General features: G+C 45.0%; 1 protein-coding gene across 4 annotated transcripts; it reads left to right on the forward strand.

Annotated features, from left to right (window-relative positions):
• Positions 1-790: 790 nt before the first annotated feature.
• On the forward strand, positions 791-59,067 carry Ildr2 (immunoglobulin like domain containing receptor 2). Of its 4 annotated transcripts, XM_075988502.1 has the most exons (10): positions 791-985; positions 16,379-16,711; positions 17,543-17,662; positions 36,002-36,058; positions 38,914-39,060; positions 40,024-40,200; positions 48,722-48,835; positions 53,016-53,229; positions 54,111-54,786; positions 56,120-59,067. In XM_075988502.1, the coding sequence occupies exons 1-10, from the start codon at positions 940-942 to the stop codon at positions 56,153-56,155; spliced, it is 1,920 nt and encodes a 639-aa protein (XP_075844617.1). In that variant the 5' UTR covers positions 791-939; the 3' UTR covers positions 56,156-59,067. The 4 variants fall into 4 exon arrangements, with proteins under 4 accessions (XP_075844617.1, XP_075844620.1, XP_075844618.1 ...); XM_075988505.1 differs by lacking the exon at positions 40,024-40,200; XM_075988503.1 differs by lacking the exon at positions 36,002-36,058.
• Positions 59,068-71,703: the final 12,636 nt, after the last annotated feature.

Raw genomic sequence — 71,703 nt, forward strand, 5'->3', positions numbered from 1 at the left:
CATTGACCCAATTTTTACAATGAATATGCACTATGCCTCTAATAGTCCGGCCTTCTGATCCAAGAACGCATTTTTCAACATATCGTGACTCCTTTCCAATAGACATGAGATATCTCCATTGTAGGCATAACCTATATAAATGTGCTTTGCAATTGGCGAATGTATAGGTATAGGTCATTTTGGTCACTTTTTTTAAACTTATTTTTCTATTTAAAAAGACCTTAAATCATACATGTTTTTAGAAAAATGTTGCATAATGGTTTTGTCCTCTGTGAATGCCAATTTGACTGAGACCTTTTCCTTTGAACCAGATCCACCAGAGCATAGCAAAAACAACCACATTGCTCTGCCTTCAGGAGTTGCTAGTCTAAGCCTCATGAGAAGTTATGTCAAGTTCTTTCAGCCTCTCTGTCCCTGTCACCTAGTTCAGGTGCAAACTGTCACTGGTATCCGGGGGCATAGATTCCCAGCCTGCGTAGTGGCCTGGGCAGAGCACGGAAGCAGCCCCTGCCACATGGTCCGCCCTCCGGGGTGGACTTCGCTGCTGGGCTCTGACCTCCCGCCCCCACAACCCCAGAGGCGGCACGTGACCGAGAAACTTTGGCGGGCGGCGGCGCGGGCGGCGGCGCGGCGGCCGAGCTCCCCCGCGCGGCGAGCTCTGCTGCGGGGAGGCGCTCGGCCCGCGCCGCGCTGCCAGTGCGTGCGGGAACGGCCCCCGCAGCCCAAGCGGACTCTGGAGCAGGCGGCAGCGCGCGTCTGGCAGGCGGCGGCGTCCAGCGCCCGGGCCCGGGCTGCGCGGCCAGCCCCGAGGGCTGCGGCGCCAGGGACGCGCGCCGCCCGCGCTCCGCCGCCGCCCGCTGCCGCGAGGTCGTCCGGATCCTCGCGTGGTAGCCGCTGCCCACTTTCCCCACTCCGGATCTGGATGGGAAGTTGGGGAAGATGGACAGGGTCGTGTTGGGGTGGACCGCTGTCTTCTGGTTAACAGGTAATAGTCGTTTGCCACGGCGACGGATAACTTTAAATGGATTCCCACAGTGGTGGTGTTCCACTCCACCATCATTTTCCTCCTTTTTGACCGTGTTAAAAGCTGCTGCTGCAGCTGGTGTGTGTGTGTGTGTGTGTGTGTGTGTGTGTGTGGTTGGTGGGGGAGGCAGGGGAGAAGCCGATTGCAAAGGAGCTGGATGGAGGAGATGCAGGTGTTAGACTCACTAGCGCTATGAGGTTGTTCTTAGGATGTACATTTCCCCTCCAGACAATGGTTCTTCCTCCTTCTTTCCCTGAGTTTGATAAGCTGGGAGTCCTGGGCAGTGTCTGGGGAAAGCTCTGAAGGGGTTGATTCATGAAGAGGACTCATTTTTCTAGAGGGTGGGGGGGTGCCGGGGGGTGTCTCCCCGGCTACTTCCCTAAATAGAGACGGAGGGAGACCCAGGGGCTTTTGTGGCTCTCTGGCTACAGGGGAAGGGGTTTGGGAAGATGGAAACAGGCTGTCATGATTGGTCCTGGTACTTAAGACCTGATTAGTCTCCCTGGACCCATTTGGAGAAGATACTAGATCAGCTCCCCTTCCCCCAATAAGGTTAATTTCTATGGTTCAGAGGCACAGAACTTTGCCGGTGCCTTCGGTGCACCCCTTTCCCCCTTCGTGAACTTTCTTCCCATCTTCTGGTCCTAGCAAAGGCCCTTGTTTGTAACACTTTGTCCAATGTGTCCATTCTGGGTTCAGGAACAAGGTGGTCCTGGGGTAGCCACCTCAGAATGAATTACAGAGCAGCCCTGCTGAAGGATAGATGGGGCCAAGTGAGAAGGGTTTGGGTGGCTTGGGGCAGGTCAGAAGTCACCAAAGAGACAGAGTCAAGGAAACAGAACAAGGTGTCAAAAGGTCATTCGGATGGGATGGGGGCAATGATGGGCAGAAGAGAAAAGAGCAAATAGCACCAAGAAGAAAAAAGTTTGTGTCCTCTAGGGCATCCACTAGATTGTGAGGTTGGGGGTGGTGGTGGTGGCACAGGAATCAAGACACTAGGAAAATGGGAACCTGCTTAAAACACCCAAAGCATATCACTGAAACAGGAGAAAATACAGTTAAGGAGGAAGAAAGGCAAATGCCCCTATCTTCTTCAGCTTCAGAATGAAATTGTCAATTGCCTGAGTTCCTTCCCTATTGCAAATGATAGGCCTTGACTCTGTTCTTGCCCCCAGCTGGGATGAGGTGGTGGGGGGGCACCCTCAGCAGGGTTAGCCTCTTATCTTGGCTGCTCTGAGTTCATCCCTCCCACATTATTCAGATATGAATCATCTAATTCCAGGGTTTGGCTGATCCATGCTTCCCCCTCCTCTGGCCTCCAGTGCTTTCCACTGCCACCCTCACAGATTCCAACTCTTTGGGTTGTCTCTAGGGCTCAGTTGCCTTCTTCAAGAGGGAACTTGGGCCTGCAGCCTGTGTCATCAGGCTTTTCTGAAGTCAGCCAGGCATCTTAGGAGGGGTCCATGACTCAGGGGTGCTTTCCTGGGCCCTGCCCCCCTACTGGGTCTGCCCAAGAGAAGTACTCTGGGACTCACGGAGAGTGGGAGAAGAACATATGGTCTCTCTAGATGGCTAACAGTTTCTTATGAAATGGAATCCTATTAGTGGAGGGACCACAGGAACTCTCATTCAGCCTCCCCTGGCTTAGAGAAATAGAGGTACAGAGAAGCCATATACGTGTTTGTGGCTGGGGCTAAATGCCAGTCCTCCCGACCCAAGCCAGTTTTATTAGCACCAGCTCCACCTGCTTCACTGGGTTTCTCTTCCCGTGGGAGGCTCTGTTGCTTTATTTTTGTTTGGAGGGAGGTGCTGCATTGTTCCTGCCTTCTGCTGTCTGCACCTGGAGAGCTGTTTCTGCCTGGAAACCGGCAACAGGTTACTGAGCAGGGCATCTCTGCTGGCAGATGGCAGGGGTGATCTGCATGTGATGCCATGACTACCTGGGTGATACCATGACTACCTGCCCCTGACATCCCCTGACGTCCCCTGACGTCCCCCATTCCCTGTTGTCGGAGGTGCTGATGGTCAAGGCGCCTCTCAGCCCCTGCAAAGTGTGAGAAGCTAACAATGGCTGCCAGAGAAGGGGTGGGGGTGGGGAGAGAGGGGGGAGAGGGGGGGGAGAGCAGTCAAGGCTGAAAGGGATTTAGACTCATTCCTCACACAGGAACCATAGGAGATAAGGTAAGAAATTTTGGTCCCGCTCAATCAATGAATTCTCTCTTGAGACATGGTAAAGATGGAGAGAGAGAAAGGGGGGAAAAGCAGATTAAAAATGAGACAGAGAGCCAAGAACAAACCACATTCATTCTCTCCTGCCCTCCCTTCCCCCATGCGCTCTCTCTCTCTCTCTCTCTCTCTCTCTCTCTCTCTCTCTCTCTCTCTCTCTCTCTCTACCATTCTACCCCCCCACCCCCCGCATCGCTTTAAGGCAGGCTGAGCAATTTTTAATCAACGCTTGGGTTCTTTTCCTCAGGCTGTAACAGCTCCTTCCCTCTTTCATTGCTAAAATCCCCTACTTCTTCCTGCTATATATTTAGCCTCATGATTTCTCATTGTCATTGCGGGGCTGCTTCCTGCAGTAGATGGGTTTTGTTGTTGTTGTTTTGAACAAAACAAAATGCTTACCAGCTGCGATTTTAGCAACAGGTGCCATCTAGCAACCAGACTTGAAGAAGGACTCATTCTTTGTTCCTCAGTACGGGTGACGTCCGGTTTGTCTTCTCTGGTGGCAGAGGCTGTGAGAAAGGCCGTGATTCTACTCCAAGGGAGTCCACTCCGTGAGCTAGCTATAGGTTCTCCTGGAGACTCTCGAGCATCTATGTGATGGAGACTATATGCTCCCTTGGCGTTTCTGTTGCCACCCTTTCGTCCGCTTAACCCGCTCTGAAGGCGTGTGCGCAATTCCTGTGGTGCCTAAGTGTGATGAGAGGTGCCGAGAATAAAGCTCCCAGAGAGACGGTTCTTACCCTCAGAGAAGGGTCAGTCTGGTTGGTGACTAGGCACTCTCAGGTAATTTGTTAGGATGGTTGGTGGTGCTGTAAGAACTACCTTGGTGCTGTGGCACATGGAATAGGCATATTCAATCCAAATCAGGGGATTCCAGTCCAAACTGACTGTGAACTGAAGTTCCTGAAGAGGCGATGGTTGAATTGAGACTTCATTTTTTTCGTACCATGATCTGGCATTGTGCTGGGATTAACAAGATGAGTAAACTATGGTCTCTGCCTTCTAAGAGCTCAGTTTGGAGGCAGAGACACCGGCTGGGTGACGGTGGACAGCAGTATTAGCACTGTGTGAGAGCAATAAGAAACCTTTCCTAAAGTATTGTGAGGTACCTCAGAAAACCCTCCTAACCCAGTCTCGATGAGCCGGGGAGGCACTGAAGAGTGGCTGTTCCCCGGGCCACTTTGCTATCGGATGACCATGGAGGGATAGTGGGTATGGAGACTTAGAGTGTTATTAGTCCTAGGAAAGGAAGACTCCCTTTTAGAGATTGCTGGTACATCAACTTCCATCACCCTCTTTTACGTCCTGTACAGAGACTCTGTTCTTCCCCTTCTATTTTCTGCCATCTTCCTCAGAAATGGCATTGTTTATGCCAAACTTTTTTCGTTACTTTGTCATAGCTGTCCCCATGCTCACCATCCCCAAGCCTGGATGCTTCCCACTGGGTTAGAAGAAGATGGCATGAATCTGCTGAGTGGCTGCTTTGCAAAGATTCGAGTATTGGTATTGTTTGTATTATCGTATGCTCCGTGCTACTGTGTGCTAGGAGCTAGGAACTTTACTCCAAATACTTAATGCTTGGTCTAATGTTAGCCGTCTTAGTACTGGAATTTGATGGATGGAAGACTCCCTGACCTGGGACTTGAAGGTTGAGTTCAAAGACTAGCTCTTCCATAAATAGCTGAGCCCTGGGCAGGTTTATATCTTGATCTTATAGTCTGTTAAACTATGGGGTGATTTCTAGGGTTCCTTTTGGCTATGTGATTCTGAGCCCGAACTTTGTCTCCATTGAATTTTGATGACCTGGATATCAAAACTCAGAGTGACTGGTCTGTTCATTCTTTTATAATTCACCCCGTGAAAGAAACCGAGGTAATCTCAGCTTTCTTTAGTGATTAGAATGAAAAACACCAACTAGGAAGGGGGATCTGTTGTTGAGATTTTCAGAATAACAAATGGGTTAGCATTAAGTTTTTGGAAGACAAGATTGTGGTCACTGTGGAAACTGGTAGAGTGAGGTGAACACATTAGAGTAGGTGGGCTAAATCCTCCTACAGCCAGCATGGGCCTGGAATATCCCTTCATTTTCCAGGACTCATCTTTTCCCTCCTTTGGCATTTATCCTTCTTTTTCTTTGATCAGAAATACACAGAAAAGTAATGGCTTGTGGGGGTGTCCTTACTTTGTGCTATGATCTATTTCTCTGTGTTGGGTAGCTTTCATATATATATATATATATATATATATATATATATATATATATATATATATATATATATATAGCCTCAGTGGTCCTTATGCTCAAGAAGACCAAGGCTCAGAAGAAATAAGGAACGTATCTGTCTCTGTGGTTTTATTTATTGAAAAATGCATGAGATACAACTTTAGCATAAGTTGGCTGTTTCAAGTGCCAGAATCCAAGGGAATCATTCTATTTTGGTTAAGGTGGCTCAAACTATAACTCTTGACTTAAGTGAATATACATGATGACCATTGTGGTATCTTGGGTATTGAAGCTTAGAGTTTACAGAATTCAGGAAAATAGTAGAGAGGAAAGTGAGAAAGATTGGTTGGTGGTTTTCTCTAAATGAAGTCCTGAGGTGTGGGGGTGGGAGTGAGGAATACTCTGGAGAGGCAGAGGCTGTGTCCCCAGGACAGAAGACACGGCTGAGCATTTGGGACTAGGCGTTGGTGTTGTACACTCAGGAGCCATGCAAGATGTGGCTGTGCTATAAGCAGGCTTCAAGTTGTGGTGGTTGAGAGAGGTTTTTGGCTCTCTGAAAATGAAAGGGAGCATTTTGGATGACTGGAGCTCTTTATGAGCCAAGAAACAAGAAAGAACTAAGAAAAAGATGCTTCTCCTTCCGGGTCTGGAACTTCCAGGATGCTGCACTCTGGCTTGGGAACAGGGCCCTCATGTTACTACTCCCATGCTTGCCAAGGGACTGATACAGAGGTAGAAGCAGGTCGGAGGCAGTGCTCTCTCTCTCTCTCCCGCTCTCTAACTGACTTGAATTTGAACGCTAGATTAGTATTTTATCTTATTTCCATTGACTTTGACATGGAAAGCTAACCCACCTCACAGTGCTAGTCAGATAATTAAAATTAAACCATGTTTTAAAAAAAAGCTCTCAGAACAATGTTCGGCACATAGCAATAACTCAGTACTTCTCATGAACCCAACTAGGTATATTCATTAGCATCTTGATGCAACATCAAGAAACAAATCTCAATAGCTCACTGTAGATGATACTTATTCCATAATCATGTCACATGAAGCTGCGCTCTGCTGTGGGCAGCTGGCTGTCGCCTAGGCTTGGTGGACTTGACTCAGTACTAGTTGACTTTTAATTCCAATACCCAGTATGAAGGAACAGGCACTAACTGGATATTTTGTTCTCGCCGTTGAGAGCAAATGCTAGGACATTGGGTGGGAGAATAGAGGCAGTGTAGAGCCAAACCACACAAGTGTCTTCAAGACTTGGACTTAGGCATGCCTTACGCCTTATCTGCTCTTCATACACTGGGCAACAGGAATCCTGTGGCCCAGTGCACAGTCTGTAGAGTCTGACTGTACCCTGCCTGTAGAGCCCGGTGCAGATTGGCGAGGGAGCAGGGCAGTCTATCAGCTGGACTAAGTCATCTAAGAACAGTAATGTCATCACTACTGTGCTGCAGACTCTTTAGAAATCTGCAGAATGGAACTGTTGTTAACAAAAGCCCCAGATGACTGAAAAGGAAACTCTCAGGCAATGAAATGTGATTCTGCGGGGTACGGTGATTGCCATTCGAGCAGGAAGCAGCTTTTAGAGACAGTGATTCGAGGAAGTCCTGGAGAATAAGTAGGAGTTAGAAGGGTAGGGGTGCCATGGGGGAAAGGAACGTGCAGAGGGAACGAGCTGTGTAAAGGCTGAGAATCAAGGGAGGACGTGATATTTTCTGAAAACTACAAATATTTATTTATGGTTGAAGCATTTAGTGCTGCAGGAGCAAAGAAAAGAGAAGCCCCTTTGTCCTCCAGAAAGCTAGAGGGAATATTGAGAAAAAGAATCCGAGGCAGGGGAGTGCCATGATCAAATGTGCATGTTAGAAAGAACAGCTGTGCTCAAGGTGGGGAATAGAGTAGCTGTGGGTAAGAAACTTTGTAGGAGAAGGTGTGATGGGACCTGATCCCACATGGTGCAGTGAGGTGAGAGACAGACAGGGTGGTAGAAGTAGGTCTGGCTGGATGCAGAGGTCAAAGGGGAAGAACTGTTAAAGATGCCTCCAGATTTCTATGTTGGAATTTCTAGGAATACCATCCTGGATATGAACTAATATAAAAGGGGAAGCCCATAAAACATGGAAATCTTTCTATCTCTTTCTCCTGATTATAGCATAGCCTAGGCTGCTATAATTAAGGTACCCTAAACCATAGCACATTAGCTACTTTATGTAATGCTGGGACAAAACACCTGATAAAAAGCAACTTAGGAAGAGTTTGTTTAGCTTGTGGTTCAAGGCTACAGTCTACCCTGTGTAGGGGAGTCATCGTGGCAGGGGCAGAGACACTGATTACATTGTATCTACAGCAGAAATGCTTGCGTTCAGCCCTTTCTCCTTTTCATGTAGTCTGGGAATCCAGTCCATGGCAGGGTACAGTCTACAATTAGATTGGGTCTTCCCGCCTTACTTAACCTTATCTCAATAATCCCTCCCAGAAATGCCCAGAGTCTTGCCTCCTCAGTGATTTTAGGTTCTAGAAAGTTGGTGATCTTAACTATCACACATAGAGACTAATATAAAATTCTTTATTTCTCTTTCATTACAGTTGGAATCTGTCGGGATAAGGCTGCCATTTCCAACATGGGGCTCCTAGCTGTAGGCTTTTCTCAGCAGGAGGAACAAGGGAAGTAGAGTCAAAGGCAAGCAGCTTGTTGGCAAAGAGATGACATAGATGACACCATACTTCTCACTTGCTAAACCTGGTCACATGGCCACATAGCAAGAGAGTCTAGGAAGTGTGTAGTTCTTGGTGGTTTATCTTGCCAAATGAAAACCTAGAATGTTTTATTACTAAAAAGGAGGGTGTAGTTATATTTCATTTGATTTTAATAAATAAAGCTTTCCTGTTAATGATAGAGTAGAACAACCCCACTGGTCAGCTATACAGACCAGGTAGTAGTGACACACACCTTTAATCCCAGTAGCCACACTAATTCACCATAGAAGCAGGGCGGTAGTGGTGCACGCTTTTAGTCCCAGCACTAAGGAGGAGTATAAAACGGGAGGAGACAGCTCTCAGTTCAGTCTCATTCTGAGATTCCTGCAGACAGGATCGCCATTTCGGTCTGAGGTAGAGGTAAGAGTCAATGGCTGGCTCTTTTGCTTTTCTGATCTTCAGGTTGAACCCCAGTATCTGTCTCTGGGTTTTTATTATTAGTGCTACAAGAGGGAATTGTTGTGTCTCTCTCTTTATCAGAATGAGTGTGAATGTGCTTATGCAACACTAAAATATAAACTAAAGCTGCGTATTTGGGTCTGGAGCTCAGGGGAGAGCTAGACAGGAAATACAGACCACACGGTGACAAGGGTTGGTATGAACTTTCTTACATGTTCTCTGCCCTATTTAAATGGCTGAAGTCTGACTTATCTGGAAGAACTGGGATGGCTTCTAAGGTCCCTCTGCACTGCAGGATGAAGGCTGACCCCGTTCAGCACTGCTTTGGTCTCATTGGAACAGCACATAAGCCAGCTAGACATCACCCATAGTTCATTTCAGATCTGTGGATGATGAAACAAATCAGATAGAAAGGAGGCATGGGTCTGGTTTTTATCTACGCGGAGGTGGCAGAATGAGAAAGCGTGGCTCAGCTGGAGACATAGGAAGTTTGCTTAATGAGTGCACAGGCATCAGAGCTATTGGCAGCAAGAGATAACGAGGCCATGAGCAAAACCCACCAGGATGTCATTGCCCACAGTCCTATCTGAAATGGGTACAGGGTGTTGGTCTTTGAGAGTCTTAAGGAAAACATACTAGAATACTAGTATAAGAAAAAAAAAATACTCAGCCAGGCAGTGGTGGTGCACACATTTAATCCCTGCACTCGGGAGGCAGAGGCAGGTGGATCTCTGTGAGTTCAAGGTCATCCTGGGCTACAGAGCAGTTCCAGGACAGACTCCGAAGCTACAAAGAGAAACCCTGTCTCAAAAAACACAAAACAAAAATCTTCAAATGGTCTATCTGGGTACCCACAACTAATGTAGATGAAGGATTCAAGTACTGAGGTACTGAGGTAGCAAAGAAGAGACACTGGTTCGAGCCAGTTTAAGCAGGGAAGTTTTTTCTTTTTGTAGAGAATCTGATTAACTTGGGGTGTCAGTTGAGAAACTTAGAGAACAAAGCTCAGAAAACAGGCAGTGATTAGGCGCCGTCTACTACTCTTAGTAAAGACTTTATTTTATTTTTTAACTATAGTTGATCAAGAACAGGTTTCCACTTCTAGAAGAAAACTATCAAGCTGTGTTCCCTTTGTCTTTAAGCTTTGAACCTGCAGCTGAACGCTAGGCAAATGCTCCCATCCTAAACACTCAAGGATGCGCAGGCTGTTCTTACTTGGCTGGACTGTAGGCTAACCCCACTGGAGATATGTGTGTGCCGTCTATTCAATGCCTACATTTAGAAAGCCTGCCCGTTAGGTGTCTCTTAAAAAATGTCTTGGGAGATTGAGACAGCGTGTTTAAAATGTGAAAACAAATGATAAATTTCTTAGGACAACTTGAGGGCAGGAGAAGGAAGATTTGAAATGTCAAACAGAAGAGAGACATGCCTTAGAAGTCTAGGGGTACTCTGGGGGATGAGAATTTGTCAAGTCTGCTCTGGAGACTAGACACTAAGTGATGGCAAGCTTTATCCTAAACTGCTAAAGATGCTTGTTTTCAAGGATGCTTCTCTGTGGCCATTAGCAGCAATTTTGCTTCTCTAAAATGGGGGTGTGCTTATGGAACTGCCTCTCAGAGATGCTGGAGGAATAGCTAACAAGTGGGGGAAAGGAGCTTGAAAAAAACCGAGGGTGCTAAAATAAGAACAGCTTTGCTTTAGAATTTGCTTTTGTTATTTCCATAAGAACACAGTTTGTCATATATAGAATCCTTTTCTTCAGACGAGAATTGGGGTAGGACCCTATTTTGAAGGCACTGTCTGTACTTGGAGCAGACTTTCCCTACTCTGAAAATAAGCCAAGAGGGCAGCTACTGTTCTGAGCTGTCGCCACTCACTTCTACTTCCAGGCAGCTTCGTAGGTATTGGCCTGAATCCATGCTCTGCTCTGAATCCCACCTGCTAAGAAAGCCATGCAGACCCACAGTTCATGTGAGCATCCATTGCTTCATGCACGACACTGTTTTAGACCTCAGTGTGTTCTATGCCTCTGCTGTATGTTGGGGATGCAGACTCAACTAAATTCTGGCAATGAACCTTGGGGACCTGAGCGTAATAAAATAAACAAGGTTAGATTAAATGTACCAAGATCTGGAATTTTTTTCTTGGCGTTGGCCAAAGCCTAAAGAAGAATTTTAAATCCATTTGAAAGAATTAAGTTATTCATGGTCAATGGGCTTTGATAGCCATCTAGCGCTTCCTTCAGCCAGTGTTTAACTTTTGAAGGCTCTCTAAATTCTCTGCACCACACACCTTTCTCTCCTGCTCTCCTCACTTATCTCTTTCCTTTTCCTCACTGTCCTTTGCTTCTCTTCAGCTTTCTGAAATACCTACCTTAGTTTGGAGGGTGGAACAAATTCTTTCTGTACCTCTAAAATGATTAAGAAAAATTCAAAACTCAAAATCCCTAAGTTGATAGAAGTGCCTGAGCTTTCCCGCTGCTAGTGCCCAAGCTCGGGACATCAGCCTTCCCACTGTGTGCTAGTGCCCAAGCTCGGGACATCAGCCTTCCTACTGTGCACTAGTGCCCAAGCTCAGAATGCCTGTCTTCCCACTGTGCGCTAGTGGGAAGATAAAGGATAAAAAATGTATAGCTCAAGATTATATGGGGTCAATCATGGATAAGATCTGTCTTTAAATTGTAGTTTATGTGTGTTTGTGTCTGCCATGTGTATGTGGATGCCCCTAGATGCTAGAAAAGGGCATTGGATCTTCTGGAGCTGAAGTTATAGGTGGTTGTGAGCTGCCCAATGTAGGTGTTGGGAACCAAACTCAAGTCCTTTGGAGGAGCAGCAAGTACTCTTAACTGTTGAGTCATCTCTTGAGACCCATGAGTAAGATGTTATATCATACCAAGGCATTGGGATTTGGGGATTTTTATCCTGGAAAGAATGATGAGTGAGTATTCTTTGAAGCAAGAAACTGAAATGTTTAGAAATGAAACTGATATGGATAATAATGTGTTCAATAAAGAATGCTCTAGAAAAAACGTGGAGTGTAGATTGGGCTAGTGTAGGGAGGCTCCACAGGACGCTGCCCTCATACCCAGATGGTAATGCTACCTATATAAAATGATGGCTAAGAACTTTGGAGCCAGTCAGCCTGGGCCTCAGCCTGGCTGTCACCTGCTACCCTGGTATGTTAGACAGGATATGCATGTTTGAGCATCAGTTTTTAATATGTAAAATGGGTGTGACAATTGCCTCTATTGTATGAGCCTTTGAAAGAATTCATTCAAATGCTATAGGAGAGGGACTTAGCACAGTGTGCCATACAGTTATTACCTAGTAGGAGGGGCTAGAAGCTGGTTATAGTGAGAATAGAGGAAAGTCAGGTTTGAGAGGTATGTATAGTGACTAACTGAATGGGGTCAAAGGCAGAGAACAAATCATCAACGCTCAAGTTTTTACCTGGGTCCATTCATTACTTGTGCCTCACTGTGACCGCAGTTCCCAACAACTCACAGTTTTGTAGGGTTTCAATTCGTCATGGAAGGGAAGGCATGGTGGTTTCAGATGCATGATGGGATACAGGAAAAATACCCAGCCCTTCAGAGAAGGGGCTGCTATCTGGGTCTGAGAAAAGCAAATTGAAGGTTTTGTCAGGACAATTAGGGTACAAATTAGCACAGCAACGCGGAAGCAATGTCTGTAGGAGGCAAACAGGATGAGAACAAGAGATGCTGTCCAGTGGGCACGAGGAATCCCAGGTCTCACCCTGGACATTAGGGTTGGGGCCAGAAGAGCAGTTCTAGACCTTTATCTTCTTGGGAGGATGGGTTCCTGATGAATGGGGTCAGAGCAACCTTTGGAGTTGAATGGTACTCACCTTACCATTGGAAACCTACAAAGTAGAGACAGGGGTTGTCATTTTTAGTTTTAAATCTTAACACTTGAGGTCCTCCAAAGTCCAGTAAACTGACACTCAGAACTCCTGGTCCTGTTCTCGCAAAGAACCCAGCTCTATCCTGAGTCCAAGGCCCCATTGCACCAGCATGTGCATCTATGCCCATACAGCTTGCATGCACACACACACACACACACACCCCACTCTCCATTCCGACTCCAAGGGCCTCTACTAGTGAAGTGATGACCATAGCCAGACACTGTCACCGTGGAAGTTCTGATGTTATATTCCAGCATGCTTGTGCATTTTCTGCCCATTCTGCCCCCTTCACACTTAACATCTCCTACCTGGCTCTCTGCACTTGCCTAGCTTGGAGACCACAGCTCCCTGGAAGCCAACTGATACTCCTTGCTAGTCACAGCAACACGAGCAGCAGTTGCTTATCTTCAGTGCTTAGTACGTATCATCTGTCACCATCAGTATTTAGGATACAATGTATCTCACCTTTAAACAACTCCATAAGACTGTTACTGGTATTATGGTTTTACTCATGCGTTGAGTAACTTGCCTAAGGCTGTGTAGCTGGATTTCTAATTTAGGATTGATTCCCAAATCCAGGCCTTTAACCACCATGCTGTGAAAAGGCAAGCGTTTCCGAGAACGCGTTTCTTATTCTTCCTAGCAGGGGTTTGCATGTCTATCACGGAAGAAGCTGAGAATTGACTGACTAACCTCTATTAATAATTGATTACGAGGGTTCAATGGCTTGGCTTGCTCAGATGACTAATCTCACTAACAGAGAACAGAGCTGTTATTCTCAACAATCGTCTAATGAATAAAACCAAACTTGACTCTTTCTTTAAAAAAAAAAGAATAACTAACATTTAAAACCTCACCAGTGCTTTTATGTTGCACTCTTCCCCCGTGCTGATGGTATATACCCTAAAGAGGCTAGGAGCTGTGGTTTTCCCAAGCGGAGTCTCAGCAGGGCCCAGAGCGGGGAACTGGCATGGTCAAGTGCACTGTGTCCTGGCAGCAGTGCCTGTATCTCCTCCAAACACAGCTGCTATTAAATGAGTCCATGTCACCTCTTTTCCTTTATGTCTCCTGGGAAACTGGGATGTACATAAAGGTTCCAGGTATTACAAGGTCAGAACTTGGTGCTGTATAAGTTCAGGAGTAAAGCAATGTGTGTTCCTGTCGCAGCCCTGTTATTCAGGGAGAGTGGAATTAGCTACAGCGTTTGGGGCGGGAGATTGCAACTGAGCTTCCAGATGGAAGTGTTATTTACCCCTTGATGGGGTTGGTCTACATAATATGGGTATGCTCAAACCCAGTGGCAGGAGATGGTCCTTGAGATGGGGTGGCATCAGAACAGGAAGTAAGGACAAAGGTGAAAATGGTGAGGGGGGGATTGTCATGTGAGATCTGCCTCTAAGTGAACCTCTGTTAAGTCTGCTCCTTGAAGAAGCCCAGTGAGGCATCATGTTGTGACCCTGGGAGAAAGCAGTACAATACTTACTGGGTAGGTGAGCAGAATGCGTCTCAGATTGCTATTGCTACGCAGATTTTCAGGCCTTGCCACTTGTATGTTGTCAGATGATATTCTAAGCCCTCCTGTTGGATGCCAACACTATTTTAATATACTATGCGAACTATGACTCACTTACTACTTTCCTCTGCAAAGCCCTCAAAATTCTCATACTAATAGTCACATATTTGCTCATCCATGCTTTATTTTAACCTCCAAGCACATAGCTGGTCCAAACACTCTCTTGTGTTCACTACCAAATTCCATGGGATGAAGAAATCGTTCTTTCATACCGAGAATTAGGGCCCGTGTTTCCCTTGTGCTGTTCATGGAGGAGGGAGGATATGGGTCTGGAAACTGGAGACATGAGTACATCTTATCCTTGTCAAGCCTGCTTTGGTAAAGAGATATGTTCCTAAGAAGTGTGTTTGAGCTGTGAGAGTGAGTGCTTTGTACTGTAGACACAGAGAAGAAGGTTCTCAAAGAAAAGGTATCCTTTCTCACCTGTCTCAAGTCTGTGCTGCAGTTCTAAGGCAATACCTTCTGCCCCATGTTGGGTGCTGTTGTGCATGCTTTTAATCACAACACCTGGGAGGCAGAGGTAGGCAAAGCTCTGAGTATGAGGCCAGCCTAGTCTACAGAGCAAGTTCCAGGGTAGCCAGGGCTACACAGAGAAACTCTGTCTTAAAAAACCAAAACCAAAACCAAGGGGGAAAAAAGAAACCTGCTCCAAGGTACCAAAAGTCAACTTCGCAATTCTTGTATTCAGCTCGGAACCTCTTCCATATATCTCTATGTCTGTCTGTCTGTCTGTCTGTCTGTCTATCTATCTATCTATCTATCTATCTATCTATCTATCTATCTATCTATCTATCATCTCTCTGTATCTATCATCTATCTATGTCTATCCATCTGTTTACCATCTATCTATGTCATCTATCTATATCTATCTATCACCTATCTATATCTGTCTATCTATCATTTATATCTATATCTATCATCTATATCTATCTATCTATATCTATCTATCATCTATCTATATCTATGTCTCTATTAATCATCTATAGCTATATCTATCTATCATCTATCTATCTATCTATCTATCTATCTATCTATCTATCTATCTATCTATGTTTATACTCCTTTTCTCTGCTTCTCATCACAGTCCCTTTTTCTTTTCTTTCTTTTTCCTTTTTTTTTCTGACAGAAGTTTCTAGGCTTGAAGCTTTAGACTCTCCCATTCACTTAAGTTGTGTTCTCATTGCTTAGAATGTCTAGATTTTATTAATGACTTTACACAGCTCTTTGTCTCTCAGACTCACTTGGTCTCTCATTTACTGTAATTACCTGGCTCTCTTGGCATCTCTTCTCACCTGATTTTTGTGGTTTTCCTTCTTTTGATTGTTCTTCAGAGCTATTCAACCTAGTCTACTGCTTTGGTCCTGAGATCTCTCTGTCATGAAGAGATTTCTTTTCTCCCTTACTTCTTCCCTTTGCATGGGTCACCATCAGGAAGGGAAGTCAACTTTTCTTGAATGTTATTCATCAAGTATTTGTTCAGCACTTCTGGGCTTCATAATTTAGGATGACAAGATGATATACTACCCTTTCCTGGAAGGGCAGGAAAAGAAATACTCACAGAATTGTTACAATGACTGTGTACACAAGAGCGCTGTGTGTGGCTGACATGAAGGAGGAAGAGACAAACTGGCCAAAGAATGCATCCTAAGAGGCCTTTGAACTGCGTTTTGGATGATGGAAAGCAAATTCCAAGGGAAGTGAGGCAAAGCATTCCAGAAACAAGGGTCATCATGTGCAGAGACGTGGAGATGCGGAATAACATGGCTCGCGTTAAGTTTGGTATTTGTGAAGCTTGGTGCGCAGATAGAGTTCCATCAAAGGGGTGACGCTGAAGGCAGGAAGCTAGCTGATGGGTTTTAGAATGTCTTGCCAAATGTGGTAGTTAGTTTCAATTATGAACTTGATGAGATCTAGAATGACCTGGGGATACAGCCTCTGGGCATGCCTGTGCCTGTGGGGGTTTATCTGGATTGGGTTGAGATGGGAAGACCTTCATTCCCTGGGCTAGGAACCCAGACCGTACAAGAAGGTGAGTTAAGAGCACACGTTTATAACTCTGTTTCTTGACTGTGGATGCAGTGTGACTGGCTGTCTCAAGTTCTTGTTGTTCTGCCTTCCTTACCGAAATAGACCGTTACCCAGCACTGTGAGCCTACATGAGAATAAGGGTGTGAGCAGGGATGCTGTCACCTGGTGAGAGGTGAGGCCTGAGATATGGATCCGGCTTGGACACGTTCGTTCTGTTTTGCAGCCATGGTTGAAGGCCTTCAAGTCTCAGTGCCCGACAAGAAGAAGGTGGCCATGCTCTTCCAGCCCACTGTGCTCCGCTGCCACTTCTCCACATCCTCCCATCAGCCTGCAGTGGTGCAGTGGAAGTTCAAATCCTACTGCCAGGATCGCATGGGAGAATCCTTGGGCATGCCCTCTCCCAGAACCCAAGCTCTCAGCAAGAGGAACCTGGAATGGGACCCCTACTTGGATTGTTTAGACAGCAGAAGGACCGTCCGAGTGGTAGCTTCAAAGCAGGGCTCGACCGTTACCCTGGGAGATTTCTACAGGGGCAGAGAGATCACGATAGTTCACGGTAGGTACCAACACCTTTGTTCTGAACCCGGGGAGTGGGAGGGAGGTCCATTTTTTTTTGCCCCAGACCGAAGGGAAGTCCTCTTTCGGTTCCTCAAGGATCTGATTTTTGTGGGGGATGGGAACGTCAAGAGCCCTGACATATTGCTTTGAATGACAGGGGAGGGAGTGTAGACAGTGTATTGTGTAGGGAACACAGACAAGCTCTAGAGTAGCCTCTCAGAGCCTGACTGCCAATCTTAGAGATTGCTTTCAGGACTGTTTGATATGAGTTTCAGTGAAAGGACTCAAGGAAGACATTCTGTACCTGGACATGCCCTTTCTGCCCTTTACTGACCCCGAAAAGTAGACTTTCCTAAAAATTCCTTTTCCTGGAGAAGGGATGTATGCATACAAGCAACAGAGCCAGGTAGATGAATAGATCCCACCCTCTCTCCAGTTCCCTAAAGCTTGAGATAAGAAAAGTTTCGTGACCTATTCGATCATTAAATGATTTGAAGAAATCAATTTATTTCTAGGAACCCAAAATTATTTGGGAACTTACCCAGTGCTTAGGCTCTACTGTAGGCCTGGCTCAAAGCCGTCAGCTCCTCTCGAAAGTGGGCTAGAACCAGATCTATTTGTGGCTGTACTCTAATTCTCTTGCCTTACAGATGCTAGTTTGTATTATTTTGTTGGAAATAAAGTGAGCGTTTCCCAGCCACTATGCAGGCAAAGAAACAGAACTGTGTAGATGTCCCAGCAGGCCACTCCTGTCACAGACCCCATGGTTCAGTGCCTTTCTTCAGGAAGACGGGGGTTCAGGAGCGGGTCCTCCTTTCTGTGATCACAGATGCGGATCTGCAGATCGGAAAGCTCATGTGGGGAGACAGCGGACTCTATTACTGCATCATCACCACCCCGGATGACCTGGAAGGAAAAAATGAGGACTCTGTGGAGCTGCTGGTGTTGGGTAAGTGAGAACCAGGGGCGACCTTCCACCTTAGGCTGCTTGCGTTGTGTTTCTTTCCTCCCTGCCTGTGTTAGCAGACTGCACACATGGTCTTGATCTTTTCTGCACAGACAGCCCTGTTGCAGGGTCGTCTCTTTCTGAGTAGTGGCTGTATCTATCGTGTCTTGCTTCTGGAAGGCTCTGACTCTTTGCAGCACTGTCAGAAATGTTTCTCGCTTCCTCAGTGCCCCTTACTTTCTACTTTCACCTTTAACCTTGATTTACCTTATCTTCTTCTTTTCTTTTTATGTGATAATTAGTTGTTAAAGAAAATACTAGAGACCTTCAAAGTGTGGTAGAAACAGAGAGATAAGAACCCATTGGTGGGTGTGCAAGCTCTTCTGGAGACCCCAGGAGTCTCGGCCCACCCAGTTGTCTCTCCTTAAGATACTCAGGAGGCAAGATGGCTGCCCAATGGAGAGTCTAGTGATAGAATGCGTCCCACGAGAAGAGCTATTTCGAAGTGTGATGATTTAACTGGAAGGGGAAGCATCTGAGCTATTTTCAAGCAAACACATCTCATCCTTATTAATATTCACTGTTTCATAACTGGGAACTCCTTACTTTGGCTACTTTTCCTCTTGTGGACTGGAAGGATGTTAGTGCAAAATGATCTTGAAAACGGAGGGCCTATTTTTTTTTTTGTTTTATAAATGTTGGTTAGATAAAACAAACAAACTAACTAAAAAACTTAGATTAAACCAACACAGAAAACAGGAAAAAGAAAAGCCTCGTCTAAATTGTAGCAGGAAAAAGTGATGAAGTACCCTTAAATCCATGATACAGAAGACGTTGCTTTTCTCTTGTTGTAGCCACTAAAAGTTAGCTGACACTAATTTGTGGGAACGTGCAAGAGCTCCTTGTTTGAAGGAAAAATGAAGTTTAAGACTGATTTTTACCCACTGTGAGAAACTCAATACCCCAGGATAAAGTAGCATTTTCGATTTAGAATTTTAGTGTTTTTTTTTTATTTGTCATGACTTTGACAAAGCAATTGTTTTCATGTCTTCGTCTTACAAACGTTTACAAAAGGAACCAAGGTAGCATCAGCTTTCCTTGTTAGAAGGTTGGCTTAAATATAGACCTCAGGGCCAGCATGCAAACTGTAACTGCTGTGGCTTGTAGGGAAATGGAAATTAAAGAAACAAAAGGCTTATTGGCAATGCCAAAAACATGGTAAGGTAAGATGCGATATCTAAGAGATAAAATTTGCCTAATCTCAGGACTCTAATAGTCAAATTTTCAGAAACAAGAAGTTTGTGTGAGCCTGCAGTTAGATAATTGTGAGCACAGTGGTTTGACTGAGGCAGCCATCTGCAAGGAAGTAACTGTGTGTGCAGGGAAAGGAGGCCAGCTTTAAAAAAAAAGAAAAGAAAAAACCACTCTAGATAATTTAGTCCCACCTGAGAAGATGTAGGGGAAATGAATGAAGGGCAAGTTTTGCCCTCTGAGGACATTGCAGACATACCTCTGGATCAAATCCAGGTTAACTGTGGCCTGAGGATGCCTTCCTTGGGGCCCAAAGGGTTCAGCAGATGGTGAGTGAAAGGAAGGCTTGAATGGAAAATGGTCACCAGTGATGGCAGAAGAGATGGGGAGCAGAAACTAGCATTGCTCTGAGATGAACCGTGACTGACGACGAGGGACATCGCCACCCTAGGTCTGCATGAAACCAGGGCCTCAACACCCAGGCACCGGAGCGACACCTGTTCTGTGCCACCCTGGTTAGAAATGTCAAAAATGTGATAGTTTTGCCGTGGCGATACTACTAAAGGAACTGGTTTCCATCGGTGACATTCTTGAATGCTTTAAAGGGCCAAATGCAAATTTCTGAGTTTTTATCTTTGGCAACCTTATATAAAATTTTTCAAAATGCTGTCACATTAAAAAAAATTGAGTAGTTTGGTTGTTATATTCTACAGGGCACTTTGTTTGACAGTCTTTTCTTCTGTGATATCAGGAAAGCAACCTGATTTCTGGGTTCTCTGTCAAAGAATGGAGTCACCTGGGAAGATTTCTGGGGTTCACAGTTTGCTAATTACAACACCATGAACTAATGCTTATTGAATTTTCTGTGAGCAATGGCTAGAAAATTCATTCTAGTAAAAAAAGGACTTAAAGACCAAGGGACTTGTTTTCAAATATTTGGAGTGAAGTTGTGTACAAGAGGCTTTGGAAACAGTCTGCATGCCTGTGGGTGGTTCACTGGAGGAAGGGGAGCAGAACAGGGTTTGATATGGAGACCGCTAAAGCACAGACGAAAGGTGTGAGACTCTGAACCAGAACAGGAAATGAAGACACCCTAACAGCTGTTCTGAGATCAAAGCCATCGACCTTGGGGATGTGTCGAAGACCGCTGTGAGAGAGCTGAGCCAAACAGTATTTCCAACTAGGTGGGGGAACCAGTCACCCATTAACTAAGAAAGAGGACACGGGAGGAAACGCAAGCATAGAAGCAGAGGGATGAGTCTAGTTTGGGACATGCAGAATTTAAGATGCCTGTGGGACACCAGTGGAGCTCCAGGGGCTCTATTTCATTGGGACATTTTTCCTAGACGGAAACCAATTCCTTTAAGTAAGCAAAGTAAATGGCATTTTACCCAATACTGCCCATGGTAGATCGTTTGCTGACAATTGTAAGCGTCAGTCTGGAAGTCAGAGGAAAGTGAAGACAGGAGACGGAGGGTTTAAGAATCATGACCAACAGACAGGGAGAACCACGTGAGAGTAGATGAATCACCCCAGCTATTGCTATAAAATGAACGAGGCCAAGAATAGAACCCTTTGGCGGGGTGCTTTAGTTTCACCTCATGAGAGTGGTAACCCTGACACTATATGTATATTTTTCTTCAGTTTCTCACAAAACTGAGAGTTCCTTAGTAGCGCCGAATGAGGACCAATACCTCTCCATGTCTGTATCTGCCCTGCCGAGGAGGGCCCCACCATACAGAGGCTCTAAACTGACAAAGGGCAGCCTCTATAGCTAGTTCTCACTTCGTGTCTCTTAAATGTTACTGAATACTGCATGTGTCTTTGTTGACTTGACATAGATACCTACAGTCTTGAGTGAGTTGATATGGTTTGATTTTGGTTGATGATGAAGATTTGGTCACAATCTTCATCTATGTATTTCATCAGTTGTTAGTAATAGATCTATCAGAGACTATAGTTGAAAACACTGGTTCTGGTGAACTTAAGCAAAAGAAAAGTATTGCAAGATATCAAAATTAAAAGGAAAGCTAAAGGATATACTTTTTAGGAAAGGATTTATTAGCTTCTATACCAATATCCCCCTAAACACAGCGACTTTTCCACTCAAAAGTTTATTTCTACATTTGTTGCAATGAATTGAACAGTTCCGTCCAAGTGGTGGCGTGTGGTTCTAGGCTTCTCTTCTATTTGTCTCTGCTGTGTTGGAGACTTTTGCTCCCAGGTAAAGGGAGAGTAGGGATAGCGGATGAAAATGAGAAGGGATAAATGAATGAACGGTCATCTGGGGCTCTTTCGGATCTAGATCTGTGTAGTGATGCGGAGCGCTTCTTGAGTCATTTGTAAATGCCCTGGAAGAAAATGACAGTGGCTAACATGGCAGTTACTCTTGGCACTGGCAGAGATGCCCGGGGGCTTATGAGTTTATGTTGCAGAAATTGTTGAAAAGTATCTTTAGGGCTCCCTTGGTAGAAAAACAAAAACCAAGCAAAAAGACTTAAACGTTATTTTCCATTCTTGTATTTTCCCAACAAAACATTAGCCTTAAGAGAGTAAGCCCAGTTGGCCCAGTTAGATCAGCTGTGCACTGCTTAGCACAGGGAGATTAGCGCTTCTTGGGGATAGTCCACCAATATGCATAGAATGAACACCGCCTCCCCTCCCCCAGCCAAGTAGCTATCAGCTGAAGTGATGGTGGCCCTGTGTCCACATAATGTACCTGTACACCAAAGCTAACTCACAGTGCTTGCCTGAAATACTTCTATGGGTAGAAGAGTGGGACTTAGTCCCCTCGTTTTCCAAATTAAAGAAATCAGTGTCCTGCTTTTATGACTGCACACTAGTTTCTAGAAAGTGTCAAGGATTAGACCCCCTTGTTGTGATCCCTAACTTTCTCTGCTTTCACAATACCACAAATCCTATGTGTACTGAGACACTGTAGATGAAGCTATCTGCTAAGAAGTGTGGCTGCTGCTCGGGGCCGTAGGTCGTGACTTCTACTTGCCCTGGGCTTGCCCCCTTCATTCTCCACATTTCTTCCTTAAACTCTCTGTAACCATTGACCTAGGCCCCTCCTTCAAAGGCACAGTTGCTCTGGTCTAGATCGAATACCTCCCCACTGAGTATGACTCACCCCTCTCTCTCCACCCCATCTGAACCTCCATCAGTGGCTACGGATGCTTCCTTCAGAGGTTTCAGAAATATCCAAAGATGTGTGATTCGTGGCAACAAAGGACAACCACTGCTTCGGCATTAAACAGGAAAACTATCCCAAACACCCTTTGCTGTCTTTTTGATGATTCAGAAGGTAAAGTCATTCTGAAGTTGGAAAGGCACACGGTGTTTTGGTGCTTTGAGATGACAGTGACAGATACCTTGGGTGGTTGTTGGTAGGGCTGTACCAGCAGACAGTCACAGAAGATGGGGGTGTCTAGAAATAAGTCACCTGAGGTTAGACATTGGACTGGGATCGGTGGCAAGGATTGGCTGTTTATGACCTGGAACCATGCCACTGTTTGGCTAGGAATAAAGTTCCCTGGGGCAGCTCCAGCTGGCAGGAAAAGGACTTCACCATTTCAGAAAGGCTCATGCAGGGAAGTTATTATTTTAAAATCTAAAAGCAGCTTGCCTTGTTCTTACTTCTTTCTATGTACAGTATAAGGGCCTGACCTTTTCTTTCTGATGTCCCTTGTGGTAGCTTGTTGTTTAAAGGGCTTTAATTTTAAAAGGGAGACAGAGCCTCAGAGGAAATGAGGCTGAGTGAACCCTCCTGCCTCCAACCAGGCATTAGAATAAGAGGACATGACCAAAGGGTGCTTAGGTTCAAGCTAAGGGAGACGTTTCTAATGGTAAATAACAGGGTTTTTTTTTTCAAATTATTATAATGAAATTATGGGTGGTTTGGAGAAATCACAGAAACTCCTTCTCTGATGAGCTTTAACACACAGAACAGGTTCATTCCAGGTTGCCTAGAAACAAGGATAAACAAGATGGCATTCCAGAGGCTTTCATGATTTTTTGCACTCCTTTCAAAGACCCTGGATTTCAGAATTAATTCTCCATAGAAGGCGATTCCTCAAATACCATTTGTTTTGCTTTAATACTGTTTCTGTGTCAGAAAAAATAATTATGCTTATTGATCATACTTCAAACCAAACAGTAAAGTACAGAAGAAGGAATTATCCCTGAAAAGCCCATTCTTTTGAGCCTTCATGTTTTCCACAATTATTTTGATTGTGAGGGATGGAGGCTCCAACTAACTTAGCTCTATCTTTTGGTTTAGGTAACAAGTAAAGCCCGGGGAGAGGGGTATTCCCAGCTTCAGTCAATGAGATCTGGTGATAGATCAGTGTGTCCACAAACTGGTCTTTCCCTGGCTCCTCCTGCTCTGCTCAAGCTTCATTTTCAGGCGGGCTCTCTTCCCGTGAAGCAAAGAGGACCTGGACAAGCCCTGCTTCTGTCTACCTCAGGAGGACAGAGCTCTCTGCAGAGGTCCTGCAAAAGCCCTGTTGTTGAAGGGACAGACGTAGTCAACCCCCCTTGGGGGCTGCAGAGGGAGAGAGAAGCAGTTTCCTAAAGGAAACTAGGCAGTTGTTTCCAAATGAAGACGAAAGGGATGCCAGGCAGGCAAAAACACACACTGCTAACATTTTGTGGAATTCATCATCAGTTTCTGCTTCTTTACGGGCCAAATGCAGTGCTAACTGCGGAGGCCAGAAATAGGTGCGCTCCGCTCTCAGCAGGTCCTCATGAGTAGGCACTAATTTGGGACTGATTCCTTCCCGTAAATACAATGCTGCAGAATTACCTTTGTTTTCCTGTCATGTTCCTATTTTTTTTTCTTCCATCTCCTCCTGTGACTTACCCAAGAGTACAGCATATATTACCTAGACATGAAGGAATGGGCAGGCATAGATTTCTTTTTTTAATGCAAGTTATTCATAGTCCTATGTCTGGTATAAATAAACGTCTCTGTTCACTGGTATTTTAAAAAGCCATTAAGAAATGAATAAGTAATCAATGAAAATTCGGGAGGGGACGTCTCCTACGAGGTGACTCCAGGGATATTTAACAGGAGTATTTCTTGAGACGGTGCAGGGATGTCCTGGCTCCCACCCCTGCTAGCACCCACCCCTGCATTCCTGCAGTTCCAGTCTGAATCCTGTCCCACATCCCAGTGATTTTAGTTCAGAAAGGCTACTTGTTGCCAAGACTACCCATCCCCCTTCTCTCTCTCTTTGCCAGCCACAGCCTGGTGCTGCGGAACCGGGGAGATTTGCCTATTAGAAGGGCCTCAGCTCCCAGAGTTCCCATAGCAACAGCCTCCTTGGAGGTCTTTGTTGCCTGCTAAAACTTTGATCTCAGAGAGTGGCTGCTGCTGTTTCTCTCTGGAAGATTTACAAACAGAGGAAGAAGGGCAAAAGAATTGGGGAAGAAAAAAGTTTACTCCTGGCAGAGGGGAGAGAGAAAAAAAAAGAATTACAAAGCCACACTCTGGCCATGCGTCTGAAGAGAACCTTTGGAACATCTTTGGGTCTGGGCTGTGCCCACATTTCATTGGCAGACTTGGCCTTGGTTCAGTGTGTTGGACTCACCCCTAGCAAGGGTGGGAACATTCTACTTCAGCACACACATGCACCTTCAGGATTCTAGAGGGGCTGAGACAACCCCACGAACTCCCAAGAACAGAGGGTCAGAAGACGAGGAGTGGGTTTTTGTAGGCATTGCCCTGATGTCTCTCCTCCAACCTCTGGCCGACTCTGCCTTAAGCTTACTTAGATATTTCTGTTGTCTTTGTTTTTATAAAGAATGAGAAAATGTATTGAAAGGATAGAGGAGAGAGAAGAGGCAGAGGGAGTTACTCAGGCACCAAGCAGAGTCTAACTCCCCTTAGCGACTGTAGCTAAGAGAAGACTATGATTCCTCCAAAGATACAGGGCCAAGCCTTTCATGCCCTGCAAGAGCTTCTCTCAGCTTCGAATTCATTGCATAATCCCAGTCTTGCTCATTGATAAGCACCACAGAGTGGATAAGTATTGCTTCAATTATGATTTCTGTTTAAATTATGATTAAAAAAATGTAATGAGTATTTTTAGCTGTATTGGGATCCCACACAACGAAGATACAAAATACATAAATAGCCATCTTGTCCCTGTTAAAAGTTTGTGTCTTTTGTGAAGATAAAAGTTACAGTTTGGCAGGGAGGGAAGAACAGTGTAAGAGAGGATTAAAGCTGTGCTTGGATAGTAAACGTCTAGGCCACTGATGCTCAGGCAAGGGTGCTTTGCCCCCCAGGAGACGTTTGGGTGTCTGTGAGTGTGGCAAGCAGAGTGAGGAGAGGCTGGGGAAGCTTTGGAACCTCCTAAAACACAGACCAAGTCACTGACACTCACACTCTCATCTGTACTCTAAGTGCCAGTGGGGGCGGGGGTCAATGTCTCTTGGGTACAGGACATGGTCCCAGTGAACAGCAGAGGCTTTGGGCTCAGACAGCTCTTGGTGTGCTAACATGAACTCAGTTTCCCAATCTGTAGAAGTAGGAGAGGGGTCATAAAAGTTACCCTGAAGTGTAGTGGCATCTCATTTGTATTTTAATAAATAAATTTTGCCTGAAGATCAGAGAGCCTTACAGAGGGGGCAGTGATGACACACACCTTTAATCCCAGTAGCTACACTAGTTGTCATAGAAACACAGTGGTGCACACCTTTAATCCCAGTCCTAGAGAGGATTATAAAATGGGAGGAGACAGCTCTCAGTCTCATTCTGAGGTTCCTAGCAGTAGGATCTCCATTTTCAGACTGAGATGGAGGTAAGAGCCAGTGACTGGCTGCTTTGCTCTTCGGGTCTTCAGGTTGAACCCCAATTTCTCTCTCTTTTCGTTTGTATTTTAATAAATAAAACTTGCCTGAAGATCAGAGAGTAATACAGCCCCACTGGTCAGCCTTACTGACCAGGTAGTGGTAACACACACCTTTAATCCCAGTAGCCACACTAGTTGCCTTAGAAACTGGGCAGTGCCTGCCTTTAATCCCAGGTACATGCCTTTAATCCCAGCCTAGAGAGGATTACAAAACGGGAGGAGAAAGCTCTCAAACACAGTCTCATTCTGAGATTCCTGGAGGCAGGATTGCCATTTTTGGACTGAGGTCGAGGTAAGAGCCAGTGGCTGTTTGTTTTGCTTTTTGGATCTTCAGGTTGAACCCCAATTTCTCTCTCTTGAGTTTTTATTGACCGTTCTTCACTGGAGACCTATTGTTAAGATTAAGAACTCAGCAGATCTTACTTTCTTCCCCTCCCCTTGCAGGTCTCCACAGGTCCCCCATCCATATCTGAGAGAACCCTCTATGTTGAGAACTCCCGCTAAACAGTTGGTTTTCCTTAAGCACAGCCCATTAGAGATTTAATGGTCCCCTTGTGAACTGACCCATGAAGAACAGACTCACATCTTCTCAGTAACATCTGAGTCCCGTTGAAATTGTCATGATGGTAGACTTGGGGCAGTCAGACTTGGGGCAGTCTGACCCAGGACTCTTTTGCCTTGGGGCTGCCTCGTTTTGATTACTATTTGGAAAGCCTTTTTGTCCGAGAGGATGGCTCTTAGCTAACTGTAAAGATCCAGTGATGAAGACCTATGACGTGGATTAGGATCAATCTAGTGGGCCTAGGACGACAGTGGCAAAATTTTTAATCTAAACTAGGATAGGCTTGAGTGAAGGGCGAGAAGAAATGTCAAAGTAACGTATGGCAAGTCCAGGCGCAAACACTGGTGTTTTCCAGGAGAGCTGGTAATGATGGTCACCCATCTCAAGAGTCTTCTGTGGTTTGAACAAAACAGAATCCTGTCTGCTCGCTTTAGCCAGCCCAGGTCTTACTGCTCGCTGGCATTTCATTTATGAGGACTTAGGGATGTATGTCTCCCTTCATCTACGTGAATCAAGCATTGCAGCCCAGCGAAAGCACGGTGCTTTCACAGAACGATAGCTGGTTGGAAAATATATCCTAAGATTTCTGACCTGTCACAGCTTTTCATCGCCCCGCGTCGTTTAAGAAAACAAATGAGGCCTGGCACTCTTCACGGGTCCCCAGTCCCTCAGCCACCAGGGCTAAGGCTGGAGCTGAGCCCCATCTCCCCTCCCTCCTCAAAGGCAGCCCAGCTCACTATTTTTGCCTCACTTGTTGCTCATCCCTGTGGGAGGAACGGGCCCTTCAATTAGCGTGCATTCCTGACCACCGCGGTTGCCGTGGTTACCCGGGGTGGCTCTGGAGCAGCTGGGTCAACCTGCGCGCTCCCTTTGTGGTCTGCGGAGCCCAGAACCCAGAGCTCGCCAGCGTGGGGGCGGAGATGCGGGGGCCCGCGCTGGAGTGGGTGGTACTGGGAAATCGGCTCAGCCCTGGGAGAAAAGAATGGCAGTCCCTCAAAAACCGGTCAGGAGGCAGTTCCTTTTTCTTCAAAGCCAGCTGCCGCTATTCAAGCGTGCAGGTTTGGTTCAGGCAAGGACTGCGCCACTAATTTTGTTGAATTGGCTTCCCAGAGAGGGCTCTGGGAAAGGGTCCTGATGGAAGCCCCTTATACTAAGAGAGAGCCCGCCACCAAAGAAAGGGCAGGAACTCTGGCCTTGCATAACCTCTTAAACTGGGCCTCTCTGTGACCTCGGGGTCAACCCCGACCCCTCTATTCCCCCACCCCCACCAGGGAAAGTAGTGGTCCCTGAATATGTCTTTGTGCTCATCTGTTTACAGCACAAGTAAGTGTTTAAAAAAAAAACTAGTCCCCCCAAACTCAATTTCCTCCTTCAGCGGCACTGCACCCTCCCCATCAATTTTAAGTCAGCCCAGTTCTCTTGTGCGTTTCACCTCAGACCAAGTCAAGCATGTTCTATTACTAATGTTCTTTTCCATCCATTCACCCTCGCAGGGTGGGAGGTTGGCTCGCTACAGCACTTTGCACAGGCTAAGTACCTTTCCAATCATTTTTATTATTGTTTATTAGTTTGCAGCAGTGGTGAATGCCTTTTAATTAGATCACACTGTGTTATGATGTATCCAGTAATCATTTTCTAGCTGCCGCTGTAAGAGGTTGCTGGGATTTTTCAGCAATCTCCAATATATTCTACATTCAAAAATCATACTTTCATTATGTAAGTAGAGGAATTTCAGAAGCACGGGGGCTTCACAGACATTCGGTTCAAATGCTGAGAGACTAAGAAGCACTTAGTATATATTTTTACAATGAGGGCAAGCCAAAACTGCTGCTCTGTGACATCATGGGGGGAGGGGCACAGGTGGAGTGAAGTATTCTATTCTTAGCTTGATTTTCAGGCAGATGCATTACTTTCTTCCAGATTCTTAACCTCTCTGGTTTTTTGAAAACACCAGGCAGGGGTTATGGTCTGGACTAACTTCTGTGGCTCATTTTTAGCAATAAAATATGACTTAAGATGTGTAAATAGAAGAAGTCAATGTCTTTGGCCAACCTTGCAGTGCACTTCCAAAAATCTGGAAGCATTTATTACCAGTTAATTGCAAATGATCCAATAGTAGTCATTTTATAGAGAGAATTTGCTGTCCAAATTATTCTCTGCTGAGTCTGTAATTTAAAGTGAACTAAAATATAAAAGACACAAAAAGAAAAAATGAACACATGAGATGCTTAAATACATAGTTTATAAGTATATGTAAAGGGAAGGGAGGCTCTATCCACACTGGTGACAGATAGTCATAAACTATATTTATTGGAAGCATGGTTGCCATGGGAATATAGAATAAAATCAGGCATGTGTGTGCCCCTGGGAAATTTCCAATATATTTGGTATTTTAAATAGCCATAGAGACAACCCTTACAGCATAGCCATAGAAACATCCTTACATTCATTCAGGGGCCAGAGAAAGGCATCTCTGCCCGTCCTCGGAGATGTAAGAAAGCAGCATTTTGGAGGATTTGGAGCAGAGAGCACAGAGGGTGGATCCAGCACAACCCTGACGGTGGATCCAGAGCATCTAAGGAAAGCTTGGAAGCAGATGAAGCCGAGATTGCATTAAACAGAAGGGGGAAACAGGGAGTTGCAAGGCACTGGGAAGGCATTTGCTGTCGTCCTAAAGAGAAGGTTCACTCACATCGTGTATTGGCACACCTGAGAGTGTCTCTAGTTATTTTACTCAAAGAAATGGATAGAGATCACTGTGGTCCCGGGCATCGTAAAGATGCGAAAAGTGCTGTTATCCCTCCCTTACATAAGTTTCTCAACACCCTGTCTTTGCCCATTATTGTCAAGGAGCCCGATTTAGTTTCTGAAAACAAGGTTGTATGAAATCTAGGACTTTGCCTCCTTTACACTTTGAAGGCTTGGACTATGAGAACTTGAATGGAAGTATAAAGGGCATAGACAAAAGCGATCTCTTGGGGCTAAAATTTATATTCAGATTACATCTCCATAGTGAATTCTTTGAAAACACACTAGCATGGTTTATTTTCATTGGTGTGGAGGGGGATGGTGCTTCCAGTCTCTTAGATGGCAAGATGTTCTATTGCCCGAAGTACATTCTTGGCATTGAACACTGATTCCAGGATGCTAAATGTTTTGCTGTACACTGAAAAGTGCAGCGTGGATGAATTGGCAACTGAACAGTTCCTTCATCCTTCCTATAAGAACCTACGGGATCGGGGAGAAGGTACTGTAATGAGCAACACATCAGAAGCCTAGCTAGAAGCCCAGCCTAGTAAACTGTGGGGATTTGCTATTGGAAAGCCTCAAAGAATCTGATGGGTGGATAGAGGACCTGTCTGCCGAGATGCTAAGCTTGGAGCATGGACCCTGTTCTAAAGGGGCTTCCAGCCATTTAAAGGAGGTGTGTGTAAGGGAATCACTGAGAGATGAATGTTCTGTTGAAGGTGTATGCATTGTTCCTGGGGATCTTGGAGGAGGAAAGAGCTTCTTGTAGCAGCCACCCAGGTTTCTGTCAGAACATATTTTGGAGTCCTGTAGACTGAGTAGTAAGTACTTGACAAGAGCAGTTCAAACACTTGTTTTGCTAAAGAAAGCAATGAACTTCTACCTTGCGGGCCCCGGCTACCAAGAAAAGAAATTATCACTTTGGGAGAAATGCCGCTAGAAAATGAACTATGACATGTATGAAGACAAAGCTATGAAATGGAGAAGTAGAAAACGTGGCAAGGACTGCGTCTCTGGCTAATGCCCCGTGACCAGATGGATCCTGATATCCAAAAGGCAAAGGAGATGGCTACTAGGTCGAAACACTTGTGAGCAAGCACAGTGACCTAGAATCTCTGCAAATGCCTGCTGAACAGACTGCCTGCAATCCCAGCATAGAAGGCAGAGATAGAGGGCACCAGAGGAACCTGGCTAGCTAGCTGAGTCAAGACAGTGAGCTCTTGGCTCAAGTGAGAAACCCTGCCACAAAAAAATAAGGTAGAGAGCAATTGAATAAGACACCTGATATCAACCCCAGGCCTCCATGTGTACGTACACACATGCACAGATACCACACACTGCATGCCCGAGCACATCTGAACATGAACATATGCATGCACATCACACATACACACAGGTAAAGAGGTTGAGAAAAACAGCCATAGCAGGTAGACCGTCCTTTGCGATTAGTACGTTTTATGACAAAGAAGCAAGTGACTAAATTGGAGTCTTCTGTTGGTGTTCGAGCTGCATGGGTGTGGCTAAGATGACCCTTATGAGCGACTGTGTTTTGTTGCTGCTTCTGTCTCCATTGGACAAAACATACACATCTTTGTCCGAGTGAATGAATGAGTGGATGCGTGAGCTGGAGACGTTTTGAAGTGAGCTGGTTTTCCAGGACTATGTACAAACACCCCAACCAGGGATAACTTGAAAGTGGCCGTGTGGGGGAACAGCTGGATTTGACAATTAGGAGGTAAGATGTGCAAATCGTGCATTCCCAGTGCATGTTTCTACTCTGCGCATTCAGCCCAAGGAACGCATGTAACTGTGGAGTGTAGACCAGCATGCCGTGAAGCTGGTGCTTGTATGTGTGCACGCACACACTTTTAGTGGGCTTGATGCATTTGGCTTATTCATGTGGAAATTTCCTTAAAGCAATGGATTTTGCAAGCTGTGCAGAAAACCGAGTGCTTACATGAAAACCGTATTTTCTCCTGATAGCTAGAGCTTTGATTTGAAAAGAGTAAATATGGCCCTCTATCCACAGGGTCTGCTTCCCGTCTTTCCCTCAGACAGTAAAGTGACTTGTAATTACCTCTCTTAAGCTGCATCCTGGAAGAATAACAGTGATTCGCCAGCACGGTAAAGCGTGGCTGAAACCCAGGGTGTATTTACTGCTATTGTTTCCATACGCTAAGATCAGACCCTTCACTGGGTGCAACAGAAGAGAAGAAATGATAGCGCGTTTCTAACTGACAGCAGCATTTCTTAGGAATTGTTAGGGAAGGAGCTGGAAGCAAAAATGGTTTCCAGAAATATAAAGATCGCAGTATAAACTCAATTTTTAAAATGCTTTTCGCTCCCATAAAATCGGAGTCATGGTGCAGAAGTCAGAGAGCTCTGTATTCCCGCGCTGTTGATAGAGTGGTGTTGTCTGTTATCCCCAAACTCTTACTGTGTCTTGAATTCTAAAGACATTTAATTTTGCCCACTTTACTGCAAGACTCTCTCACCCACGCCTCCCTGGGGCTAACTCTACTCAAGTGCATGATGGGAACTGGAAACATCAGCTATTGACTGTTGCTTCAGGGAAAGCGAGAAACTTGATGTCGGTCTTCCTGTTGGAGTATCAGAGGTTGTGAATTTCTTATAATGCATATCCCTGATACTTTCCCTCTTTAGTTTGTGGTTTCGGGTACAGAAATGAAGAGGTCTAGAGTGCAGAACACAGATCTCTTTGATGTTCTCCTGCGGTGCTCATTATGGTTCCCCAGAAGTAAGAAAGGCTAAGGAAGCAGTCTGTAGCACTGTTGTTTTGAAATCTGAAAGGCAGAGCTGTCATTCTGCATGTGAAAGCAGTGTTAGAACACTGTCAAGGTAACCCAAACAGCCTCTGGGGAAGCCCAGCTTTTTCTCTGTGTGTACCTTTGGAGGTCACAAACTCTTGATCCCAGGCTTCTGTACAGCCCACAGATATATTTTGTTTTGCTTATCCACTAGTTTAAAAATACATGAATTTTGTCTTAATGTTTTAAAATTAGATTATCTCACTATCAAATTTGGGGGCTAGTGAACCTGCGTAGAGGATCCCCCGATGTATCCCATCAGGCAACAGTTGGCTAGAGCTGAATGGCAGTGGGCCCCTAAAGACACTGCCATTTGTCACCCCCACAATGTTCTCGGTTGTCTCACACATAGCCAGCTATACTCACTTGCATCTCCAACTTGTTCCTATGGACAGTTGGGTTTGAATTCCATTCACTGAGTATCAGATTTGAGAACTGAATATGGTGACCATATCATTAATTGTCCAAGTGAGGATATTTTGCAAGCAAAAGCCAGTACCTATTAATAATTACATTAAAGCCATGGACAGAAATCCATACTGTCTCAGAAAGAAATCAAGGTGTATGTACACTGTTATGTTCTAGTCCTTTCATCTAGTCTGAGAAAACTGAGACCAGGACAGGGAGTGGTTTGCCTGAAGTAGTTACCAAGTAAGTTAATGGCAAAGCATCCCTGACCACTTGGACTCCTGTTCCGGTGTTTTTCAGACATAACAGGTGGGATAAGTATGAGAACCAAATCCTCTTTAGCTATATGGATGTTCTATCGTTAATAGCTCTCATAGCCAGATGTGGTGACACACATTTGGAATCTAATCTCTCAAAAGCCAGAGGCAGGGGGATTGTGAGTTGCATGCCAGGCTGGGCTACTTAGCAAGACTCTCTCAATAAATCACAATAAATACATAAATAAATAGCTAAGGGCCTGGAGAGATGGCTCAGCGGTTAAGAGCATTGCCTGCTCTTCCAAAGGTCTTGAGTTCAAGTCCCAGCAACCATATGGTGGCTCACAACCATCTGCAATGAGGTCTAGTGCCCTCTTCTGGCCTGCAGGCATACATGCAGACAGAATGTTGTATACATAATAAATAAATATTTAAAAAATAAATAGCTAAAATTATATGTACACATATATGTAGATATATACCTATCATCTATAAATCATATAACTAATACCATAAGAATGGGTAGCTTGTATAAAGAGTAGATTTATATCATGATTCTAATTAGTTATGTGGCCCACAGCACACCTGGAGATGCTTTAAACACTGGTAGACTCGAGATCTGCAGAATAAACATAAACATAGTTTCTCATTTAACTAGATACGCTTGTGCATGCACACATACACACACACATACAGCAATTGTCTGGGGACGAAAACACAACAAAAATCTGATTATCACTAAACATCTGATAACTGTTTTGTTAACCTTGTATAGTTCTCATATAATTGCCTATTATATGGTAATGAATACTAAATATGTGTGAAAGAGATGTCTAAGATTTGAATTTCTTAAATCCTTGACCATCTGTTAATTCCCTTGTTGAGTTTCCAAGGCATATTTTTAGAGAACATTCCGGATGAGACCAGTGTGTGCTTTTAATCACGTGCTCAGATTTTGGTCCCAAACTCCATCTCATCTCTTACCTAGGGAGTTGTGTAAGCCTTAGGGGCAGGCACTTCTTAGTGTTTTGTGAAGGCATGAGCCCAAGTCTAGCATGAGAAGTCTCTTTCAGGACACCTTTCTTAATGCCCGTTTGGCTCTCCTTCTAAGAGACCTTGCAAACCTCAGAGCCATCTTCTGATGCCGCTATGCAAAGATGGAGGTTCAATAAGAGAACCCTCCGTGTCAAGGCTTGCTGCAGCTAAGCTGGCCTAATGCAGTGAAAGTATCCCTTTGGGATAGACATGTAGCCTTCCAAATGTAGACCTGTCTCCCTTGAAGGAGCCTTGACCAGGAGGATGCATGTTACGATGGTATCCTCCTGCCGTTGTGGAAGGTCAAGGGAACAGAGCAAGCAAAGACGGCTTTCTCCCTACTCACTAGTGTCTTTCCTCAGCTGCTGTGTCCTCCCCTAGTGTCCCAGAGGTACCTTTCCCCCCCATTGGCCCTTGTCAGAGCTGCTTTTTGGTGGACTTCCTTATAGAAGAAGGAACTAATTACTTCTAGACTCAAAATGTAAACCACATATTTTGTTTTCCACACTTGATCTTAGCCAAAAGGCTGAGAAGCAATATAGTTGTTTCTCGATGAGCAAAATCCATGTGCACAAGTTTGTTTTTGTATGGAAATAGGACTGTGGATAGGTGCATGGAAAGGTATAGTGTGCAGTTTGTGCGTGTATATGGGTGTGTGTATGCTGTGGGATAATTCTCTTGTACACTGTAAAGACTTGTCACTCATATTGGTTTAATAAAATGATGATTGAGCAGTAGCCAGGCAGGGAATATAGGCAGATCAACCAGACTAAGAGACGTCTGGGAAGAGGAAAGGCCGAGATGCAGTGGCCAGCAGATGCAGAGAAATCAAGATGAGAAGGCCACACTTAGAAAAGGTACCAAGCAACGTGGTTAAACATGGACAAGAATTATGGGTCAATTTAAGTTGTAAGAGCCAGTTAATAATAAGCCTGTGCTAAAAGGCCAAAAAAATGTAATTAATATAAGACTCTGTGTGTTTCTTTGGGATTGAATGGCTGCAGGACTGGGTGGAAAAGAAACTTCCATCTACTTGTGTTTGTGTGTGTGTATGTGTGTGTGTGTGTGTCTGTGTGTGTGTGTCTGTGTGTTCAATCTGGACTAATGATACTTCCAAATATACTTTTTGTTGCTTCTAGTTTAATAAGAAGATTCATTTGTATTTACCATTTAGAGTTCAAGGCTACCAATGTTTTAAACATCTCTAGATATGTTGTGGTCTAAGGCATTAATTAGATTCATAATAGAAAGTCATCGTGGGTATAAACTACAACCCTGTGGACCCGTAGAAGTATGATGTTCAACAGCTACATGTAGTCATGAGCCCTAAAAATGACAATATGTCATGGATACTGATGTAAGTGAAAAAAAATAAAGATATTAGGTTAATTGTTTCTGTTTGTTTGTACGTTCTTAATGTTATTGCTAGAAAAGCTGAAATCACCCATGTTGTTGGCATTAAACTGCCATTGAACAGTGCTGTTCTGGAGATGCTTACCATGCACCAAGATAAAGGATTCAGTTCTATGCCTAAATGTACCCCAGTGACCTTTTATCATCCCAAGTCAAAGACAAAGGAAGTGTGCTAATGAGGAGGAAATAGGCAGAGTAGCTTCTGTAATGCAGGTGAGCCTCCTCCCTCACATCTTCTAGTATCGTATTTCCTGTACAGCTCTTTGCTTCCCAGAGCCCCTGAGAAGCACCTGCTCTGACACCAGCTTTGAAGCTTCTCCGCACTGTCACACAGAAGGCACTTGGGTACATGCAATGCCAGCTGTGGGTGCCATATGGAAAACCCATACCATATACATATGTACAGAGTGTTTCTGAAGCCAGAAGGAGTGTAGAGGAGTGTGGAACCAGTCTAGCGTTATCTCTTCATTGCCTTTGAATATTTTAATCATTGAAGTATCTTTAAGCCATAAATAGAACCATGAAGCTAGTTAATTCTAAGTTAAAACCGAATGTGTACTTTTGTTTTTATATGGACATGGGACTGTGTACGGATTGTATGAAAATGTAGATGGAATGTTTAGATACAGATGGGTTTGACTTTCCACTGAAGTGTGTGGAGAAGGCTGTGCTCATGCACGGAGATGGAGTGTGTCAGTCTGCTCCTGCAGGGTTTCTTGTATGGAGGCAGAGAGTCAGAGATGAGGAAAGCTTCCTTTGCTGCCTCCACCTAGGCTATCTGCACTCTTCCTTTGGATGCCTGCCAGAAACGCTCAACATAGTCATTCGCTTTGACCGAGCCCAGCCTTGATGCAGCTCTCCAGCTACACAGCACACAGCAATGGCGCTATGAGGTCGTGGCACTGGCGGGTGCCAGGAATTGGGATGCATTTTCTTTGGAGTAACCTCTTTCCTTCTTATGTTCCTTCTACTTCTTCTAGGCAGGACAGGGCTGCTTGCTGATCTCTTGCCCAGTTTTGCTGTGGAGATTATGCCAGGTATTCAATCATTTAACTCTTTGTTTGCTGTCACTCCATCTGTCTGCTTCCGCACTAGTCACTAATATTGCTTGTTTGATTTGGGGGCGGGGTACATTTGCCTGCATAATGTTTGTTGTCTTTTTCCAGGATGAAGTAAGCCTTTGGATAAGCCTTTTGTGTGTCTTCTGTTCCTAGGCCCTAAAAAAATAATGGGAATTAAGGATAAGTGGAGATGGGGACCCAGACCCTCGGTGTCAGGCATGCAGTATCATTGGTCATGTTGAGGCCCATCTCAGTATTTCACCCATACCCAAACAGTTCTGTGTCCTTGAGTACTCCTTACTTCCTAAATCATATGCTTACCCATTCTCGAGTGTGCAATCATATTGCATTGCAGTGCCTTTTGTAACATTACCAAAACACCTTTTTTTTATACTTAGGAAAGACATGTACTCTTCCTTCCTGCCAAAGCATGCATTCACAGACCTGTATTGCTTGTATATTTAGACACAGGAAATCCCTAGGCATCCATGGACCATATGTCAAGATCACCTTCCTCAAATATATATATACATTTTTTTTCATGTAGCTTCAGGTGAAGGTACCAGTGTATGCACCAGTCTGGTGCTGCACTGTAACTTGTAATTGAAGGAGGTTCAAGGAGAAATAAAAATGAACTATAGAAAGGTTCATACCCATAGAAGGAATAGCAAGAAGTATGATTAGCCTTGATTTTTACCACATCTTTAAAGTCTTCGTGATAGCAACAGAGAGATATAAAATATCCCTGATCATTGGGTTTGGCTTGATTGAAATTTTGAGAAACGTCCAGAGCCTCACTAATTGTTTCCTATGAACTCGTTCAGTCCTTAACCTTTAGCCGGCCAAACAAACCCGACTTTTTCTTTGTTGATGCCCTCAAGGACACAGGGAGACATTCTCCTTGTAACCACCCTGATCAAAAGTGCCTTCAATTTGTAATCATGTATTTATTTACATAGATAAAAATGTCACAAGTAATGTTTCAAAGTAAAAATTGTATCTCCCAAGTCCACGAAAGAGTTTCTGTATTTTCTATACAGCCCTGTCCACCTCAAGTTCCTTCCCTTTGACTTCCAAGAACACGTTCACAGATTTATTTATTTATTTGCCTGATTAGTTATCGTGATGTGGGCACGGCTCATCTGGTACTTGCTGTGAGTCTCAGGCTAACCCTCAGTTCGTAGCAGCCTTGTCTTCGGTCTTCCAAGTGCTGGGATTACCAGCGTGCTCTACCAAACCCGGCTCACATAACATTGTTTTGTTTCTCAAGTGTAACTGGCTGGTCTTTTATCCTTCTATTCCCTATACTACTGCTTCTATGCCCTATAGCTGACCCAAACCACCTCAGAGAACCCCCACCTTCTTAAGTTATGTTACTTATAAGGCCCCATCTAAAGCCTCATGCTGTCTAATATCCTCAGCAAGAATCTTCTCCACACAGTTCAAGTCAGGCACAAAGTGGAAGAGAGGTTGGCCTGGACTTGAATGTATTGCAAATGGATAAATTGGGGGGGGGGCGGGGATTCAGAAAACATGAGATGTTTGTTTTTTCTCTGAGTGAGTGATGTTCCAACTAAAGGTCAAATGATTCGATTACTGTCATAAAACTTTTTACATGTAAAAGTTGCATTCTCAAGTTCCCAAATTAAAAATGAATTTAATAGAAGTCATAGTTAATAACCAAACTTTAAGAAAAACATTGTGTGCTGAAGGGATTTTGAATGGATGGCTTCCAATCATTTTGGTCCTTTAGCTTTTTAAAGAAAAGCATGGGTCACACCAGTCTGTCCAGGGCTCCAGGGACAAGGTGGACTCTTCCCAAGCCAAATAGCTTAATGTTAAGACAAGCCACGTGAGAGTCACAATCACCTTTATGCAAGCCAGATGCAATTTACTTCCTTTTACATCTTTTAGATGAGTAAATTAAGGACAATTCATGGTCAGCCTCAGACAGAGCTATGAAAATTATAGAAGTTGACAAACACATTAGCTAAGCTCATTTCAGCCTTGCCATTCATCAGTGGCCTGAACCACTTAATTCTTGGCTATGCTGGCTGGCACGGTCATCTTGAATGTGATCAAACCAAACCCCTGCATTGGGCATAGGGGCTGTGTCTTCTCTATCTTAAAATATGCCTCTTTTTTTCCCCTCACTGTGTATAGATATTGAGGTTTAAGCAAGAGTTTTGGATCTTTGCCCTGGTGCTAATGGCAGGAAAGATGCCCCAGGGAAGCAGATTAATGCACACTGAGCCCAGGCCCCATAAAGATGATCTCCACAGGCCATGGAGGCGCATTTCCTCTCTGTCCCCTCAAGATTTAGATTTGCAGATTTTGTTTGCTTGTTTGAGGTCTCATGTCCAGTGCAGGCTGCTTTGATCTTTCTGTCTTACTCAGCCTTCGGAGTCCTGGAACTGTAGGCGTGGACCGCCACATAAGGCAAGAACTCAGCTTATAAACAAGATACTTCATTATGAAGGATAAGCATTTACAGTCTCCACCAGTTAGGAACCCAGCACACAAGACCCCACTCCCAGCTTTTGTCCCACCTTTATTCTGATTCTCCAGTCAGGAGCTCCAAAGTCCCCAGTCACAGGGCTGGCTACTCAGTGTACCTCAAGAGACACAGGTTACCGTACTCTCTTTTCTCTGTGCCCTAGCATTTGTCACCCCGAGTTTTTCGTGAGTCTGGGGCCCCTCCAACCTGGCTAGTTGTCCTTTCTTTCCCCAGGTCCTTCCCACTCACCTCTTTTGCAGGGAGACGCCCATCCGTGTATGCCGTGCCCTGAAGGGGGGCTACCTCGAGTAGATTTCTTTGTGCATCCTTCCAGAGTGGGTGTTTGTCGGCCTGGTGATCCTGGGGATCTTCCTCTTCTTCGTGCTGGTGGGGATCTGCTGGTGCCAGTGCTGCCCGCACAGCTGCTGCTGCTATGTCCGCTGCCCGTGCTGCCCAGATTCCTGCTGCTGCCCCCAGGCCTGTGAGTAGGGAGTTGTGGGGAGATGTGGGATGAGCAAAAGAAATGTCACATCTCCATCTGACTGCCACGTGCCTTGAGTTCTTCCTCTACCCCTTACCTCTGGGTTCAGGGAAGACCATCCCTGCTCCCCTCCTCCCCTCCATGCACATCTGCATGCACATCTGTTGGTCCACACCAGTCATGCATTCCTAATGTTCATGACACTGTAGATTAAAGGAAGGGCAGGATCAGAATGGTGATGCTGTGGAGCATCCAGGCCGAGAAAACCTGCCCTGGGTCATCCTCCTAGATGCAGAGAGGTGTAAAATCTGTGACTTTTGGGCACCGTCCAGCACACACCCATACGCTTTATTTACTCATATGATGAAAATGGCCACAATAGGGACCAGTTCTCATTTAAGGATTTACAGGTTTAGCTTATTAGCCAAAGCCATGAAGGCATTGAGTTTGATATCCCAACCATAAACTAAATACATCTTGAAAGAGAGAGGTACACTCCTTCTTTGAAATCTTTAGGAATGAAATGGTGTTGGAAGGAACTGGATTACTGGCTTTGCTTTAGAAAACACAGACAGGAGCCGTGTGCATACACTGTGTTTGCTTTGCTCCTCCAAGAAGCATCCCTGGAGGATCCTTTGCTAGACCCCTCTGGAGGGAGCATGGGAGCTTATAGACAGGGTGGTTCCGGGGATACTGCCATGACAGCTTCTGGATCCACTTCAGGGTTGCTCGGTTGCCAAAGTCTAACCACTGCAGTTCCTCACATTGCTGCCCTTTTCATGGAGCCGGAGGATTCCAGGGAGGAGCGGCATTGGTGACTCTAGTGAATTAGTTCAGTCTTGGAGGAATGAGTACCTTTGTCTAGGCGCTCCCTTCGGAGAATGGAACCTCAGGGAATCGGGGTAGGAGGGTTGTGGAGGGTGGGACTATATAATCTCTCTCGCTCTTCATCTCCCTCCGCAGTGTATGAAGCAGGGAAAGCTGCCAAGGCCGGGTACCCTCCCTCTGTCTCCGGTGTCCCAGGCCCCTACTCCATCCCCTCTGTCCCTTTGGGAGGAGCCCCCTCTTCTGGCATGCTGATGGACAAGCCGCATCCACCTCCCCTGGCACCAAGTGACTCCACTGGAGGAAGCCACAGTGGTAAATGTAGTCCCAGACTGCCCCACCCCCTGTTTGACTTGGGCCCCTCGCTCATTCCTTGCTCATAGGCACAGTCAGCTCTTCAGTGATGTAGCTTTGGGAATCAGTGATCTCCATTCTAAATATGGGACCCTTCCAGCTGAGACAGGTATCTTTAGGAGCTCATATCAGGCTTTCCAAGGGCTACAGAACACTCTGACCCCTGCTTTCTTTTTTAATGTTTTTAGTAACTAAAACTCTAAAGGGAAGGAGTTTGCTACTTAAACTATGGTCATGTGGTTAAAAAGTGATCTCATCCCCCACCCTTAGTTCAGGACTGTACAAAGCACTGCGAGGGACAGCGGGCTGTAGAATATGGCTTCTCAAAGGAGCGAGTGGACCTTTATTAGGGCAATGAGATGCTGAAGAAGATGGTACTTAAAGTCCAAAGATGAAGAGGCTGGAGTTATTGCTGTCTTCATGGAGGACATGAGAGCTGAACTGGTCCAGGAAGGATGAGGAAGATTCAGGAAAACTGTGGAGACTGTTGACTGTCTCAGAACAGGAAGGTCGGTAGGATAGTCAGATTCCAGAGCACAGATGTGACCACATCAGTGTCCTGCTTGTTGGGCTGCCTGGAAGAAGATAGAAGGGTTCGCTGGGCGTTAGAGAGGACCTTGATACTTCTCCAAAAGAGATGGGGCTTAGTGGAGCAAACAAGTGAGAGCCGCTGTAGGCAGATTGCTGAGCGGAGAGATGGCAGGTGGTAAGGGGGGGCGGGGGAGGAGCTCGCGGGCAGAGAACCAAGCCCTAGACTACAATGTGCAGGTATGGTATATGAGCATCTGGCTTATACTGGAGACAACGGGAGTCGAAATGCCAAATCTGAGATGTCAAAAAATAAAGCCAAGGAAGACTTCAGAATGAGCCCATCATCAAGAGAGCCTCCCACGTTGCCCAGTGCTACAGATCATAGGCAGACCTTAGATGACTGGCAGAGAGGGCTGATTAGAGGGGCAATTCGCTAATTTGTGCTGAGAGTGGAGGCCAATGGGCAAAGTAGGGTGGAGAGGTAGAGAGCTGTGGAGATAGAGCTTTCCCAGAGACATTCGAACAGGATTGCAAGCTGCGGAAGCTGAAGACTGTAAGTGCCGCTGATTGAAGTGATTTCAATCTGTAGACGTGGGAGGTGAGACAGGGTAGCCAGCCCACGTAATGAACCCCCAATACCTGGCTGTGGCAGAAGTAGAGATCCTCAATGAGTAATTGGTGTTTGTGTTTGTCTCTTCCCTGGGACTATTAGTAGAATTCTGACGTCTAAGACTGAGAATGAGTCACAAACTAAGAAGAAAAAGCTAATGATTAAGGATGTGTAGGGAAAGCAAGAGATAAAGACAGCATAGTCCATTTCCCTGGAGGAAGGAGTGGGCAAAAAAAAAAGAAAGAAAAAGAAAAAACCCCCGAGTAGAACTTTATACATGCTTTCAATTGCTAATTTCTCTCTTCACCCCATGTCTTTTTTCTGTCTGGCCAGAACTCCTTCACCTTACTCTTTATTTAGTGAATAAGCACAATAAAATAAGTCTTATTAATAAACTACTGAGTATTTAATTATCTCCCCCCCATTTTGAGTAGGGGCCCAGGGGCTCATTGGATAGCCCTGGGTAGTCTGGAACTCGCTATGTAGATGAGGCTGGCCTTAATCTTCTTCATTCCTGCTTGTTGCGGTTTTAATCATTTGACCCCATCATATCAACCAAACTGCAATTAGAAGCAGAGAAATGAATTGACAAGAATCCCAATTCAGCGTGGCAGTGGCTGACTGGGCTGCTCACACTGCAGTGGATCCGTGCACAAGCGAGTTCTTCTGCCTTCTGTGCTGTCTCTTTAGCACAGGCTTTGTCCCTGCTGGGTGGCCCCCTTGATGACAGCAGTCCTTCTGAGCATTAGATATTTGGGGAGACAGAAGGTGTGTTTCATCTTTGTGCCACTTTTCCCAAAGTGAGAAAATGTCTCCCAGGAGCTTCCCCTCTTCTAGAAAGCCCCTTTCCAGCACTTTCATCTGAAAAAAAAAAGATTATGTCACACACCCATTCCTAAACCAGATGGGCTAGAGCTCACGAAGACCCAGCTCTCAGGCCCAGACAACTGTTTTCCTTAAAGTGAGCAAAGTCGGAGTCCATTTTTTAGCCAGGAAATAGAGGAAAGATGGCAACCAGTGTTGACCATAGCTGTTCAGAAACCATGTGATCATGCCATGTGTGTCTTGTGGCACCAGACAGAGTTCTTGATACTTCCCACGAGCACATTCCTAGACACATGGGCAGCATTAGTGATGATGGTTGGCCAATTTTCATTTAATGAAAACAGATTGGGCCAATGTAGATTATTCTTTAAAGAATACAAAAACTGTTAATAAATGCTGATTTATAAAAATATGAACTTCGTCTTTTTATATCTGTATGCTGCTTCAATACATGTTAGGGTAATCATCTAGCCACAGTAATTTTTGAGTTGTATTTGTATGCAACACTTTTTTGGGCATAAGTTAGGAAAGGCATCTGTGATGAGATATTTAGAAAAGAGCCCTTTAGTTACCACATGGGAGAGGATGAGGGGTGCCCTGATTCCTTTTTCTCGTTTACAGTGGCTACTCAAGCCCTTCTCTGTTACCAAGACTATGGATTTCAGGTTCTCTGCTGGATATCCACACTTGGTCTGTTTCCATAGCACAGTTCTACCCTTCTGTCTTAGTGACTCTTTCCCTCACGGTCAGGCCTCTCTCATGGAAATGCAGCCATTTGTAGAGCCCCCAACCCCAATGTTGCGTCTCACTTCTCTGCTCCTTGCAGCCACACTTCTTGGAAGTTCTTTTACCACTCAGTGTCTCCTTTACTTCCTCTTATCAACTCAGCTAATTTTTAAATCAAGCTGCCTGATTGCTAAATCCGATGTTGCATTGCAATCCTCAGCCTGCCTTGACCTCCCTAAAATGCTGGCCACCCCTGACCCAATTATCCTTCTGTGCTTATTTTCCTACCTGTTCTGCACGGTGCTGCTTTCTGACTATGTGTATCTTACTGGTGTCTGTGTCCTGCTTTTTCTATGGTCCGCCTCTCGGAAATGCTATCTACTGGTGTTCTTGCCTGGTCTGTGGCCCGCTTCCTCCAGCAAATCCTATCTACTGGTATTCTTGCCTGGTCTGTGGCCCTCTCTCCAGCAAATCCTATCTATTCCCATGGCTTCAGTCATCATCCATATGCTAAACATTCCCAGGCACGATTTTTTTCTGACTTCTCTTCTGCTGCTAAATCCCATATATCCTGAATATGCTGTTCTGTATATCTATTTCTGAATGTCCCCAGCTGGATGTCTTACAGGCATTTAACCTTAGCCTCTAGGAACTCAGTCTACTCTTTCCGCTTCGAAGTCTACATAGCTTATTTTAGTGGGTAGCATCATTGCCTGCCTAGCGACTCAAATCAGAAGCAGGAATTCCACTCTTATTCCTTGTTCTTCTCTTCTCATTTGGTACCAAGGCCTTTAGATTTATGCTTTAACCTTGAGTTGTTTTTATTTCCCTCCATCTCTACTGTAACTATCTTGGTCTTGGTTATATGACCTCCTACCTTGCATAGTGAAACCGGCTTCAACCCCTTCTGTTGCCTTGCTCTGGTCCATTTTATCTCAATATCCCTGCGCTCCATTCATCCTTCTGGCAAAAGAAGTGAGTAGACAAGTAGGCTTTCAAAATGTCATTTTAAAATTAATAGAGATGTGTGCCTATATATATGCCTACTGTACACAGAATATGCAAATTTTAAGAAGCACTTCTCCCACAATTGGACTGCTGTCACCCTGGGGGTGGAATCTGGCAGCTGTTCCGTCATCCATAAACAGCCTTACTGAGCTCATTAAGACAGGGCAGGAAGAACAAGCCTCTATCCATGGAAGCACACCTTGGAGACTGCCTGTGCAGGTTTACTAAGTCACATTTGGGCTATATATGGCGAAATTGGTTGAAAAGTCATCCAACCATAATTGGGTCAAAATAGCAACTTAAATTCTTCAGTAATAATAAGGGTTTTTTTATTATAGTTTGTCATCACTGGGAGTTTTCTAATGTTCTGTCTCTGGTAAAGCTGAAATTAGAAGACTAGTAAGAGAGGGCCTGAACCAAAGGGCTTGGGCCAGGCTGGACTGGAAACCAGAATAAATCACCAGTGACCCTGAGCTGAAACATCACCTGGGAAAGTCATTTTCTAAATACGCTACACTTTGGACAATAGTCTAGTTCATTTCTTGCTAAAATATCACCAAACTCCAAAGAGTTCTCTTGCCTTTAGATTATATATAAAAACCAGCCCAATACCATTTGGTTGGTTGGTTTGGGTGCATGTTAAATATATATTTATATATATGTAATGTATATAGACATATACATGTAATGCATGTATATATAGATATATTATTTTTGCTCTATAGAAGTATAGAGTATATTATAATATATTAGGTAAGTATATTATATTCTTACTCTGTAAGGTTTTTGATGGCTTCAAATGTGTTATATAGTTCAGGCTAGCTCCAACTCAGGGCAATCCTCTGGCCTCAGTTTTATGTATGCTGGGATCATAGGCATGTGCCACAACACATGACTCTACATGTTTTCAAGTTAAGGATAATCTGTAACTGGGGCTGGTAGCACACACAAATCCAGCACAGTGGAGACAGGCCAGAGGAGCTACAAATTTGAGACCAACCTGGACTGCATAGCAAGTTCAAAGTCCACCAATTCAAAAAATCTTACAAATTTTCCCTGCCCTCATAGACATTATAGTCTTAGAAATTTATAGTTTAATTAGAAAATTGTAGTCTAGTAGCAAGGTTTCTGGAGGCTTGCTGATGGAAATAAAATGGGTAAGAAATGCAGAACAGTATATAGAAAAACTGTAATGCGGTCAGAAAGGAAGTCTGTGCTGGAGAGGATCAGAAAAGGTTTTCTGGTGACTCATATGCTCTGGAGCACATATGTGACACAGAGCCAGATTCTATGGGAGTGAGAGAAGAGTTTGTGTGCTGTACAATCAAACAGCTTATAATTTTATATAAAAATAGCCACACCCTTTAAAAGGAGAAATGTCTTGATTTTTAGCAAGTAAAACCAAACGGATGATGCTCTTAGAGTCTGACGAGCAATCGTTTGCCTCTGTCTTTTGACAAATTAGAAGAATTTAACTCTCTGAAGTCTCCCGGCTGCTGTGAGGGAGAAGTCGAAGCTGAAGTAGTCTGCTGCATACAGCTCTTTATGATGCCAATATTGAAAGCCAGAACTGTCATCTTCCCCCGAGGCTGTAGTTGCTGTCTGTGGCTTCTCAGAGATTGATAACCATGTGCACAATCTCATCTGTATCACAATGAGGAGTGTAATTTATCCTAATGACACTGAAGACAACCTAATCTCTAATCCAAGTTTCTCCAGCTGTTGTTCAGCATAGCGCTCTCTCCTCTCTCTCTCTCTCTCTCTCTCTCTCTCTCTCTCTCTCTCTCTCTCTCTCTCCCTCCCTCCCTCCCTCCCTCCCTCCCTCCCTCCCTCTCTCTCTCTCTCTCTCTCTCTCTCTCTCTCTCTCTCTCTTTCTCTGAGACAGCTGGTACCTAGTTACAAATAGCATCAGCCATCAGCCCCTCCCTAACCGGTGACCTTTATTTTGGTGACACTGAAGATTTGCCATTAAAGTGCTTCCCATATGAAGAAGACCTGGCAGAGCCAGGGCTGCAGGTAGAGTGGACCCTCCCTAATGCCTACAGCCATGCTGGTGTTCTTTCTTTAGATGATTAGTAATGGCAGCCACAAAACCTTCTTGCTTCCTTGGGCTACCTACTATTCAAGCCCTTCCCTCCTTGGTTAACACTCTCCAGTCAATCACCTACATAGCTTCCTGTGCCATACTTTGTAATCCACACAAAAACAAAACAAAACAAAAACCACTTGCTAGTCCAAATTTATTCACACCTTCATTCATTCGTCTGAATGTGCATGTTTTGAGTGGCTAAGACGTGCCAGGCTCTGTGTTAGATGCTAGCGATACATAGGTGAACAGAAGAATCTAGTAATTGATTTCCGGAAAGTTACGGCCTATGGATTAATGCTTACAAAGAATACACTTTCCAAAGGAGCCATGAATCCTTTCCCTTCCTAGTCTGGGAGTAATTTAGCCAACTTTTAGTATTCGTTATATGCGAAACACCATCGTAGGCACATGGACATCTTAAATCATAATATCTTCTGGAATTTTTAAAGAAGATTATGCTCATCTATATAAAGAACTTGGAATGAACTAGAATATATTAAGGCCTATAATACAAATTCAAATCAAATGATTTTTAAGTTAGGGAAAAGATTGGAACAGAAAGAGACAGAATTAGAAGAACCAAAGGAAGCTCTTTTGGTGAGGTGGCATTTAAGATACCCTAGTTCATTGTGGAACATTCAAGTGCTCCACTAATTAGTTTTTAGTTGTCTTCTCTTGAAGTCATTGCATGGAAACTGAGTCCTGATGGGTCTTCACCCCCCGAAGGTCCCTCGGGAAACCAGTACCAGCATGCCTGTAAGATGCCCAGACTCCTGATTTGTAGCTCTTCACCTCATCCATCAGACATAACTGCCTTGGTACAGACATAGCAGTTCTGTGGGATAATTGCATTTTAATTGAACAGTCTGTACCACTCTGTGAACGCCTCTGCAGAAATGGAAGAATGTGTAGCTTGATAAATAAAATCATTTCTGCTAAAAATTCCTTCTGCAGAGGGTTTATGGATGGACCTCAACTCTGGGAGAAGGTGCCACTGAAAAGTATGTGCTGGGGACTTATTCATTTTTTTTTCTAAGTCATTTGACAATTTGAGATGGACATGGCCTGCCTAGTGTTTTCTCACACAGAAAATGTGTGCACCTGCAAATGGGTGTGTGGGTGGCTTTCTTCTTCAATGCCCAGGCCGTGATTAGAGCCTGTAGAATTTTAGATTTTGATCTTCCATGTAAATAGCCGGGAGGCGAGCTTTGTCCATAAAGTCATGCATCCAGAGACATAAAACACCACTTTTATTGAAAGTATATACATTTCTGTGGTTTCCTTATTTTTGTGATGTGCACCACTGTGGGAACAGGGAATGTTGGAGTGGGATTGTTCGCTACCGTTTTCCACCCCTGCTGGCTAGAAGACAGGGCCATGCTTCAGGCCACATGATCTCTGGAATACCCAAGACCGCTGCCCACTTGGGGCTTTACTCTCTTGTCTTCTTCATCTGTCTCTTTAAAAAACAACTGATAAACAAAAAACAAACCCTGCATCTCCTTCCATACTTTAGGGGAGGTATGATGCCCTAATCCAGCTAAGCTTCAGTCAACGAGACCACATGATTTCATGCCTGGCGCTGCCAAGCCAAATATTTCTGGTCATGTTCTAAAATCCTCCCTCGTCAAGGTTTTTCGACCACGAAATGTGGCTGGCGGCAGTCCTCACTTGCATGGCTGCAAGGAACAAGCACACTTGTAACCATTCAGCAGAGAACCTGGCACGTTCTCAGTGTCCAGTACGGATTGTCTGGTTGCCCCTTTCTCATCTTCATCCGCGCCCCTCCCCCATCTGTCCATTATGTCTGTCGTTGTCTGATCACCCTTTGGGCTGGTGTTGGGCTAGACTTTAGGGATCCGGGACATGAACAGCCGTGGTCTCTGACAATGTGAGGGATGGAGATGGAGAAGATGGTGTTATTTCCCCTGCTTTAGTTTTGTTTTTTCATTAAGCCCTGCAAAATAACACCTGTCTCGAGCCACAAAGCAGCGGGTCGAATTAAATTCGTCACATGTAAAAGATGGCGTTTTCTTTTCCTAAAAGGAAAAGGCTGAGGAAATAAAATGGAAGTGTGATTAGAGATTCATGTGTTGTGCGGCTTGTTTTGTGCTCCTGTGTATGTCGTCTAGAATCTAATATTAGCTCTCAGGCACGCACCATCCAGCTTAAGGAATTTTTTTCCCATCTCCCAGGCAACTAGAGGCTTTTGGTTTGCCTTTGTGAAGGTCTGTGCCGCTTGGGGAGCTGTCTTAAAGTTCTGTGCACTTCTACCAAGTGACAGTGGGAACCTCATGCTGGAGAGTGACATGTGCCCTGGGCTTGGAAAGGGGTCTTTATCTCCTTTCTTTTTCGTTTGAGCTTATTCCTCCAGTGCATCTCAAACGCTTTGCAGAGGCAAGCCTTCAGGATAGCTGTGGAAGGTCAGACAGCAGGAAGGGAAGGATAACAAATGGCCGAAAGTGAGCTGCAGTGGGGTTTGGTTTTTGGCCTCCAGGTTCTTTGTTCCAGTCCTCTGGTAGAGGATCTCACTTGTGCCTCCTGCGTATAAACTATAGTGTTATTATTTCTGGGTGAGTCCGAAAGAGTTGTTCTAACTGGGAACCATGTTTTCTGCTTGGCAGAATGAATGGAGCCATCCCTTTCTTGCTGCCCTGTTTTTAGCTCACTCTCTTGTGCTTTTTCCTCAACAGTTCGAAAAGGTTACCGGATCCAAGCTGACAAAGAGAGAGACTCCATGAAGGTCCTGTACTATGTCGAGAAGGAGCTGGCTCAGTTTGATCCGGCCAGAAGGATGAGAGGCAGATGTGAGCATCTGTTAATTTTATGTGACCTGTGCTTCATTCAGGATTTGGTAACTAAAGAGGATATGGGGGTCACCATATTTGAAGCTCTGAGCCAGCCCATTCGTGACACCACCACAGAAAGTACCTGAGTACGCGGAAGGGAATAGGACTGCTAGCGGGAAGGATGGGACGATCACGTGCGGTTCATGTTGTGTCTGCCAGTGGGGCGGTCCGTGTTGATTGCTGTGGTTTTGTGATCCTGGGTTTAAAATGTTTCATTAGAACAGTCCTCTGACAACCCCCTTTAAGTAATACTCAAAATAGTCGCTTAAGATAAGGGATGGCTCAGTCAGTAAAGTCATTGCTTGAGCAAGTGTGAGCACCCATGCTCAGATCCCCATCACCCATGTAAAAGCTGGGCTAACATCACATCTACAGCCCCAGCCCTGAGCTGACCGAGACAAGCCCATCCCTGGAGCTCAATGGGCACCCATTCTAGCCAGTCAGTGAACTAAAAGACCCTTTCTCAAAAACTAAGATGGAGCAGATCGAGGCAGCTACTATGACAACCTCTTGCATTTACATAGATGAACAAGCTCACACACGCATCTGAGCAGACACACCAAAGATGTGACTATTCAGGGTGAGCTGTCCCCAGCGTGAGGGGCCCCCGTATAGCAAAACCACATGCTGACTTGCCACATGGAGGCTGCAATGAAAATGAAAGAACTCTGGTAAATGAATCTAGGAGAAAGAAGCTGGCGGTCCTCTGAGATGCCCAACCACAGAGATTGTGGGGTGAGCAAAGAAGCCGTGCCTCTTGTCAAAGAACGTTTTAATTACTAAGTCTGTTGGTGGCAGGGCCCCAGCCCTTAACTTACCCATAGCCCTGGAGACGGCAGCTGACACTGCTGATTCTTTAGAGTGGGCTCCAAATTACCGTCTATCATGGGAGGCCGCGCAAGGCAGGTCTGACTCGGATGGGCTAATTATCAAGAGGATGCTGGTAAGCCTGGCAGTGAGGTCACTAGGCACTTTCTTTGAACCCTCTTCTTCTTGGAATCAGCAACAGACTTGATGGAGCTGTTGGGAAAACAGTCCCAGACTAGAGGAACCTTATTCAGATTAAGGACAACATATTCCACCCAGTTTACAATTCTAAATTCATCCTGTCTGTGTTGCAGCCATTGCTGCATCCTCCCACCAAACTGACTATAAAAAGACCATCTCCAGATTGGAATGTCAGGAATGCAGATGTCAGTGCACTTGACAAGCTCGTTGTAACAGCATTGTTTTGGGTCTCTGTAAGGAGACAGAGATCCTAGATCAAGGAGAAGCTGGGGCAAGCAATCCACCAATATCATGGCTTAGAGGAAAAGCTAATAACTATGATTAAAAGCAAAAAATGGGCTTGAGTGTGTGTGATGTTTCTGGACTTGACTACCTGGATCCAAATGGTCTTCAAAAACTGGGTGGTGTCAACGTAATGGAATCTCAGAGTTGAAAGGGATCCAGAGCTGGTTGGTGTCAACCTGTGCAGTGTTCAAATGAGGTATCAGAGGGCTTGGAGTGTAGTAACGGAATTAGAAGAACTTAGGTGGTTCCCAACCTTGTGACTTATATACAAAACCTTTTGAGCTAAGCTGAGATTGGCCTCCTAGCCATAACACATGTTGAGAATATGGTGGCTGATTGTTGAGACCTTAGGTCATTACTGACTCCACATCCTTCATAGAGGAAGAAATAATCGAGGAAGGGAAAATAACCACCGCCAGGACTAGAACCCAGATCACCCAGCACCTCCAGGTTAGCAGGGCAACATCGGTGTGGAATGGCCCAGTACTAGAGTTCACTCTAGAAGTCAGTTCCATCCTGAAGAGCAAGAAAGCCCCAGAGCAGATCATGGCATGGTCAGTCTGGAAAATCTCATTAAAAAAATAGATACCTTGGTTTCACAGATTCTGTAAGAATTGGGGGCTTGAGGTCCAGGTTCATGATTCTGTAGGCTGCTGGGATTCTCCTTTGTGTTGCCTTTATGGTAGCTACTCCTCAATGTTTACATTCTGGGAACATCTATATCTGGAGACCGTAAACAGTATCTCCTGGACACAGGCCTTTCTACTTCTGATTTTTAAAAGGTTTTATTGAAACACAGCCAAGCTCATTCACTTATGTATCTTCTATAACTTCTTATTGAATGGTTAGACTGAATGATTATAACCAGTATGGCTCATAAAGCCTACAATTTCCTGCGCGGTCTTTACAGAAAATGTTTGTGTGCCCCTGTCCTAAAATGACATTATTAGATGTCTGTCAAAGGGTACATCAATGTTCGTATTCGCCTTGGCAGAGATTTTCATGTGGTAGATAACCTGAACAGCTTGTTACTGTGAGCGGTCAAAAGGTGACAGTACGGTCTGAGGGCATGAAAATGTCGAATATTCCCTGAAATTTAGAGACAGTTCTGATCCAACAACAATATTGTTTTTGCATTGGTGGAGTGTGTTTTAAAGTTGGGGTTTGTTTTTTGGTATGCTTACTAGGAAATTGGAATTCATGGGAATTATGAGGGAATGTTCTAGATTTTAATCAATAGTCTATGAGATGTTTTCTTTTAAAACGGGCATCAGGGTTGGAGAGATGGCTCAGAGGGTAGGAGTGCTTGCTGTGCGGGCATGAGGACCTCAGTTGGGATCCAGACATCTATGTCAAAATCTGGGCATGGTTGCAGTTCCAGTAACCCCAGCTCTGTAAGGAGGCAGAGACAAGAAGATCATTGCTGGCCACCAGCCTAGCTCCAGATTTAGTGTGAGATTAGGTGAACACAAAAGTCTTCTGACTTCCAGATGCATACACACAGGCAAACACCAGACACACACACACACACACACACACACACACACTCACAATTAAATTGACAGTCTATCTCTTTAAGAGGTAGATAAGTTTAAATTTTCATTATAACTCAAAAACCAAATGATCGCATGAGTAACTTTCCATTCCTGTGTGTTCTTGGTAAGACAAGCCTAGGAGGTCCTGCTGTTGTCCAAAGTTCCTCTGCTCCTCCCAGTATCACTGGGGCTGCAAAGGAAACCTGAGGTACACATTTCTGCCTTCCCACATCTAATCTTGGCTTACCTTTCTCTCAGCAGCAAGGACTTTAAACTAGTAAATGTTGTTTTTAATAATATTTTTGAATCTCAATGAAAAGGTTTAAAAAACAAGTAGATCCAGTTACATTGCAAATAGGTTCACTGGATTTGTTTTTTAAGGAAAGTGAAATTCAGTACATTTCTAAGTTCTAGAAATAATCAAATTTTCCAGGGTTTTTTTTCCAGCCTAGATCATAATTCTGGTCCTAGTTCCTAAATGCCCCATGCACAAATCTAATTAGAAAACAAGAAAGCCGTGAGTAGGCACCTTGGTAGCTTTTTAGGCTGGAGCCAGAGTTCAAACTCCAGGCCAGTGGACATAAAGGCGAAATTCATTCTCCTTATCCCCAAACTTTTAGCCTGGCCACTCGTGACCACATAAACCTGGAGTACTTTGGTAGGAAGGGGAAGAGACCTTAGAAGTAGATCTGGTGCTACTTGGGCGGGATATTACAGGTTCCTACATGAGCCTGGTCATAAAGGTAAGTGTACTGAAGCCAGGTGTATACACACTCTTGACCTTGACACTGTGCTCTTTGGGGAGCAGAATGGTGGGAGGAGGGCAGAATGGTGGCCATACTAAGCCCCTTTCTCGGGACTGGGCCAGCAGTAGGGAAGATGCTATGAATGATGGCTTTTTTCCCCCTCTTTGTCTCTTTTGGCCCAACATGGCTGGGATCCTCAAAGTTCATCACAGAAATTATATAGGACGGAGAAAAACATTTGAACAAGGGTGGTGTCGTAGGAGGCCAGCTGCAGGCAGCCTGAGTTCTGGGAAGCCGGCCTTAGGTGGAACAAAGGCCATTGTCTTCCTATTCCAAGAACATCATGTAGGATGGGCTCCCCCTCTGTAAACAAGTTGGGGTTGAGCTGGAGCCAAGTCCAGCTGAGCTAGGAACACGAGTCCCACCATTGCAGACTGCAGCACACACTGGCCAGGTCCAAGGCCCTCGGGCAGGAGTTTCCGGGGTATTCCACCTCAGCCCTTCACGGCATTCCTTTCCTAATGTGTAGAAAACTCTGTGATGCCTGCTTCTGTGTCCCTGCAGATAACAACACCATCTCAGAACTCAGCTCCCTGCATGACGAGGACAACAACTTCCGCCAGTCCTACCACCAGATGCGGAGCAAGCCGTTCCCTCTGTCTGGGGACTTGGAGAGCAACCCTGACTATTGGCCTGGTATCATGGGAGGCAACAGTGGCACCAATCGGGGGCCAGCCCTGGAGTATAACAAAGAGGACCGAGACAGCTTCAGGCACAGGTGATGGCTGTCGGTGGGCAGGGGCCACCATGTGTCTAGTCTAGATTCTTCTAGCACGTCTCTTTCTATGGGCTGTGGGATAGCTCTTTCTTACAGATAATACAACCCCAGTGAGATCGTGTGTGAGAAGTGCTCGTTTAAGACTTTTTGAAATGTGTGTCTTAGGCCCCTTAATGAACCCGGACATTGCTTTCCTCATGTTTTGTCCTATAACCAGCTGTCATCTCCATTGTCCGGGTCACTTGTCAGACATCACATTGGCATCCTTGTAATTAATCCTTTTACTTCTAAAAGTCAGCTACTGTTATTGTTCGTTTTTAAAGGCAAGACAACAGAAAGTTCCAGACGCTAAGAAATTTGCCAGGGTGATAAGCAATTTAACAGTTTGGGAGACACCTTCATCCCTGACTGGCACCTTCACCCATTCTCTGCCCTTCAAGGACAGTAGGCCCCCACCTTTCTTTTACCATTACAGAGGTCTCTTTGGCCTCCTGACTTAATAGGTAACTTGGTCCTTGGCTCTGAGGGAGAGACAGTCCTCTCTATGTCATCAAATATTCCAGTCTCCAGGGACCAGAGTTGCTGTGGCTGTGAGGGTGGGCAGAGTGTGTGGCTGTCACCCAAGGGTCTCATCAAGATCAGAAGGTGATCTGTTTCAGCACTACCCAGATTGCAAGGTATTTTCAGATACGCAACTCCATCCTGGTCTGTCATACAAACGTATGAAAGAGCTAGGGTTGCCCTTGCTGGACATACAGCATGCAAGGTGCCGAGGTGACTCATCCTCCTGGGTGGAGGGCAGAGGCTGGGCCTCTGGAACACGGGGGTATCCTGCAAGGTTTCCCTCGCAGATGCAGTAACCAGTGACCATCTGCCTGCAGCCAGCCGCGCTCCAAATCCGAGATGCTGTCGCGGAAGAACTTTGCCACGGGCGTGCCTGCGGTGTCGATGGACGAACTGGCGGCCTTCGCAGACTCCTACGGCCAGCGGTCGCGACGCACCAACGGTAACAGCCACGAAGCTAGGACCGGGAGCCGCTTCGAACGCTCCGAGTCGCGGGCCCATGGCCCCTTCTACCAGGACGGCTCGCTGGATGAGTACTATGGGCGCAGGCGCAGTCGCGAGCCTCCGGGAGATGGGGAGCGTGGCTGGCCTTACAGCCCCGCGCGTCGCCGGCCACCCGAGGATGCTCCTCTGCCGCGCCTGGTGAGCCGGACCCCGGGAACCGCGCCCAAGTACGACCATTCGTACCTGAGCAGCGTGCTGGAGCGCCAAGGGCGATCCGAGAGCACCAGCCGCGGTGGCAGCCTGGAGACGCCGTCCAAGCTGGGTGCGCAACTCGGCCCGCGCAGCGCCTCCTACTACGCCTGGTCTCCTCCGGCCACTTACAAGCCCGGGGCCAGCGAGGGCGAAGACGAGGACGATGCTGCGGACGATGACACGCTGCCTCCCTACAGCGAGTTGGAGCTGACCCGGGCCCCGTCCTACCGTAGCCGCGACCTGCCCTTCCACAGCAATTCGGAAAAGAGGAGGAAAAAGGAGCCCGCCAAGAAAACGGTGAGGGTGAACTCTGAATCCTCCAGAACTGGGTGGGGGTTGTGGGGATGCAGATGCCCTGGCGGGAAATAAGGGGTTAGGGTCACCAAGTCATCTACTTCACTCTTTTCAGGGTCAGGTGGAGGAAGTAAGGGTGTGACTCTCAAGAGACAACAACAGCAACAAAACATATATATATATTAAACAACACTATATATATATTAAAGTAGATAATATGTAGGTTATTGTAAGAAAGGCTTTCAAAATCGTCTCCGCTGGCCTTTACCTGGGTTTTCGTGGTCTGCATGTAAAATATTCTATGCATGCTTATGTGGACATTCTTCTCTCTCAAAGAGCACACATCCCAGAGACACCAACCAAGGACAACTTCCTTCCTCCTGATTATGACTGAGTATATGCCGGGTACAGCACCTTGCATGTGTGAAGGAAGCCTTTGCCTCCGCTCAATTCTCCTATAAATGGACTTATATAGACTTTACTGCTTCTTTGAATGAAAGAGCACTCTGCCCTTCCTTCAGCCCCTGAAAGTGAGCTGTGCACTTCAGAAAAGTTGGGGAACAGTCACATGTCTACAGAGCGGCACCAAAGTACTTCTGTTCCCTACCTCCCCAACACCACTCCCACACACATATACGGTGTGCTTTGGATATCACTCTCCATGCCGAGAATTTCTGTTTATCAGGTAGCCTGCCCACTCGGCATTTTCTTTTCCCCATTCTAAGCTGGGCTGCCTGTCTACCTTCTCAACTTTTTCCTTTTTGGTGGGGCGCAAACGTAGGGCCTTGCCCATGCCAGACAAGCACTCACTCTACCCCTGAGCTGCATACACCTCAGGGCTGAGTGGATTGTTTTGTTTTTGTTTTTGTTGTTGTTGTTGTTTTGGTTTTGTTTTTTTGAGCATGCAATATGGAGAAAAAGACCATGGACAGGAAAAAGGTGTTTGGCTTTATTATTAACTTCCCCTACACAACTGAGTATCTTTTGTTGTCCTTGAACTAGAGAAATGCCATGACCAAGGTACCGTGAGCGAGGAGGAAACTTTGAGGTGACTCAGGTTAATGGCACACCACCCACACTTAGTGTCATAGCGTTCCAACCGTCATTACTCTGCAGGCAATGGAAACTTATCCTTTGGCCATGGAACTGAGCTCCATCCGATGTATACTGACTTTATTTTCTGGGCTTTGGAATAATCATCACACATCTAACAAAGTCCTGAATCAAGGCGTGCCTGGCTTTGTGCAGGTTCTCAACTCTCCCAGTTAGCAGTCAGTTGTGTCTGCTGCTCTGTGGGTCTGGGGTTTAATGTGGGACTCTTTCTGCTTTTCTCTAGAGTGACTTTCCAACCAGAATGTCCCTTGTGGTCTGACGGTCTCAAGATGCATCTCCGGATCCCTAGAAATCAGATGCAGACTGCTGGGGCAAGGCACAGATCTGAGAGCCAGCAAGCCTAGGACCTTCTCTAACCAACAACCACCCTGGAAGATGTGCTGATCTCTGCTTTAGGAAGGGATAGGAGGCATCCTTTAAGGGGGCTGATTTCAAATCCTAGTGCCCATCTAGCTTGAGAAACTCACCAAGAAAACAATGATGTGTGAGAACATACCACATAATAATCCAGAGTTTATCTTGCCCCAATTTACCCCCCCCCCTCCCGCTTCCTTAGCAGCATCAAGACTCTATGCCCAGTTCTGAAACAGGTAGCTTTGGACCCATGACCTCTAAACACTGCTATGCTTATGGAATGTTTTTCTACAAGTGCTGTTCTGTGCTTAGAGGCAGAAAGTTTTATTGCTACCGTTAGAAGACCTTCTGCTCACAAGAGAGATAACCTCAAGGTAAAATGTACCTTTTATCCCCATCACTTTCAGTCACTGGTCAATGAGTCTTGTTATGCTAAAATCAGAAGGCCTTTGGTGAGCTTAGTGGCCGTGACCTCCTGGGCAATCACAGAAATGACTCCAATTTGCTGCTCTGACTCACAATTCTTAAGTGGCCAGGACAAACAGGATAGCATTTTGCAACGCTGTCTAAATGGTCTTTCTTTTTCCATTCAGGCGACGTAAGCTGCTTTTCATCTTTCTGTTGTACACAGCGGCACCCAAGCCTTGAACTCCTAAGGTCTCTCTCCCTCTCCTCTTCTCCCCTCTCCAGCATTTTTCAGAGGCTGGTGTGTCTGAGGGTGTTCCACTCCGCTCTGCAGTGTGAATAGCTTGTCATCGGGTGCCTTTGACAGATGTTTAAAATACACACGTGAAAGAGAAGGAGAAAAAGAGAAAGCGATGATACAAGCTGAAAAATGGGAAAGGATTTAAGAGGAAAATAACGTATAGTCTCATTATATCTTGAATGTGGGCTGCTTTCCCCACAAACACACTCTGGTTTTTTGTTGTTTTTTTTTTTGTTTTATTGGATTTGCACTTCATTTACAGATGATTTCTGCCACCCTGATCCTGCCACTGCAGGGCACCAGGGATGTGGTGTCTACATCTTTTGCCCTCACTGGCCTGCCACTGTAGATGCTTTGGCAAGGGAGACACCGCTTTCTCAGCAAGAAGCATTTCCTCTTCCTACCCTTGCAAAAAGTGATTGGTTTTGCCTAACTTCCAAACTGAGAAGGCTCTGGACTTTGTAACATGTGTAAACTGCCAAAGTAGCCGCAAACGCTTCCCTTTTCGAGTTCCTGTGCATGGAGTTTGTCCTCTCTCGCTGCTCATGGACCCGAGCAAATGTACCTGAACCATCTGCCCTACGTGGTGAGAGAAGAGCGTGGCCGTTGTTGTTGTTGTGTGTGACAGTAATTATCAACTCAGCAGACACAGAAGAGCATCTAGTCACGACCAACAAAAGAACTGCCTAGCTGAGCCAAGCCCAAACTGGGGGTTCCCAGTTGAAAAAAGAAGTTTGGTACTCCTGTGTGTTCCTTTAACCTCTCTCCTGTCAGAATGCTTGGCCCTGAATCGGTTACTCACCCAATCTTAGGTGTCCTACAGCCTTCACTTTGTTTGACAGACTTTGCAGTTTGCATGTTTGTGGTGAGTCACGTGATTGGGTGACATGACTGGAGGAAGATGATACTTGCTATCCCACAACCCAGTGGTCGTCTATTCTCTACTTCCTAATCTGTGTATAGCCTCTGAAGAAGGTTGGTCAGAATTTCCTCAAGACTTTTCCAGGACCACCTGACGGGAATTCCAGAGTCTGTTCTTCTAGTATCCATTGTTTCTCATGACATTTCCAAAAAAAAAAAAAAAAAAGGTCCCATGTATGTGATGGGTGAGGGTTGGAGGGATAAGCTAATATCACTGCCTGGAGGAGTATTGGCCTGCCAAAGGAAGTCATGGTTACTTTGGCCTGAGCTAGGTGGAACAGGAAGATACTTCAGCCCAGTGCTGGCACTTCCAAGGGCTGGAAGACAAAAGCCATAACCCTGGTGCTGAGTTTTAGGCTTGATAATGCCCCTGGCCTCAGAAAGCCTAGATCTGGTCTGTCTGTTTGGGCTCTAAATCCAACAAAAACATCATTTCCTAATCACCAGCTTTTGAGTTCAACCTGCTCAGGCACTTTTGAAGAATATTGGCTAGCTGCAGTAGCTATTGCTATACTGAGCACTGTGTCAGGTTGCTGAGCACCAAAGAGCCCCATAGCACAGGCTTCAGAGACCAAATATATTGCTTTGGAAAGCCAGGGGCATGTATGAGCTAGGTGAGAGCTGAGGGGAGCAATAGTAAAAACTGTTAAAATTGGAAATATAACGTTCCAAGGCAACAAGACTATAGGCCGGCAATTTAAAAAAAAAATCAATGTAAAGATGATAACAGGATTTTTGAAATAACTGGGGGAAGGGGGGCAACAGATTGCTCTTTGTAGGGCTGCATAAATCATTTGGGCTTCCAGACCTTCAGTAGTGGGGGAAAGCAGTTGTTTCCGGGTATGTGGATAGGAGATAACGCTGAGCAGACAAGGCAAAGCTGGCTGTCCTCCGTGCCCTTGACTTTTCTTTATACGGCCTTTTGTTTCTTCTCCACATAGTGTGTCCTGCATAGGAAGTGCCTCTACGTATTAGTTCCTTTCCTGTTTGTCTAGGGCATAAGGTAAGTCTGGTATAAGATGTGATCTCCATCCACTTGAGTCCCTACAATTTAATAAGGATGCTCAGATATGCCCAAGAAAGGATAAGGATATTTTATGCATATGATCGGAAATAGTGCTATGGATAAATTATAATAAACCCAGAGATTTAAATTTTTTAAACTTAAATGAAAATATTTTGATATTTAAGTGTTGTGTTTGTCCATCCATCCCATTTTTTGGGGGGACTTTGGGGGGGACATGCTCAGTGATCTGCAAAGCCAGGCTGTAAAACTGAGCTGTAAAGAGATAAAGGAAAAGGGGAGAGGGCTGAGTGGCAGGGCACCTGGAGGGCTGGTGCTGGAGCTCCTGTCTTTGTCTCTGAGTCACAGCTGAGTCAGGGACAGGCTGGAGGAGGAAGTGTGGAAGCAGGTGGCGGGAGGTGTCCCGTGGTGCTCAGAGTTCTTCTCTGGGCTGTGTAGAGACTCATTAGGAGACTGAGGATGGTAATCAGTTCTTCCACCCAAGCAAGCCCAGGGGGAGCTCAGCATCTGGTCCTCTGAGTATTTGTATCTCTAGGTTGGGGTGCAGGATTTGTGCAAAAGCAAGAAGTCTCACACAGTCTGGGTGTCTCTCCTCGCTTCTTATGATCCCCACTCTGCACTTGGTGTCGGGCTGGACACACCAGGGTGAGCGGGGGCTGGCACTACCTATAGCAATCTGGCTAGAGCTTAAGCAGTCTTCAAGAGGAACGAAGCGACCGATGCTGTTATAGTTCATCCACTCCCCACCCCTCTTTAAATAGACAGATAAACTCATTCTCCCAAACGACGACACAAACCCATCTGATCTTTAGATTCCAGTCTTCAGACCTTTGCTATCGGGTCTGTGTTTCCCAAATCTGCCTGGCTATAAGAATTACTTGAATTAGCAGAGGACCTGAGTTTGGTTCCCAGCACCCTCGTGGTGGCTCATAATTTTCTGTAGCCCCAACTCCAGGGGCCTCAGTGATCTAAGAGCACTAAGAGCAACATCCGGGAGCACTATACTCACATGGTGCACTTACATGTAGGCAAAATACTTACAACATACAAATAAATGCATTCTTAAAAAGGAGGCTGAAGGGGTGGCTCTGTAGTTAAGAGTACTGGCTACTCTTCTAGAGGGTCCACATTCACTTCCCAGCCCATGGTGGTTCTAGGGGATCCAATACCCTCTTCTGGCCTCTGCAGGAACTGCACACAACTGTGCACAGACACATGCAGGCAAAATACACACATAAAAAAGATGTAAAGCATTTAAAGACTACTTGGTAATTATTTGTCTGCAGGGCTGGGAATGTGACTCAGTTGGGAGTACTTGCTTAGGATGCGCAAAGCCCTGGATTCAATACCCAGCACTGTACAAACCAAGAGTAGTGCCACGTGCCTGTAATCCTAGCATTTCGGAGGTGGATGCAGGGGGTTAGAAATTCAAGGTCATCGTTGGCTAGTTAGTGGGTTCAAGGCCAGCCTGGGCTACACGATACTCTGTCTTAAAGGGTCAAACAATAAAAAGCACAAGGATTACTTGACGGCCACTGTCAAAAAAAAAAAAAAAAACCTAGGCTGTGTCTTGGAGAATGGATGGGTGGGTCTGGAGTAAAGGCTTGTACTCTGAACACGTGCTTTCAGAAAGCTATGTAGCAGATACCTTTGGGTAGAGCTACACTGAATCGTACCTCTGATGCACCCCACCTCTGGTGCACCCCTGACTGCTGACCATCCACATTGTTTGAGCTGGGGATTATTTTATTCAAATATTGGTGTGAGGTCCCTCTGACTCCCTTGGGGTTGGCACTGATGAGGCACCGAGCAGTCTGGCTGTGACACTGGAGACTGGCGTGCCACAGTCCAGCTGAAAGGAAGGGTTTCAAGGGGAAGAGATGGAAGCCCTCCCCAGGAGCCTGCTTGATATGTTCCAACTCCCAGAATAGTGATCTGTTGTGACAGCCTCAGATCAGACAACAAGAATTACAGGTAATTTTCTTATTCCCTTGATGCCATCCTGAATAAAACTTAGATTGTGAATAGAAAGAAAGAAAGCCATCAGGGAAAATGGCAAATGTAAATCATTTTTAAAGGGTACAAAATAACAGGCTTGCTAATAACATAACTTTCATGTTAGGACCAAAAGCGGGTGGAGGAAAAGAATAAAATATACAATGTTAGCACTTCCAAAAATCAGGTTTAATTGCTGCCAGAATCTTGTGGGAGTTTAGAAGTGATGTGTAAAGTTTAGAAATCGTCTATGAGAAATCTAAGGTCCTAGAAGCAAGATAGTGCCTAGTTTCCCCTGCCAGGACCCTGCCTCCTAGTCATGTGGAATGATCACTGAAGCTCAAAGGCCCCTGTGACATCAGAGGTGAGAGGGAGAAGTTGAGTTGCTTCAAGCAGCAGCCTCAGGTTAGCATCGTTGGGGTGATAAGGTCAGTTTCTAATGCTACATACATTACCTCTGTGATACATTGCTGTTTACAGACCAATTCTGCAAGCATTCTCTCATCTGTTCTTCACAGCAAGCCCTGTGATAAAGGCGGGGTAGGTGTTCTCCCATCCTGCAGAATGTGGAGCTCCCCAGGGACTCGCCTACTGCAGGAAGGCTTTCAGAGTCTCTAGAAGGCCTTCTGACTCTGGGGTTTCTTGCAGACCCCCGCAGTACTCACAGGCCCAGACTTCAGCTTGTTCTTTGCACAGATGTGTAGTGAGGAGAGTCCTGGACTCTGTGGTGAGGAGGAGCCACGAAGACAGGCGTTTGTCACTTCATCTAACCACATGTCATTCCTAGAAGTCTGCCCCGAGAGGGAGGTGTTTCTGCTGGAGAAGAGTTTCATTCTAGACACTGTGCTGTGGTGGGGGAAGGCTTGGATAAATGTGCTGCAACTTCCTGGATTCTTCTCCAAGAGGAATTTCTAAGCCTAGCTACAGGTTCATCCGAGGTGCAGAATTCCAGGGCTGTGGGCAGGAGCCATCGTCTTCACTATATTTTGAGATTTTTAAAGGTAGAGCTGAGGATCTGGGTCTAGAGGGAGACAAAGAAGGCGAGGAGAAAGTTGTAGCAGTTGAGGTAGAAGTCTCGTTAGAGGTTTTGGTGGGGCTGACGGATGGGGTTAAATGTGGTCTGACTTCTTTTATCTAGAAGACTGAGAAAGATGCCCATAGCTTTTCTCCTGCCACATTTATTAACAAAGGTGTTAGACACGACTCTATGAGGAATCTCCTTGTGAAATCAGAGAACGTGACATTCGAACAGTGGGATGGAGGGAAGACGCCTACTTCACGAGAGTCACCTGCCCAGTTGTTTTTGTGCCTTGTCTGTGACATCAGAACAGAAATGTTTGTGTCACTGTTGACCATGATTTTTCCCTATGTCAGACATACAAGTGCATTCGATTGTAATGTTTTAAAGTAAATAAAGCATTTTCATCTACTTGTGCTGTGTTCAATTGACTACACAACTAGATTCCGGTTTGTTACGGTCTTGCAGTAAGTGTTCTCTCTAAAGAGTCATACAGAGTGGCAATGTGTGGGAATGGAAGCATGAAGCCAAGTGCTTGGTACTGATGACATCCTCATCCTCACACTGCAGGACACACTGTCCAGAGAATGGTCTCAGTACTATATTGTAGAGGCAGACACAGACATCTGTGGGCTCTCACAGATTTCAGTGAGCTACAGGGCCAGGTAAATTCTGCCGCCACTCACTGCTGTAGTATTTCAGGATGCAAGGCAGATGAGGTAGTTGGACAATGATGGTATCTGGCTCCTTGTCAAGGAGAGAGTCAGCATTTGCCTGATCGAACTTACATTTGGGGAAGGGACGAGGGAAGCCATTGGTGGGAGGACATTTTAGTTTCTGATGAGATTTGAGAAATTTCGCAGCACCCCAATTAAGGGGAGGCAGTTAGGAACCTTAGTGAGCGTGAACAGTGGTGAGGACCTTGGGGAGCTATCAACCCTTGGATGGCCAGGCCCTGTCAAGGGATTCCAGAAAACCTGCCCTTCCTTAAAACATTTGGGCTTAACTCTCTTCTTCTAGTAATTCTGTTAAATATTTCCATGTAGGCTTAATTTAAAATTAGATTCTAGAGCAGTTAGACTCTCACACCTCTTCTGGACTTCCTGCTATTTGATTAACGTTTTAACTCCATTTTTCCAGCCTTTAAAATATTTTTTTTTTAATTTTTCAAGTATGTTTAGAATCACCCCCTCCTCCGTCTCCCCTATACATTTTTTTTTTCTGGCTGCATTTTATATTCTTTGTGAACTGTTTTCCTTCCTGAAGGAAGTTTTCTTTTGTGCTGGTCCCCTGGTAGGATATGCTGTTGGCCTTTGTTGATCTCAATCAAAGAGCCTTGTTGTCCCCGAAGGGGACGCTCACTCATAAAATGCTTTCTTCACCAGACTGAAGTGGTTCTTCCACTTCTTCCTGGCTCCCCCTGTGACTTCTGAGAGGCCAGCCCCCATCTTCCTCCTTTGTCACACCTGCCTTATTCTTCTGGCTACCTCTTTCAAAACTTCCTCATTTATTCATTGTGTCTTTCACAACATGCCTCCCCATCCCGCCCATCTCCCTCCCCACCCCAAGTAAAGTAAAATTTCAGGGGAAAAGGGGAAGGGGAGAAAGGAAATCTCTCCCTGGAAGTTGTCATGTGACACAGTTGAGGCCCACAGTAAACCCTGTTAGCCCATACATCTTTACGTGCAGGTGTTCATTGCAAAGAATATTCAGTCTGGTTCGAGAGCCCTGTGTTCTGCTGCTCTTCTATGCTGGGCCCTCACTGGAACCCTTCTTGCATAGCCTGCTTCTGGCCACTTTTAAACTTTCCCCTCTGTCTCTAGTGTTCTTAGGTTCCAATGCACAGTCTCTGTGGGTTTCTTCTTATTTATTCCAGCTGGGACTCATGCTTCCTCAGTCCGTGGGTTGGCTTTTCGTCAAATATGGAAATCTTTAAGCTATTAACACATCAAATATTTCATCTTTAAACTCTCTTTTGACAAATCCAATTAAACATTAACATCTTCTTGTTCTACTCTGTATTTCTTAATATAGTTCTGTGTTTTCTCTTTCTTTGTCTTTTGCTCTCTATTCTGGGCAATTTCTTCATGTTTGTCTTTCAACTCGCTCATTTTCTCATCAGCCGATTCCAGGTCTGGTTCTAATAGGTTTTTCCGTTATGGCTGTTCCTCTGAGCTCTTTTTACAAGTCTGTGTGGTCATTTGACACTGTCACCCCTTATTCGTATCTTCAGTTTCACTTTATTTCTTTGTAATTATCCATCCAAATTTTGTATAACCCATATTGCAATACCGACACTGTTTGTAGCTTTGATTATGGAGATTGCTAATTAGCTAACTGTTTCCCATGATTTCCTGTGTTTTTGTGTGATTTTTGCATTTTAATTGTGAACATGTGTGGTGGAATAGGGTGATATGTTTGTGTTAGTCAAGAAGAACCCTTTCCTGCTTTTTAACATACCCTGCTGCCAGAAATCTATCTATACCCAGCAGTTAGAAAGCTTAAGACTAAGGGGCAACTAAGTAAAGACATGCTAGGCAGAAAAAAAATGTATATTTCTAATGAGATAAAACAGGGTAGTAAGAAGCCTTGATTTTACATGTGGTTCAGAATTGGATTGTTATAAGAGAATGGCTATTTAAATAGCAGACATAAGATTATTTTAGGGGTTAAATATGAACAGATCATTAATTGTGAGGACTACTAAAGAAATTATTGATCTTAATTTCATTAAAGAAGCAAGGAAAGACTAGACCTATAGTATGGGATAGAAAAAGGGGAAACAAAAGTGTCTATTTTCCTTTACTTTTGCTAAATCCAATCTAAGTTTTTATATACTTTTGTTTTTGTTTTGTTTTGTTTTTTGAGACATGGTTTTTCTGTAGTTTTGGAGCCTGTCTTGGAACTCACTCTGTAGACCAGGCTGGCCAGTCTCTGCTTCCCAAGTGCTGGGATTAAAGGCATGCGCCACCACCTCCCAGCTAGATACTTTAAATTCAAACAAATAAGTAGGCCGATTTCAGATTCTTCTGGCAGAGACATCCTAATTCTCATCATACCATGTATGTGAAAGTTCCATTCTCTGCTCAATGGGTTTTAAGCATTTTCCCAGTGCCTTTCAGGGGGCCTGAGATGACTCACCCAACATGGCAAGAGAAGACTTGGCAAGGCCAGCCGAGGGGTGTTAAGTTAGCCCGACACGCCATCTAGTGGCAGGCATTCACGGAACTCCCGACTTTCTTAACTTTCCAGGAGTCGGCGTGCTGGACAGAGGCAGGAGTGCAGGGCGCTGCTTAAGAGGTGTGTTCTTTAAAGGTGGTGCTTGGAGCATTCCTAGATGAAGAGCTACAAGTCCCCAGTGGCTACCAGAAGAGGAAGAATTCGTCTCCTCCTGGGACAGACTCCCCCATAGGATGTTTAATCACAGTGCTTAGTTTTCCTCGCATGGTACCCTAAACAGTCTACCTTAAAACAATATGGAAAATTCTAAACTCAAAAACCACCCAGAGAAGCTTACCACTTCCACACGAATAGCTCCCAGTACACATAAAATGATCTGCCAAAAGCTAATTCAACTACGCTCCTTAAAATTTTATTTAAAAAAATTGAAAACTTTATACATGAGCACTGTACATATACCACTTCTCCTTCCTCCCCATCATATCTCCCTCCCAAATTCATGATCTCTAATCGCTGTTATCATATTCTCGCATCCACATGCATACACACGTGTACATGAACCTAATGAGTCTCTATTAGCGTTGCTCATATGCACACGTGTCTAGGTGCCACTATTGTGCTGGCACGTCATACAGGCAGATCTTCATTTACAGATTGCAGGGTTTGTGGCTGGGTTGGTTTTTACCTCTCTCCTCTAGTAGCGTGAAGAGTATCTTCCAGTACCGTGAATGCTAGTCTGTAGGGATCAAGGATCTGGGTAAGCACCAGCTTGACTTTTTCTCCGGGTTCAGTGAGTTATATAGGTGTTATCTTCAGCAATAGGACCTTACCTTACCTATTTGTGAAGAGCAGCCAATAGCCCTGGGAATAGCCTGGGTTTTGGGGGTTCCATGGGGCCCCTTTGGCCATCAACTTGATTAGATATCACCCATTCCTAGTACTGGAAGCTTCTTCTGGTGATGAGAGAGATCCATCTAGGGTCCATCTCCCCTTTTTGGTGTTTCCATTTAGATTTATTTCATAAATGTATATATTTTAAGAAACTTCTACTGTATTAGGTTTCCATGTGGCTCTTTGAATAGCCCTTAGCTTTAGCTGTTTCACCCTCTATTCCCTCCCTACTCCCTTCTTTCTTCCCTTCCCCATTTAATTCTCTTGTTCCAGTCTCGTGTGTGTGTGTGTGTGTGTGTGTGTGTGCGCGCGCACACACATGTGCATAAGTGAAGTGTGATTAATAAAACTCAGAGAGAGAAGTTGGAGTTCAACCTGAAGACATGAAAAGCAAAGCAGCCAGCTGCTGGCTCTCTTACCTTGACCTCAGTCCAAAAATGGCGATCCTGCCTCCAGGAATCTCAGAATGAGAATGTGGTAGAAAACTGTTTCCTCCTGTTTTATAATCCTCTCTAGGGCTGGGATTAAGGATTAAAGGCACGCACTGCCCAATTTCTATGGTAAACTTGTGTGGCTACTGGGATTAAAGGTGTGTGCTACCATTACTTGGTCTGTTTAACTCTCAGATCTTCAGGCAAGTTTTATTAAAATACAATTGAAATGCCACTACGTGTGTGTGTGTGTGTGTGTGTGTGTGTGTGTGTGTGTGTGTGTGTGTGTGTGTTGATGTGAATAAGAATGGCCCCCAAAGGTTCATATATTTTTATGATTAGTCATTAGAGAGGAAGTGGAACTACTTGGAAAGACTTAGGAGGTGTGGCCTTATTGGGCTGCTGTGATCTTGTTGGGGGAAGTGTCCCACTGGGATTTCAAGGACCCAAACCAGGCCTAATGCCTCTTGCTTTCTGCTACCTCTGGCTCCAGATGTAGAATTCTCACCTCCTTCTCCTGCATCACATCTGCCTGTGTGCTGCCATGCTTCTGACTCTCGGTCACAGGAGGACACAGCAACAGAGCATCCACTGACAATGCAGGAGAAAAGATCCTTCACCAGAGATGAATGCACTGACACCTTTGCCCTGGATTTTCTAGGTTATAAAACTGTGCAAAAATAAATTTACTAAGTTTAGGAGATAGAATCTGTAACATTTTTGATACAGCAACTTCAAATGGCAAATACAGTAATCCGCCCATGTAATCTGTTCAGCGCACACAGGAAAGACATCCTGAGTTCACAAGAGTGTAAGGTTTGTTATGCTACACACCAGTGTCAAAATGACTGATCCTGTACCCCATATTCCCATCTCTGACTGCATATCCTTTTATCTTTCTCTTCTCAGAGATGAATTACACCTTTGTGCTTCATTTTCTCATGTGGAGAATACACTTGGACAGAATTCTTCCTATGTGTCTCAGCTTTAGACCAAAGCTTCATTCTCTAACATGTCTAAGAGAGACCCTTTAGTGGGAAGGGATTTGTCCATTGGTGAGTTCGCTCCTATTGAACTGGTAAAATTATAACTGAACTCACGTATATGATTTAACTTGTAAGTTATAGCTGAACTCATGTATATGACTTGAAAAATAATTGAATTCACATATGATTAATTTGTAAATTATACATGTATGGATATTTTCACTTATATGACTTCTAAAATAGATGTGACTTCTAAATTAAAAAAAAAAGACTCATTTGTTTTCTCCATGTAAACAAAACCTCAAACTAATCTAACCAAAGCTTCCCATAACATTACATTTTCTTTCTATTCTAGCATTTGATATAGAAATTCAAACACACTGGGCAATTTTTAACAAATCTGTAGCAATAAATTCTTGTGGGAAAAGGGCACTTATTAAGAGAAGTGAATTCTGTGCTCAAGGCAATCTCCACGGTGGAGCCTGAAGAGCAGACATTTTCCCATGGTGAGTGACTCTTCAGATTCAAATAACTAAGAGATGAAGAGAGTTTTCATGAGTCAAACTCAAGGCACTCAGAGCAGGCCCGGGAGTCTTCGGCTGATGCCTCTTCTCCAGACGTTTGAGGGCTCTGTGTACAACTTCAGAGGGAAATGGTTTTGAGAACCGACAAACAGCTCTTCCTCGTGGTAAATGCATTTCTCACTCTGAGACACTTAATCAATACATTCCCCCAGCTCCTCAAGAAAGTTCAAAATGAAATTGAATGCTTTATATTTTTGCATTTAAGGAAAATAACATTCAGATAACGTTGCCAAGTGCACCTCTTGTTTTAAAAAGGAAGACTTGACCAGCACTGTGAGAGTCTGAAGGATGGCAGGTCCTTAGAGCTAGGTTCCAGCAGGAGGCCAGCAGTGAATAACACCTACACAGCAGACTCAGGCCCTGGACACATATGTGGTGATGGCCCTAAGTTGATGACTGGGTCTACTGGCTGCTGGTGAGAAACTAGAGTACTACACACATTCTCAAGGAGGGCATGTCACACACATTCACACACAGCCATGTCATACTTTAATTTCCCTCAGTGATGACATTCAAGATGTGAAAATGTGCTGGGTGGTGGTGGCACACACCTCTAATCCCAGCCCTTGGGAGGCAGAGGCAGGCGGATCTCTGTGAGTTTGAGGCCAGCCTGGTCTACAGAGCAAGTTCCAGGACAGTGAGGGCTACACACACATACACACACATGATGTGAAAATATTTCCTATACACAAAAATGAAAACTAAAATAGCCAGTAGTTCAATTGACAGTAAATTTTCTGGCAAAGACTAACGTCTGACTTGCCAGTGTCTGTCTGCAACCTTCTGAACCTCTCCAGCTCGTCTGAAGCACTCCAGTGATCCAGTGACTCAGGACGCACACTAGGCCCTCTGGGATCTGGGTTGTTGCGTCCACAGCTTAGTGCCACTGTCTACATTCATCTTTCTTCTCTTCCAGTTCCTTGCCATGCCGCACCATGAGGGCCACTTACAGCACTTGAAAGCACTGCAGTGTCTTGTGCCCTTTACTCCAGAATGCCTTCCGTGCCATCTTTGGCCTTTTCTTGAACTGTTCAGCTTGAGTGTTGTAGAGGTTTGAAAGAAAATGGCCCCCAAAGGAAGTGGCACTATTAGGGGGTATGGTCTTGTTGGAAGAAGTGTGTCACTGTGGAGGTGAGCTTTGTGGTCTCTTTTGCTCGTTTCCCTCAGTGTGACAGCCAGCTGATTTCTTGCTGCCTCTGAGTCAAGATGTAGGATTCTCAGCTCCAGCACTCACTATATCTGCCTGCACCATGCTCCCCACCATGGTGAAAATGGACTGTACCTCTGAAACTCCAAGCGAGCACCTCAGTTAAATGTTTTCCTTTATAAGAGTTGCTATGGTCATGGTGTCTCCCCACAGCAATAGAAACCCAACTAAGACAAGTGTCATATCCACCACAGTCAGGGAAAAGTCCCAGTGCCATGTCCCCACATCAGTGTGTGTTGTCCCTGAGTTCAACACATGAATTCAAAACCTTTTCTGTTTATGTACTCGCTGGTCTAAAAGTAATCTTATTTTTGTTTTAGCTTCATTCCTGCAGCTGTGACAAAAATAAAATACCCCAAGAACAAGCTTTTTTGGAGGCAAAAATGTTCGTTTTAGCTCACAACTCCAGGTGATGGTCCACCACAGCAGGGGAGCCATGGCAGCGAGAACCTAACCCATCTACAGTCAGGAACGGAGAGAAATGAATGCGTGCACACTTTTCTGACAGCCCCACGGTTCACTCTCATATAGTTAGTTTATGGTCTGGCCCAGGAAATGACGCCATCAACATTCATGGTGCATTTTCCCACAGCAATCAACCCAATTAAGAAGATTCCTTGAAACATGCTCACAGGTCAACCTGAGCTAGACAATCCCTCACTGAGACCCCGTTCCCAGATGGCTCTAGACTTTGGCATGCTGACAATTAAAATTAATCATCTCATACGATGATGGTATGGAGCACGCAACACATCTCACACATTAGATTAATTCAACCCAATGAAGTCATTTCATGATATCCTGGAAGCCTAACCTTTGAAGGGCTGGAAGAATCACTCTCAAAGAGCTTGATCATCTCAACCGCTACAAACGACGCAGACACTTTGAGGTTTTCCACCTAACTATGTGCTAGGTAGTTTGCAAAACTTTTCAGAGGGACTTGACAAGAGACAATGTGCGTTCTCAGTGACCTAAGAGGATAGGATGTGGGTGTGGTGGTTTGAATAGGTACGGCCCCCATAGACTCAGGATTCTGAATGTTTGACCATAGGCAGTGGCTCTATTAGGAGATGTAACATTTTTGGAGTAGGTGTGGCCTTGTTGGAGGAAGTGTGTCACTGTGGGGGCAGGCTTTGAGGTCTCATATACGCTCAAATCATTCCCAGTGAGTTCACTTCCTGTTACCTACAGATAAAGATGTAAAACTCTCAGCTACCTTTCTGCCCGCATGCTGCCATGCTTCCTGCTGTGATGATAAAAGTCAACCTCTGAAATTGTAAGCCAGCCCCAATTAAATGTTTCCTTTATAAGAGTTGCCATGGTCCTGATGTCTCTTCACAGCAGTAGAAACCCTAACCAAGACGGTAGGTCTTAGTTTTACTTACCAATCCCTTATAAACAAGAGACTCTGTAATAGCAGGGCAATGGCTGAGGAAGTATATCAGCAGCCAACCTTGGCTTCTCACCCCAACTGAGAATTTATAGCTGTGTGTGTGTGTGTGTGTGTGTGTGTGTGTGTGTGTGTGTGTGTGGGTGTATGTGTGGGGGTGTATGTGTGTGTGTGTTTATGTGTGTGTGTGTGTATGTGTGTGAGTGTGTGTGTTTTAGCCAGCATCTAGTAACCACTATTCCTAAATCTACCGTCTCCAGAGAACCACAAGAAGAGCAGAAGCTATCCACTCAAGACATCAGAGTTGGGCAACTCAGGAGAGTCTGGAAAATACCATGACAGAGCAGAGGCACTGAGACACTACAAAAACAAAGCAAAACAGATAAACAAAAAAAGCCTCAGTCTCTGGCAGACATGGAGTCTGCTCTTCTCACCTCTGTCATCTCTGAGACTTAATTATTTTCATATAAAAGGCAACAAATTGAGGTGGTAAGTAGAAACGATAAGAAACAGCCAGCCCAGCGCCTCCTAGTCATGGTGTAAATGAAGTAACAGGGGAGGGAGAGCTCAGACCCTGTCTGGTCTGACTTGACTCAGAAGCAGCAGAATGTGGGAAAGAAGAGGGTAAGGCCTGGATCAGGAGATTTTGGAGGTGAAAAAACAGGGATCTTTGATGCAGAAACATCATTTATGTACGTGGGTTTTGAGAGATACATGAAGAGGATTTTAAGGGTTTGTTTGTGGTAAATTCCACACTCTCAGGCGTTTTTGAGAGACCGTGTCAGGATGAAATACTTGGGTTAAACTGATTCTAACAGTGTTTAAAAATACCTCTTCTTAGAAAGGCCTCTATCCTTCCCTTCACAGCTTCTTTGAAGAGATGTCTGCACTCAGCATCAAAACCAAGGGAGGGAGCCACAAGGCTCATTGTGTTCAGCGATGGGCATCGTATGCTTTGTAAACAGGCTTTGGAGGATGCTCTCTGTATCCCTCGCCCCCATTCTCCCTGGCTCTGTCTGGATTCTTCCTTCTGTTCCACTAGGATTTTAAGATTGTTCCACAGAATGCTCACGTACATTGTCACCTGATCCTCATGGCCGATCTACAAGGAAAGCAGAGT

Source organism: Microtus pennsylvanicus, chromosome 10 (assembly GCF_037038515.1).
Source record: "Microtus pennsylvanicus isolate mMicPen1 chromosome 10, mMicPen1.hap1, whole genome shotgun sequence".
Taxonomy (NCBI): domain Eukaryota; kingdom Metazoa; phylum Chordata; class Mammalia; order Rodentia; family Cricetidae; genus Microtus; species Microtus pennsylvanicus.

Excerpts from the sequence above, each read along its gene's own strand:
- Ildr2 (XM_075988502.1), top strand. The coding sequence starts at position 940 with ATGGACAGGGTCGTGTTGGGGTGGACCGCTGTCTTCTGGTTAACAG. Across the intron at positions 986-16,378 it reads CGCTGTCTTCTGGTTAACAG|CCATGGTTGAAGGCCTTCAA; the intron begins GTAATAGTCGTT and ends TCTGTTTTGCAG. Across the intron at positions 48,836-53,015 it reads CAGAAGGATGAGAGGCAGAT|ATAACAACACCATCTCAGAA; the intron begins GTGAGCATCTGT and ends GTGTCCCTGCAG.